This window comes from Octopus sinensis, linkage group LG17 (assembly GCF_006345805.1).
Source record: "Octopus sinensis linkage group LG17, ASM634580v1, whole genome shotgun sequence".
In the NCBI taxonomy this organism is placed as follows: Eukaryota; Metazoa; Mollusca; class Cephalopoda; order Octopoda; family Octopodidae; genus Octopus; species Octopus sinensis.
Window position 1 is genome coordinate 6,288,296 of NC_043013.1, and position 72,089 is coordinate 6,360,384.

The window sequence follows — 72,089 nt, forward strand, 5'->3', positions numbered from 1 at the left end:
TTTTAAAATTCTTTTGTAATTAATTTTTTTTAATTAATCTTTTTTGGTAATAAATTTTTTATTATTTTTTTAATTAATTTTTTTATTATTTCTTTTAATAATTGTTTTTAATTAATTAAAAAAATATTTATTTTTAAATAATTATCTTCTAATTATTTTTTTAAAAATTATTTTGTAATTAATTTTTTTAATTAATTTTTTTTCAATTATTTTTTTTCAGAATTTTATTTTTATTATTTAAAAAAAATTTTTTTCAATTAAAGTTTTAATTAATTTTTAAAAAATTATTTTAAAATTTTGTTTTTGTAATTAATTTTTTAAAATTAATTCTTTTGTAATTAATTTTTTTTAATTGTTTTTAAATTGATTTTATAAAATTAATTTTTAAAAATTATTTTTTTCTTTTAATTAATTTTGTTTTAATGAATTTTTTTTTAAATAATATTTTTTAATTAATTTTTTTGCTATTTAATTATTTAATTTTTTGTTCATAATTTTTTTTAATGAATTTTTTAAATTATTTTTTTTATTTAATATTTTCAAATGAAGCTTTTTGAAATAATTTAATTTAACAAAAAGTATTTTTGTAATAATTTTTTTAATTAATGTTTTTGTGATTCATATTTTTAATTAATTTTTTCTAATTAATTTTTAACAATTGTTTTTTAATTTTTTTGTAATTGATTTTTTTAAAATTAATGTTTTTTAATTATTTTTTTAATTAAATTTTTTTAAATAATTTTTTTGAATTATTTTAAGAAAATTTTTTTTAAATTAATTTTTTGTTGAATTAATTTCTTTTAAAAATAATTTTTTAATTTCTTTTTAATCAAGTTTTTTAATTGATATTTTTAAATTTTTTGTTTTTTTAATTAATTTTTTTCTTAATCAATATTTTTTAATGAATTTTTTTGAAAATTAATTTGTTTTTTATTTTTTTTATTTTATATTTATTTATATTTTTTATTTTTTGTTATTTAAATTTTTTAAAATAATTTTCTTCTTAATTTTTTTCCTAATTATTTTTTATTAAATATTTTTTTAATCAATTTTTTCAAGTAATTTTTTTGTTAATTAATTTTTTTTAATGAATTTTTTAAATTATTTTTTTTATTTAATATTTTCAAATGAAGCTTTTTGAAATAATTTAATTTAACAAAAAGTATTTTTGTAATAATTTTTTTAATTAATGTTTTTGTGATTCATATTTTTAATTAATTTTTTCTAATTAATTTTTAACAATTGTTTTTTAATTTTTTTGTAATTGATTTTTTTAAAAATTAATGTTTTTTAATTATTTTTTTAATTAATTTTTTTAAATAATTTTTTTGAATTATTTTAAGAAAATTTTTTTTTAAATTAATTTTTTGTTGAATTAATTTCTTTAAAAATAATTTTTTTAATTTCTTTTTAATCAAGTTTTTTAATTGATATTTTTAAATTTTTGTTTTTTTAATTAATTTTTTTCTTAATCAATATTTTTTAATGAATTTTTTTGAAAATTAATTTGTTTTTTATTTTTTTTATTTTATATTTATTTATATTTTTTATTTTTTGTTATTTAAATTTTTTAAAAATAATTTTCTTCTTAATTTTTTTCCTAATTATTTTTTATTAAATATTTTTTTAATCAATTTTTTCAAGTAATTTTTTTGTTAATTAATTTTTTTAATGAATTTATTTTTCAATTAATTTTTATTTAATTAATGTTATATGAATTAATTTTTTTCTTAATTAGTATTTTTTAAATTAATTTTTTCAATTTAATTTGTTGATTAACTAAATTTTTTGTTAATTTTTTTTAATTAAGTTTTTTTGGCAATTATATTTTTTAAAATAATTTTTTTAATTAATGTTTTTTTAATTAACTTTATTTCAAATAATTTTTTTAATTAATTTTTTAAAAATTAATTTGTTTTTCAGTTAATTTTTTTAAAATTATCTTTTTTAAAGAATTTTTTTAATTAATTCTTTTTTTTAAAGAATTTTTTTTAAAGAATTTTGTTTTCAATTAATTGAAAAAAAATTTTTTTTTAATATTTAAAAAATTTTTTTTTTAAATTATTTTTTTAATAAATTTTTTTTTAATGAATTAGTTTTGAATGAATTTTTTTTAATTAATTAAAAAAAAAATTTTTAATAATTTTTTAAAATAATTTCTTTTGTAATTAATTTTTTTTAATTAATTAAAAAAAAAATGTTTAATAATTTTTTAAAATAATTTCTTTTGTAATTAATTTTTTTTAAATTAATTTTTTTTTACCCACATATATAAAAAAAGTTCATCTTTGTGATTTCGAAGTTTCACCAGTGATTCTTGTGAAAGATTTTCAAATAACGTTAACCTTCAAATATAACTCAGTGCTCTATATCTTTCCAGTATGATTTTATATGATGACACATTCACTCACACATGCATATACACGTACACACACTGATAATAGATATTTAACACAGAGCTCCATTTGGAGATCTGCTAAAAACAGTCTCACTGCCGGTTGTTCGTTGTGTTTAAAGTGAATTGCTTATGTATATTGCATTTGCAGAGGTGTGTTAATAGTTAATAGTTAAAGTTTGTCATTTTTAGCTGTGGCTAATTGTAGAGGACATTTTATGTCATAAATCGCAATTTTTGAACTACAAAAATATTGACTGTTTTGAAAACGTTTTTTGTTTTTACATTTCCTATCTATATCATTCATTGATATTTCATACACATTTGCATTTGATACTATAGTTTCAAAAAAACTAAAATGTTTATTATTTCAGTTGAATAGAAAAAGATAAATATGCTTTTTTTTCAGCGATCGCTATTTGGGACTTCTTGAAATTATAATTTTCAAAATATTTGCCATGTGAAGAAAATTTAAATATATATATTATTCTAACTCCTAAGACATCTGGCAAAGTAAAAAAATATGAATAAAAGAACTTCGCAGTTAATGGGTTAAACCAGTGCTACTCAAAGTGGTGGTCCACGGACCGGTGCTGGTCCGCGAGCCATCGTGACGAGTTTCCAGAAAAGAAAGTAACTTAACATGATTATAAAATGCTTATGTACTATTGTATTATTTGTTTACAAAATAAAATATAAGATGAAACAAAATTGCTAACTTTAATTACATCCATTATATAATTGTCTCCGGTATAAATTAATATTACTAAGAAATATTATTGGTCCCAAGCACATTGGGAAAAAAAACTGCCGCTATGCCACATCAGATAGTTTGAGAGGCAGTGGGTTAAACTACGATTCAGCTGACACTATTTCTCTCTCTATTTGAATCTTCCTAACCAGTGTGGGGCCTATCATCTTTTATCTCTTACATCCCCTCTCTCACAGAGCTTACTCTTCCGCAGTTCTCTTTCACTCTCACACATCCTTCTTTCATATCTAGCTTTTTTTCCCGTCTCTCTCTCTCTCCTTCGTATTCTTTCTTTCACTTTCCTACTTTCAGTCACACTTTTCTATCGCTCTTGTGACACAGCGATTTTCCCTTCGTTTTTATCAATCTGTCTGTCTGTCTGTTTCTGTCTCCCTCTCTGTGTCTCCTTCTCTCGCTCTCTCTGTCTGTTTCTATCTCCGGAAATATACTTAGAAAATCCCTGGTATGGAATACATTCATAAACACCAGCTCAAGGAATACTGGAGGAATATTCTCATCAAAGCTTCTGTCAAATGTAAACATAACACCCCGGATATTGTTGTTTGGGACAGTGGGGCAAAGGTATGTACCATCATAGAGGTCATCTACTCTGCAGATATAAATCAAAGAAAAAGAGGTTATCTATGAATAACTGCTCCAAAACCTTCAGCTTCTGTATCCAGACTGTGAATTCATATTCATACCAATAATATTTAGAGAACTAGATTTTGTTAGTAAATGCTTAAAGGAGAATCTGGATAAACTGGGATTTTCAGAAGAGAAATAGACCGGCTAATTCGTACATTACAAGAGCAATCTGTGAGTGGAGCAGTAAAAATATGCAAGATTTTTCTCAAGTTCCAAATGTGAATTTGTTTGTGTTAAGTACATCCCAAAGATGGAACCTTGTATCTTGGTTGGAAACCGACTTCCTTCTCAGTGGATGATTTATAAGTAAAAAGTAGAAGAGACATACAAATACCGAGAAGAAATCTTGCGGGACGTTATTCTAACAGGATACATCTTGTAATCACCTGAGGAAACACACCTACACCGACGGACAGACCTATTCCCATCCGTGGGGGCTCGATGCTAGATTGGTCGAAACAATTGTTGTGATCAATAAATTTTCTTGTATCTTCAAATATATATATATACTCACATATATATATATGTTTAAATATATGTATATATGTATATATATATATATATGTATATACGTATATATATATATATATATATATATATATATATATGTATATACGTATATATATATATATATATATATATATATATGTATATGTGCATATTGATAGATGTATGCATATGTATATATCATCATCGTTTAACGTCCGTTTTCCGCGCTAGCACGGGAATGTGCATATATATATATATTATATATATATATATATATACAAACTAGCATTAAAGACCCGTCGTTGCCGGGTCATAGTGCTAGTGCATGTATATATGTGTATATATATGTGTACATATCACATGTACATCTATATATACACATCTACACATAAAATGCAAAATACAAAATTATATCTTGATATTGCTAGTGATAACAATACTCAAAATATATAACAGACTGGAATTGTTAGCTCCTCTTTTTTCTCTACATTGTATACTTTATAGACAATAGACTTTTCTTTAATTTAATTTTTTATCATCCATCTGGACTATTTCATTTCTGCACGCTAATTTTATTTTCAATTTATTCCCATTCATGTGAAACCACTTATTCAAGTTCAAATCATTGATGCAATTTTATACCAATTGCTATTTTTACTTATATTATACTTTAGTTTGATTTTAATTATTACTTACTACATATAATTCAATTGTTATTATTATTTTTATTGTTAAAGTGAAAGCATCTGACATAAAATAGAGAAATATTTGTTTCACTTTTAATAGGTAATACTGAAATAGTGGAGAAGATATGATATTGCTATGGGCTCGCTCTAGGCAATAAGTCGAACATTTTTGCCGATGACACTCCCCGGACCCTAAGTAAGGCATATGTAAAATTTGAATGAAATTGGTTGTGTAGTTCTCAAGTTTTAGGGAAACAGACAGACAGACAGACACACATTCTCAGTTTTATATATGTAAAGATAATATAATGAAATGATAGAATATTAAACGTGCATTCTGATTGAACTTGTACTTTTATGCATTAAAATATGCAGTCTTCAGGTTCATGTATTATGTTTTACAATTTACATATATAAAAAGCACTCCCTACATTTTCAGAGTAGTTGGTGCTACGAAGGGCATCAAGCTGTAGAAACCTTGCTAGATTAGATTGGAGTCTGGTACAGCCTCCTGGCTTGTCAGTCCCCAGTCAAACCGTCCAACCCATGCCAGCATGGAAAGCAAATGTTAAACGATGACATATACAATTGTACTACAGACCTCCCTTTAATGGACTTAGGAAGTAACGGACAAAATCCCGGTATATCAACAACATCCCCTCCACCATCTATGGTAAGTTTGATTTTAAATTTAAAATGTTGAATTTACTGCATTATAGTGTATATTTACAATGTACAAGTATTTTACACTGTGGAGGCGCAATGGCCCAGTGGTTAGGGCAACAGACTCGCGGTCGTAGGATCATGGTTTCAATTCCCAGACCGGGTGTTGTGAGTGTTTATCAAGGAAAAACACCTAAAAGCTCCACAAGACTCCAGCAGGAGGTGCTGGCGAACACTGTCTCTCCTGCATTAGGAATGGTTATGTTTTGTTAAAACCCTCTTGACTAATCTTCCATTTAGAGCACAGCTTAAGCTATCTTTTCGTGGAAGAAGGTTTATGTTCCTATAACCTGTGTTAATTCTGTAACCCTTTAAAATGGAAGATAAGAAAGTTCATTTTCGGCACTTGATGCTTTGAGAACCAGACAAAAATTGCTGCAGCTTGGCTGGGATGTGTTGCCCCACCCTCCATATTCACCAGATATTGCTCCTTTGGATTTCCACTTATTCAAATCTCTGCAGAATAGTTTTAATGGTAAACATTTCAATTCCTTGGATGGCGTAAAAAGATACCTTGATGAATTCTTTGCTATGAAACCACCTCAAATCTAGGAAGAGGGTATTTTCAAGTTAAAGGAAAGATGGAGACGCATTGTGCAACAAAATGGTTCATATTTGGCTGATTAAAAATGTAATGGCAAGTATTTATTGACTTTTTTCTTTACTTTAAAAATCGGCACGAACTTTCTGGACAACCCAATAAAAGGCAGTGTTTCAACAGAAATAAAATATCAAAATGGTTAAGATTAACAACAACAAAACTATTTTACTAAATTCTTCAATTTTTTTCAAAATTAATTGAGACATAGTGTATTTCAACAGAAAAACAGCAGTTTATTTCTTCTTCCCAAATATATTTCTATTCCAGACAAAGCCTTAATATTCCTTATATTTTTCACTTTCCTTTGTAGAATCTCTACCTATTTTATTTTTCCTACCTCTCAGACTCAGCACAAATATTTTCCTTCATTCCAACACAGACCCTAAGCTAATCCACCTTAATCCCCCATTTCATGCATTGGGACTTCAGAATGTGCATGCTATCAAAGCAACATCATGCAAGTATTTAAACACACACACACATCTATCTTAACCATTGCATGTGTGTCCGCCAATGAGAATGGAGCTCTCAGTTTGAGGCATTTCACGCTTCATCATCTTTGTGCTTGCTGCTGCTCCCTTCCTGTAAGACCCCATCAACATACGCTTATGCGCATTGATATCTATGTATTTATGTGTAAGTATATATATTTGCATATGTATGTATGTGTATATATATACATACATATATATATATATATCTGCACACACACACACAGATGGAGACAATATATATATATGTACAAATACATACATATATCCATATATATATATATGTAAATATACACACATCTATCTATCTATCTATCTATCTATCTATACACACACACCCACGTATATAGGTATGACAATGTATATCAGTATCACATATCAAAGATATGCTAGGTGAGCATCATCCACCCACCAAAAAAGTGATAAATTTCCTTTCTGCTAATTCCATTCTTGCATTAAATATCATTATTATAATCTGATCAGAATTTATTTTCAAATCTTATAAAAGACACTTGTAATTGTGTGTGTGTGCATTTGTGTCCCACCACAGCTTGACAAGCAGCATGGGTGTTTTTACATTCCTAAAACTTAGTGGTTCTGCAAAAAGGGTCTAATAGAATAAGTAACAGGCTTTAAAATAATGAATAATAATAAATGCATTTGACAAAAATTTTTCATGGCCGCAGTCTATTAACTGAAACAAGTAAACAATATCGCGTACCTTCCCTTCATTGGACACTGCTTGCGAAGACCTGTTGAGGCAAGTGAAATCGGAATCGAAATCAAATTCGATGACTGGCATCCGTGCTAGTGGAGCACTAAGAGCAGCATCGAAGCCTGATTGTTGCCAGAGCGGCAAACTGGCGTTCGTGCCGGTGGCACATAAAAAGCACTGTTCGAGCATGATTGTTACCAGCGTCGTCTTACTAGCACTTGTGCTGGCATGCAGGTGACATGTGAAAAAAAACATGATTTTTCCGTGACCGTTGCTAGTACCGCCTGACTGGCCCTCATGCCGGTGGCACGTAAAACCACCCACTACACTCTCGGAGTGGTTGGCATTAGGAAGGGCATCCAGCTATAGAAACTCTGCCAAATCAAGATTGGAGCCTGGTGCAGCCATCTGGTTCACCAGTCCTCAGTCAAATCGTCCAACCCATGCCAGCATGGAAAGCAGATGTTAAACGATGATGATGATTATTTATTATATTTAAATTTTTTCTATGTGATTTAATATAGATAATATCTTTAACTATCAATTGAATTACTTAATAGAGGTTATTTCTCTTAATCATATATATATACATATATATACATATATATATATATATATATATATATATATATATATATATATATAATATATATATATATATATACTTTACTTAGATAAATAATATGTATATCATCATCTGTTCATGATGCTGGCATGGGTTGGACGGCTTGACAGGATTTGGCCAGCCGAGAAGCTGTCCAGACTCCAGTTGTCTGTTCTGGCATGATTTCTACAGCTTGATGCCCTTTCTAATACCAGCTGCTTTACAGAGTGCGCTGGGTGCTTCCTACATACCACTGGCATTGGTGCATTTACACAGCAGTGGTATGACTGCATTTATGCAGCACTGTCACCAGTGTTTTTCATGTTGCACCAGGATGAGTGCATTTTATGCAGCACAGGCACAAGTGCATTTTAAATGGCAATCGCACTTGCAAAGGATATGCCTGTATGCATGGATGACTGCGATCTTAATACGCTTGACATATCTTTTCAAGTACAGCAAATTGCCACAACTGCTGGTCACCTTGTCATTTCTGAAGTGAGGCCCTTGTAAACACACATTGGTAACTTCTTTCAATTTCTTTATTGCCCATAAGGGGCTAAACATAGAGGGGACAAACAAGGACAGACAAAAGGATTAAGTCAATTACATCGACCCCTATGTGTAACTGGTACTTAATATATTGACCCCAAAAGGATGAAAGGCAAAGTCGACCTCGGCGGAATTTGAATTCAAAACGTAACGGCAGACGAAATACCGCTAAGCATTTCGCCTGCCGTGCTAACGTTTCTCATTTCTTTATTGTCCACAAGGGACTAAACAGAAGGGACAAACAAGGACAGACAAAAGGATTAAATCGATTACATCGACCCCAGTACACAACTGGTACTTAATTTATCGACCCCGAAATGATGAAAGGCAAAGTTGACCTCGGTGGAATTTGAACTCAAAACGTAATGGCAGACAAAATACCGCTAAGCATTTCGCCTGGTGTGCTAACGTTTCTGCCAGCTCGCCACCTTAACTTGTTTCAGTTTCTGTCTTCCAAATCTATGCACAAGGCTTTGATTGGTTATAGCAGAAGATATCTGTCCAAGGTGCCACAGAGTGGAACTGAAGAGAAAACCAGCATCAACGCCACACCACATCATCGTTATATATCTCTCTCATTATGGCATGAACCTCATCACTGTCCACTCATTTTACTCATCCCACTGCTACTATGATATCCTCTGCTCTTCTAAACTAATTACTAACATACCACATCTTACCTGGCTTACCTGAAACGTCTGGGTTTTGTCACTTGTAAGGTGTTTCCCTAAACCAGACTTAACTACCACCACTACTATCACTACAAGTCCTACTAATACTAATGTCATAGCAATTCCTACTACAACCACAACTACCACCACCTCTATGACATTATTACAAACACCACTAGTTACTACTACTACTACCACCACCACCACCACCACCATTACTACTACTACCATCACCACCATTACTACTACTATTCCTACGACTACTACTAGTAGTACCACCACCACCATTACTACTACTTTCTTCCACTACAACCACCAACATTACTACTACTACTACTACCACCATTACTACTACTATTACAACTACTTCTTCCACTACAATCACCAACATTACTACTACTACTACCACCACCACCACCATTACTACTACTTTCTTTCACTACGACCACCAACATTACTACTACTACAACCATTACAATTACCATCACTACTGCAGTAACTATCACTACGACCACAATTACAACTATCACAACTACTACAACTACCATCACCACCACAATCATTACCACAGCCACTACCATTATTACTACCACTGCCACCATTTACCACTACATTTGCCATCACCACTACCACTACCACCACCACCACCATTGTCATAATCACCATCATCATCATCATCATCATCATCATCATCATCATCATCATCATTCATCATCTGTTTTCCATGCTTGCACGGGTTGGACAGTTTGACAGGACCCCAGTGACCAAACAGGGCTGAACCAGGCTTCCGGAGCTGGACGATGCCCTTCCTAATGCCAACCACTTCACAGTGTGTACTGGGTTGCTGTATGAACATCTGTGTATCCTTGTGTATCTCCCCTACCACCACTGCACAACCAGTGTTGGTTCGTTTACATCCCTATAACTTACCAGTTCGGCAAAAGAGACCAATAGAATAAGTGTCAGGTTTAAAAATAAGAATAAAGGGAGGTGTGTGTGTGTGGTGGGGGAGCTGGGTCAACTTGTTTGACAAAATTCTTCAAGGTGGTGCCTCAGCATGGCCGCAGTCCAATGACTGAAGCAAGTACAAGATAAAAGATGGACTCACGAATGGCCTTGATCTCCGTCGGTTACGATGGTGAGGGTTCCAGTTGATCTGAGCAATGGATCAGCCTGCTCGTGAAATTAACAAGCGAGTGGCTGAGTACTCCACAGATATGTGTACTCTTATCATACTTCTCAAGAGAATTCAGGGTGACGTAGAATGTGACAAGGCTGGCCCCTTGAAATACAGCTGAGTACACTGGCGCAACGCAAGATAAAACGTCTTGCTTAAGGGCACAAGATACCACTGGGAATTGAACTCACGACATTACAATTGTGAGCCAAGCACCCAAGCCACTAAGCCACATGCCTTCTCATACTTGAATAAACAAATAAATAAAAACAAGGCATATATGGTTGTTCCTCGTAGATGTTTTTTTTATATAAATATATAGAGAGCAGCAGCAGCAGCAGCAGTAGCAGCAGTGTGAGGGAGATCACCTGAAAGAGTTGATCAGTCGATCACACCTTCTCAGTTCTTTTCTGTAGAAACCTTTAAGAAATCTTCACTAAAGTCATACCATTCTGATAGTCTTCGTCCTCGTTATCACGACCCGTTAATATTAGCGTCACCAGAGCTTTTGAGAAGATAGTTTTCATCAGTGTACCAACATGGGAATCTAACGTCTGCAGGCATTTCTGGCGAAAGAGAAAAATAAATGAATAAATAAATAAAACGATTTCGGGTTTTAAAGAAAAAAAAAGAAAGAAAAAAAGAGGGTGATTCATTCAAATAAATATTCGAGGTAGTGCTCCGGCATGGCCACAATCTGATGCCTGAAACAACAAAAGATAAAAGATACCTATTTCTTTACTACCCACAAAGGGCTAAACACAGAAGGGACAAACATCATCATCATCATCGTTTAACGTCCGCTTTCCATGCTAGCATGGGTTGGACGGGTCAACCGGGGATCTGGGAAGCCCGAAGGCTGCACCAGGCTCCAGTCTTATCTGGCAATGTTTCTACAGCTGGATGTCCTTCCTAACGCCAACCACTCCGTGAGTGTAGTGGGTGCTTTTTACGTGCCACCTGCACAGGTGCCAGACGAGGCTGGCAACGGCCACGGTCAGATTGGTGTATTTTATGACCGACAAATGGATTAAGTCGATTACATCGACCCCAGTGCGTAACTGGTACTTATTTAATCGACCCTGAAAGGATGAAAGGCAAAGTCGACCTCGGCAGAATTTGAACTCAGAACGTAGCGGCAGACGAAATACCGCTAAGCATTTCGGCCGGCATGCTAACGTTTCTGCCAGTTTGCCGCCTTATGGATAAAAGATACCATCTCACCAATGGCTGAGTGGTTGTTGAGAAGAAAGGGAGTTAACTAGTTTTTGTAGAAACAACATGACATACCATACCATCACACTAATAGTTGGATGGTTAGTGGTAAAAATGGTAATTTACTCCGCAGCAGAAACAAGTGCCACAACAAACAATTGCTATCTCACTACCACGGCACCACCAGTGTACAGCAAAAGTGGAGATTTACTTCTCACAGTGAAAACACCATATCTCACTGTGTTATCTAAGCACAATACAGGAGTACCCAAGCATTGTACTGGTTTGGTATGATACTGGAGTACTCAGGTATTGAACCATTTTGTTATGGTACTGGAGTACTCAGGCATTGAACCATTTTGTTATGGTACAGGAGTACTCAGGCATTGAACCATTTTGTTATGGTACAGGAGTACTCAGATATTGCACCATTTTGATATGATACTGGAGTACTCAGGCATTGTACCATTTTGTTATGGTACAGGAGTACTCAGGCATTGTACCATTTTGTTATGGTACAGGAGTACTCAGGCATTGAACCATTTTGATATGATACTGGAGTACTCAGGCATTGAACCATTTTGATATGATACTGGAGTACTCAGGCATTGAACCATTTTGATATGATACTGGAGTACTCAGGCATTGAACCATTTTGATATGATACTGGAGTACTCAGGCATTGTACCATTTTGGTATGATACTGGAGTACTCAGGTATTGAACCATTTTGTTATGATACTGGAGTACTCAGGTATTGAACCATTTTGTTATGATACTAGAGTACTCAGGCATTGTACCATTTTGGTATGATACTGGAGTACTCAGGTATTGAACCATTTTGTTATGATACTGGAGTACTCAGGCATTGAACCATTTTGATATGATACTGGAGTACTCAGGCATTGAACCATTTTGATATGATACTGGAGTACTCAGGCATTGAACCATTTTGATATGATACTGGAGTACTCAGGCATTGAACCATTTTGATATGATACTGGAGTACTCAGGCATTGTACCATTTTGTTATGGTACAGGAGTACTCAGGCATTGTACCATTTTGTTATGGTACAGGAGTACTCAGGCATTGAACCATTTTGATATGATACTGGAGTACTCAGGCATTGAACCATTTTGTTATGATACTGGAGTACTCAGGCATTGCACAAATGGAGTAACATGCTGATCTATTCATCACAGTGACACACAATAACACCCCCGTATTATTGAAGTCAACTTTAAGTATGACATAGGAGTACTCAAACATTGTACCAGAGTACAGCAACAGAGAAGTAGCACACGGGTTTACACCATCACATTAAGACACAATTAGCCCAAGTACCAATCAGACCATGACACTTTGTCCCAGATCGTTTGAACATAGGCTAAATCAGTGTTCGACTACATACACGAGATCATTACAATTCCTCAATGATGCATTGAAGTTGTCTCCCTTACATGTGGCTCCCCCCCCCCCAAGAAGACAGCAGATGATCTGTGAACCTGCAATAAACCAAGGACTAACATCTTCTCAATACCAACACCTACCCACATGTTTCCCCAATACCATCCATGTTTACAGCATTTTTCTTTTTTCCTTCATGGTGCACACAAGTCTTCTCCAAGACAGATCTTGACCAGGTGTAGCATCAGATTCCAGTCAACCCAGATGGCAATCAGAACACCGTTTAGACCCTCTGAGTTCATGTGCATGTCATGTAGCCTCCATAACACTACATAAACATTTCAGAGGGTGACTGATGATGTCATCTAAATGTCCCTCTTTGTTGAAACTATAATCTTTAGACCATGAATGCAGCACCCGATCCACTAAACCATGTGTCTTCTCTGTCTGTCTCTCTCTCTCTCACATACACACACACACTAATTACTAGACCTGGTATTCCAATATTTCGGGGTTGGGACACCTTTTTCAGGAAATTTAGAAAAGGTGTCAATAGGTGATGTCTCTATCAGCTATCAACACCTTTTCTCTGTAAATTTCCCGAAGAAGGAGCCCTAACTCTGAAATACTGAAATGCCAGGAAATAGCACAAACCATCAACCTGCAGTATTAATCATTTATAACTTGCATTGTTTTGACTTTTAAAATACTGATGTTAAGAAGTGCATCCTACTGTAGAAACCATGTCAAATGAGACTGGAGCTTGATGCAGCTCTGTGACTCACCGGTTTCGGTCTAACCACCTAACACATGCCAGCATAGAAAGCAAATGCTAAATGTTGATGATGATGATGATGATAGTGCCACCTGACTGACTCCTGTGCTGGTAACATGTAGAAAGCACCATTCAAGCATGGTCAATGCCAGCACCACCTGACTGGTCCTTGTGCTGGTGGCACGTAAAAAGCACCCACTACATTCTCGGAGTGGTTGGCATTAAGACGGACATGAAGCTGTAGCAATTTTGCCAGATCGGACTGGAGCCTGGTGCAGCCTCCTGGCTTGCCAGCCCTCAGTCAAACCGTCCAACCCATACCAGCATGGAAAGCGAACGTTAAAAGATGATGGCAACAATGATGATGAAGACATTCCATGCTAGGAATAACATCACAAAAGCAAATTTGAAATGAAATAATTTAAGAATGGAGCAGAGTGAATGATGTGATCGTAAAATATCAAAAGCGCAAGTCCCGCTGGGCCAGACATGTCGCATGGCTCACAGACAAGAGGTGGGCCCTTGCAACTGCCAAGTGGTATCCAAGAGATCTGGGAAGGCCCCTTGGAAAGCTTCCACAATGATAGAAAGGCAATCTAGTTAAGCAATTTGGGTCAGGATAGAAAAGAATGGCGCAATCAAGACAGAAATGGAAGAACATTGCGACCAGTCATGCGTAACATCATATGATGGTCAGTCTAAGGGGACAGGAGAAGACAATTGCCCTAAGTGTCATGCAGTGAGACTGAACTCAGAACTTTGTGGTTGCGAAGCAAGCTTCTCACCACACAGTCACACCTGCACCCAGGTATGTCTATTGATTCTGGGCAAATGTTCTGGACATTTTGTTCTCACATCTATTCTCAGCTGTAATTAATTAATTAATCAATTAATAATAATCATCATCATCATCATCGTTTAACATCTGCTTTCCATGCTAGCATGGGTTGGACAGTTCAACTGGGGTCTGGGAAGCCCGAAGGCTGTACCAGACCAGTCAGATCTGGCAGTGTTTCTACAGCTGGATACCCTTCCTAACGCCAACCACTCCGAGAGTGTAGTGGGTGATTTTATGTGCCACCGACACAGGTGCCAGGCGAGGCTGGCGAACGGCCACGCTCGGATGGTGTTTTTTATGTGCCACCGACACAGGTGAATAATAATAACAGAGAGAAAGAGGATGAGGATGAGAGGGAGGAGGATTGCATGGATAAGGAAAGGGAGGAGAAGAAAGAGAGAGACGAGGAGGAGGAGGAGGAGGGATAATGGCAGAGCAGTAGATGTGTTTTGCTTACCTGAATGTCTGCCTCTTTGCTGTCTGTGTTGGTTTGGAGAAGATTGTGGAAGGAATTCAACTGGAGCCACATGAAGTCGTTGTCATAGAGTTTCTTTTGGGCAGTGCTGACAATTTCTTCATCAGAACCATGGCTTATCCTTTGACCAGGTTCTCCTGAATACATGTCAATCACAGATCTCGCATCAATCACCAGAGCTGAAAGAGAGAAACAGATTCAGAATTACAGCAAGGAAGTCGGACATTTTCTTACTTTACTGTGATATGAAAGAAAACAAATAGGTGCAAGAGTGGCTGTGTGGTAAGTAGCTTGCTTGCCAACCATATGGTTCCGAGCATAAAGCAAGCATGTCCAATAGAGGGCATTCTGAGCTGGCTATTTTATTTTAATACTTTTTTGTCTTAGGTGAGAAATCTTTCTTCATAACAAACTGCAGTGAAATTGCTCCCAAGTATATTTGAAATGGTCTTAAGTTAGTATTTATTTAATTATTACATAATATATTACTGAAATTTTGGTTGGATGAGTAGCAGCTAAATTGAGGAAAAAGGGAAAGTTAGTTAGTTAGTTAATTTTTTGGCTCAAAAAGCAAAAAGCAAGGCCATGTAGGGGGATATGGAATTATGTACAGGGTGGTGTTCATGTAAAGAATTCAGGCCACTTGAGGTCAAGGGAGACTTTGAACCGAGCGGTCATCGGCATCTTCACCATCTCGTCTGGCAGCTTATTCCACGGATCCGCAACCCGGACAGAGAAAGCCCCCCTCCTTCGATTGAGATGAAATCGTCGCAGATAGAGCTTTTCGGAATGACCATGCAGCTGACGCTCTGGAGCAGGAGTGAAGAACAGCTCTTTCGAGAGATTACACTTTCCGCTTATGATGTTGTGAGCAAGAATGAGATCTCCACGGCGTCGTTGTTTTTCTAGAGAATAAAGGTCGAGTGTCTTCAGCCTTTCTTCATAAGACAAATTCTTGAGACCAAGAACCATGCGGGCAGCCAGCTTCTGGACTCTTTCAAGATGCTGTATGTCTTTGAGGAGATAAGGAGAAGAGGCTTGAATCCCGTACTCCAATATGGGTCTCACCAGCGTGACATAGAGTGGTAGGAATATGGCTGCTGTGAGCATTCCGAATGACCATCGAATCAAGAACAGAAATCCGCGTGCTTTGTTGGCAGCATGGACACACTGGGCCGAAGGCGAAAAGGAGGAATCCACCAAGATACCCAGGTCCTTTACCTGATCGGTTCTTTCCAGCAGCAGACGACCCGGCTCAAAATCAAGTTGAGATGGGGAGTCTGTTGTTGGTGCTTAAATGAGATACCAACTTGCCTGAGACTGCCTCTGGTTCCTTGATACAAATCTCCTACAGTTCTGTATTTTAGAGATGAGGAATTATGTACATTATTTACATTTGACAGATGTTTGTCCTCTTGTTTGTTGTTAACACGTTTCATCTGATGTATTCTCCAACCTTCATCAGGTGTCCTGGGGAAATTTCGAACCTGAGTTCTCATTCCTAAGGTAATTTTAGATGTCATCGTAGTCGTCGTCGTCGTCGCTGCCACCACCACTGTTACCATCGTCATCATCATTGTTGTTGTTCAGATCCCTGCCTGGAATCAAACTACGAATCTTGGGGTTAGTAGCCCACGCTCTTAACCACTATGCCACTGACCTGAATAACAATAATAATAAGTACTCCACTATCATACCAATACAGCGCAATGCCTGAGTATTCCAGTATCATAACAAAATGGTGCGATGCCTGAGTACTCCAGTATCATAACAAAACGGTGCAATGCCTGAGCACTCCAGTATCATATCAATACAGCGCAATACCTGAGTACTCCAGTATCATACCAAAATGGTACAATGCCTGAGTACTCCAGTATCATACCAATACAGCGCAATGCCTGAGTATTCCAGTATCATAACAAAACGGTGCAATGCCTGAGCACTCCAGTATCATATCAGAATGGTACAATGCCTGAGTACTCCCTAATGCTGGCGGTCCTGCGCCAGCCCCTCTGCATCCTCCAAGATATCAAGCTTCTGGAGATCTTCCTTAATCACCTCCAACCAGCTGATGTATGCATTTTGAACTCATTACTTCTCATCAGCTCCAGATACCAAGGGAAGTCACTCTGAGCTCACCAGTAAGATTTGCTCCCTATGTCATTAATCAGTCGATATTATTGACTGATAGTACACATTGGCTGCCAGGCTGGAACACATTAGTCATAGAAAGAAACACAAACTTAAGACCAATTCAAATATGTTTGAGAGGTATTTGAACCTGTAAAGGCTTTTATCTTAAGTGTCCGTTGCCAGCCTTGCCTGGCCCCCGTGCCGGTAGCACGTAAAGGCACCATCCGTTCGCGTCCGTTGCCAGCCTCGCCTGGCCCCCGTGCCGGTAGCACGTAAAAGCACCATCCGTTCGTGTCCGTTGCCAGCCTCACCTGGCCCCCGTGCCGGTGGCACGTAAAAACACCATCCGTTCATGGCCGTTTGCCAGCTCTGTCTGGCACCTGTGCAGGTGGCACGTAAAAAGCACCCACTACACTCACGGAGTGGTTGGCATTAGGAAGGGCATCCAGCCGTAGAAACACTGCCAAATCTGACTGGGCCTGATGAAGCCTTCCGGCTTCACAGACCCCAGTTAAACCGTCCAACCCATGCTAGCATGGAAAACGGACGCTAAATGATGATGATGATGATGAGGGTTTTTTCTCCCTGACAAACTGAGGAGCTTTTACTTACATTTCTTCTGATGTTCATTGAGTAGATCAAAGAAACTGCGATGTGTCGCTGAGTCACTCATGTTAACAAAGAATTTCCGATTGTCATCAACGGCCACACCTTCCTCGTTTGTTTGTTTCGTGTTTGGACTGGAAGATTCTTTGTAAACTGGAGTGGAGTTATTACATGCTTCTGTTTTGTGTATTGTCAAATTTGTGTCAAGAATCACATCACCAAACTCAATACCTGGAAAATGAAGCAAGGTAAGAGATAAGACAATCCTGGAGACACTTGTTGGGAAACAGATGTACAGCCATACAGGTAAATAGGTATTCAACTAACTGGACATACAGACATGCAGTCATACAGGTAAACAGACATACATGTAGACAGTTACACAGGTAAACAGACATAATAGTAAAATAGATACACAAGAAAAAGACATACAGGTAAATAGATATAGGTAAACAGATAAACAAGTAATCAGATATACAAGTAATTAGATATACAGGTAAACAGACATACAGGTAAGTGGATAAACAGGTAAGGAAGCAGACATACAGGTAAGTGGATAAACAGGTAAGGAAGCAGACATTCTTGCATGCAGTTGTAGTTCATTGTTCAGGAGAACAAATTCTGGGGTCATCAACAATACTGAAGGGACTTACTGTTTTTCAGTTTTAACTGCACCAATTGCAGGCTGGCAGCTGCATCTTCCACTGAATTGTGGCCACTGTCTCCAGTCTGAATCTGTTTACTAAGGAATAAAGAAAGAAATAAACAAACAAAGAACTCTATGAAAGATTTTGACTAATCCCTCTTAACATCACTCACTCGTTAAAAAAAAAAAAAAATTCCAACACACAGATTCATGTAAATGAGTCCTGTTTGTAGTAGTAGTAGCAGGAGGAGGAGGAGGGGGAGGAGGAGGGGGAGGAGGAGGAAGAAGAAGAAGAAGGAGGAGGAGAAGAAGAAGAAGGAGGAGGAGAAGAAGAAGAAGAAGCCACCATCATCATCGTCATGGTTTTAATGTTCACTTTCCCATGATTGCATGGGTCAGACTGAGTTTTAATTGAGACAGGTTTTCTATGACTGGATGCCCTTCCTGTTGCCAACACATACCTGGTTTCAGGCAAGGTAACATCTCCCAATGACCAGACATGCTTGCAAAACTCATTTACAACTATCATACTATACCAAGACAAAACACACACATATATACATGGTGTGACAGTGCACCCATCCCAAACAATAAGGCAACTTGTTGAGGAACTGTTGCCATTGTAGAGTTTGGGGAAATGTTGCACATTTGAGATTCTTTCATTGCAAGGTTTAGAAGGAGCTTCAACATGGAATGAGCAGAGGGTAGTTGCAGAGAAACTAACTTTTGTATGTGAAAGGTGCACAGGCATAATAAATTCTGAACATGTGCAGAAAATAGACTCCATCAACTGGCAGAGGGGCAAGCTAGAGGTAGAAGATAGCTTCTAGTATCTAGGTGACCAAGTTAGTAGGTGGTTGTTCCGAGAGAATAGCTGTGAGAATAAGATTAGGCTGGGCAAAGTTCAGAGAGCTCCTACCTCTGTTGGTAACAAAGGGCCCCTCTCTCAGAGTGAAAAGCAAATTGTTTTATGCCTGAGTACGAACAGCTATGCTGCATGGTAGTGAAACATGGGCTATAACAGCTGAGGACATGTATAGGCTTGAAAGAAATGAAACCAGTCTGATTCACTGGATATGTGATGTCAGTGTGCATGTGTGATAGAGTGTAAACATCTTGAGAGAAAAGTTAAGAAGAATCAGATGTGTGCAAGAGAGACGACTGCGCTGGTATGGTCATGTGATGTGTATGGACGAGTACAGTTGTGTAAAGAAGTGCTGATCTCTAACTGTGGATGGAACCTGTGGAAGAGGTGCACCCAGGAAGACATGGAACATGGTGGTGAAGCATAACCGTTAAACTTTGAACCTCACAGAGGCAATGATTAGTGACCGAAACCTTTGGTGATGTGCTCTACTTAAGAGGACTCATCAAGCCAAGTGCACCCATGCTTGTGACATGTTAAAAAAAAAAAAATCAACCTTTCAACTTTGTGCCTGATGGAGGCAAAGTGACTGAGTTCCTTTCAAGCAGGCCTCACAGAGGCAAGGTGGCTGAGTTCCTTTTGAGTATTGGGCCTTATGGAGGCAAAGTGGCCAAGCTCTTTTCAAGTGTTGGGCCTCACAGAGGCAATGACCAAGACCTTTGGCATTATGTCATGCTTGAGAAGAGGACCCATCAAGCCAAGCAAAATCACAGTCGTAGCAGATACTGGTGTCACACAAATAGCATCCATGCCGGTGGCATGTAAAAACACCCATTACACTCACGGAGTGGTTAATGTTAGGAAGGGCATCCAGCCATAGAAAACCATGCCAAATCAGACTGGAGTCTGGTGCAGCCTTCCAGCATGCCAGCCCAGTCAAACCATCCAACCCATGCCAGCATGGACAACGGACGTTTAATGATGATGATGATGATAATAAATACACTAGTGCATGGAAACACACACACACATATAAACAAATGCACACACACACACACAAGCACAGAAATATGTCATGGCTTTTGTACAGTTTCTGTTTCTCAAACATTACTCATAAGATATCAATCCCTTGCAGCTTTAGTAAAAGACACTTGCCCAAGGGGGCCACACAAAGGATCAAACCCAAAACTTTGTAGTTGTGGAACAAGCTACTTAAGCCACACAGCCATGCCTGTATCAATTATAGTTGATGAAGTGCTTTGCTACGTTGCAATGTGGAACACTGAATATCTGTCCTCTGCTACAAATAGGAATGGACAGCGGTGGGATGGGTGAGAGTTATTACAATGTTTCCAGATACACAAAACATGGAAATGAAAATCTGCAGCGATGTCTCGACAATCCAGTGGGTTGCCAGTGTGGGTCACGTGAAATAGAAACACGACATAGAAGATGGTAATTTATTTAGAATTTATAGCAATACGAGAGAAAGAAAATATGAAGATGATTATGATAGCAATGATGATGATGATGATGATGATAACAACAGTAATGAAATGATGACTCATGTTGTTGCTGTTGATGATGACAGAGAAGATGATAATGATTATTATTATTGTTATTATTAGTATTATTATTATTGAGTGAGAGAGCAGTGCATGCCATCAAAGTGACACTGGGGTAAAATATACGAAGCCCAATATACCCATCATGACTACCTGTCTGATAAGGGTACACCAGGCACATGCATCACAACCATATGTGCACGACAATGATCACATATCAAGATAAACAGTGCATGACCTTGCAGGTGGGGCCCAGTTAGAATTTTCTTCAGGTTGAGGAGCCCATCCCACTCAAAAGGTCCCTGAATAAGGATTGTTTAAGGACGTTGAAAGAACCACCCATGTTTCCAAAGGTTAATTATAAAACCTTCAAGAATTCCTCTCAACACATGGCTATGATGCTCCCCCACTACTTCTGCTCATGATCAGAGATGCACATATCGTCAGCCACTAAGGGACATGCTCAACTGGTTAAGGTCAAACAACTGACAAGCAAATCTGTGGTATTGAGCAGAATATTTGCTGTAGCCCATCTTTTATACCAAGACAAAACAATGTACATGGTAACACTTCCAATCAGTTAAGATCAGAAGCCCTGAGAGCCACTATCTGGTACTGCATCAGGGCATTTATTATTATTATTATTATTATTACTATTATTAGTATTAGTATTATTATTATAATGCCAGTTCTTGAAATGGTGGAGAAGGACTTACCCAAGGAAATATTCGGTCAGCTTCTTCAATTTGCTCTTTTGATATTTGAATCCAGAGAGATTGTAAATTGTGCTGGTGTCAATGACGTAAGGGTGAAACATCTGTGGTTAAAAACAAACAGAAACAGGATTTGAAGATTGGGCTTCACAACCAGTCAAAATGATGTGAGGCAAGGTTTATCAAGCTGTCAATAATATCATCATCATTTAAAGTCTACATTTCCATGCTTGCATGGCTGGGTCAGATAGAATTTACTGGGGCAGATTTTTTACAGTTGGATGTCCTTCCTGTCACCAACCCTCACTTGTTTTCGAGTAAGGTAATATTTCCCCATGGCCAGACAATATTCTCACTGAATACTGGAAATGAATGACACTGCTTGTATAACAGTGAGACTCATTTACAACATGACAAAAACACACATACATTCTTACATACACATATACAATGGCCTTTTTGGGGGGGGGTTCTATCGATCAAATACACATACGACTGCATTAGTCAGTCCAGAGTATTTGCCCAAAGTGCCATACAGTTGGACTGAACCTGAGACCATGTGGTTTTGGAAACAAACTTCCTAACCACCCAGCCACACTATATAGATATATGTATGAGTGTGTGTGTGTGAGATTTTATTTAATTGCTGAATATAGGGGACAGCAGAGGACTGCGTTCACAATAACATGATCTAGGTAACTTCATATGATATTTAAGGGTCAACACAAATATATTCATAATCCTTGACAATTAGAGATTTCTGAGTCAACATGGGTCTGTTCTCTATAACTGGTCCAAGGATTTTGAAAATCAAGAGATACATCCGCTTGACCAAAAATTAAAAATATGCCACTAAATACGGGGCCAAAATTAATATAGTTGGGAGGGATTTGAAGGTCAAAACAAAGACAAGACGGACACAACACATTCTTTTATTGGTTCCAGCCTGTTGGCAGTGGCCATACTGGAGTAAAATTCAACAAAACTGTGTTCATTATAACTGGGTTAAATAACGAGACAGACATATCTTGAAAGAGGGCCAACCAAAAAACACAACGAAAAAAGTGAAACATTATTTACATTTGACAGATATTTGTCCTCATCTTGTTTGTTGTTAACACAACGTTTCAGCTGATATACCCTCCAGCCTTCAACAGGTGTCTTGGGGAAATTTTGAACCTGGATTCTCATTCGTAAGGTATTTTTCGATGTTATTATTATTATTATTATTATTATTATTATTCAGGTCGCTGCCTGGAATCAAACTCGGAATCTTGGGGTTAGTAGCCCGCGCTCTTAACCACTATGCCATATACCTGTGGGTGTAGTGGTTAAGAGCGCAGGCTACTAACTCCAAGATTCCGAGTTCAGTTCCAGGCAGTTACCTAAATAATGATGATGATGATGATGGTGATGACTGATGATGATGATGATGATGCCCTGATGCAGTACCAGGCAGTGGCTCTCATGACTTCTGATCTTAACTGATTGGAAGTGCTATGATGTACATTATTTTGTCTTGGTATAAAAGATGAGCTATAGCAAATATTCTGCTCAATACCACAGATTTACTTGCCAGGTGTTTGACCGTAACCAGTTGACCATGTCCATTAGTGGCTGACAATAAATGTATCTCTGATCACAAGCAGAAGTAGTGGGGGAGCATCATAGCCGTGTGTTGAGAGGGATTCTTAGAGGTTTAGATAATTCACTTTTGGAAACATGGGTGGTTCATTCGACATCCTTAAACAATCCTTATTCAGGGATCTTTTGAGCGGGATGGGCTACTTGACCGGAAGAAAATTCTAACTGGGCTCCACCTGCATGTGCCTGGTGTACCCTTATCAGATGTGTAGTCAAGATGGGTGTACTGGGCTTTGTATATTTTACCCCAGTGTCATTTTGATGGCATGCACTGCTCTCTCACTCAATAATAATAATATAATAATAATAATATAATAATAATAATAATAATAATAATAATAATAACATCGAAAAATACCTTACAAACGAGAACCCAGGTTCAAAATTTCTCCAAGACACTTGACAAAGGCTGGAGGGTATACCAGCCAAAATATTATGTTAACAACAAACATGATGAGGAGAAATATCCGTCGAATGTAAATAGTGTACAAAATTCCTTTTCTCTTAAATATAGAACTGTATCAAAAAAGAGAAAGCCAAAAAATATTAAGAAAGAAGTGTGACCTTTAAGCTGTCCAAGTCGAAGTTAAGAGAGTGACCACACAAGATGGCATCTTTAGGAAGAAGAGTCCGGAACTTGTTCTGAACATCTTTCAATGTAGTACATACCGGTCTCATCATCTCTTCATTGATTCCACTGTATCTATCAAAACACCAATAAAATATATATACATAAATATATACATACATAATCATACACACAAAGAATTTTTTTTCTGTCTTTGGAACAGTGAGATTTGAATAATAATAATGATGATGATGATGATGATGATGATAATAATAGCTTGTGAATACTGAGTTAAAGAATACTTTGGATATAAAAAGCAGAAGGCTGCCCCAAAATAATATATATATATATATATCACACACACATATATATCCATATATATATATATATATATTCTTTTATTCTTCTTTTACTTGTTTCAGTCATCTGACTGGAGCCATGCTGGAGCACAACATACATATATACACATCATATATATGTGTGTGTGAGTATAATTATAATTATTAGGGGTGGGGTGGGGGGGGCTATTCACAATTTACAACCAAAAGGCAACAAGTGTAGTCATCACTAAGGTTCAGAGGGTGCTAGTGAACACTGGCATTGCTAGAAATAAGAGTCAAAACAAAACTTAACCACATGAGAGCACTTTCTTAATGACTGACAAGGAAGACAAGCTCTCTCCCTACGACAAGCAAGATGGAGTCACATCAGTGCTCTCTCTCTCTCTCTCTCTTTATATATATGTGTGTGTGTGTGTGTATAAATACATATATATAAATATGTATACATACATACATACATACATATATATATATATATATATAATATATATATATATAGTTATATATAGATAACTTTCATCATCATCATCATTTAATGTGCATTGTCCATGCTGGCATGGGTTGGACATTAAATGATGATGATGATAGATGTGTGTGTATATATATACTCACACACACAAGTATGTATGTACATTTCATCATCATTTAAATGGATATTAAAAGATAATGGTGCACACACACACACACACACACACATATCATCATCGTTTAACGTCCATTTTCCATGCTAGCATGGGTTGGACGGTTCGACCGGGGTCTGGGAAGCCAGGAGGCTGCACCAGGCCCCAGTCTGATCTCGCAGTGTTTTTACAGCTGGACGCCCTTCCTAACACCAACCACTCTGTGAGTGTAGTGGGTGCTTTTTACGTGCCACTGGCACAGATACCAGGCGAGGCTGGCAACGGCCATGATTGGTTGGTGCTTTTTACATGCCACCAGCACGGAAGCCAGTCAAGGTGGCACTGGCATCGGCTACGTTCGGATGGTGCTTTTTACGTGCCACCAGCACAGGTATCATAACTACAATTTCCATTTGATTTTTTTATGTTGATGAACTTGACTCAATAGGTCTCCTCATACACATATAAGTATAAATATATACATATAGATATATCTCAATAGCTCAAAAGGATCAAGGTTCTCTCTGAGATGTAGACTCATAAGCATGGCTTCTCCGATTCTGTGGTATATATTCCACCCTACCCTACTGTAGTAGGGGACACTGGCCATTGCAAGATTTCTCAATTTTTGCCAGCTAAATGACCGGGAGCAATCTGAAATGAAGCATTGTGTTCAAGAACATAGTGCAGTGGCTGGTCCAAGAATTGAAACCACAATCTTACAATCTTGAGTGCAACACCCTAACCATTAAACCACATCCCCACACACACACATTTACATATACACCTGTATACATATGCATACACACACACACATATATATACATACACATATGTACACACACACATATTCTCACTGAATACTGGAAATAAACGACACTGCTCTTATGACAGTGACACTCATTTACAACTATCATGTGACACAAACACACATACATTCTAACATACATATATATGGTAGGATTTTTTCTTTTTTTTTGGGGGTTTCCATCAACCTAATCAACAAAAATGTGTTCATTACAACTGGGTTAGATAATGAGACAAAGACATCTCTGAGTCAAAGTTAAGAGAGTGACCACACAAGATGGCATTCTTACATTTTTACAAACACATATGGTGGGCTTTATATACATATATATATATATATCATTATCACTTAATGTGTTTTCCATACTAGCATGAGCATGAATTGGGAATATACATATATAACATGCTCTTTTACTTGTTTCAGTCATTTGCCTGCAGCCATGCTGGAGCACCGCCTTTTAGTCGAGCAAATCAACCCCAGGACTTATTCTTTGTAAGCCTAGTACTTATTCTATTGTTCTCTTTTGCCGAACCGCTAAGTTACAGGGACATAAACATTGGTTGTCAAGTGATGTTGGGGGAACAAACACAGACACACATACGCATATATATATATATATATATATATATATATATATATATATAGATAGATAGATAGATATATACATATATACGACGGACTTCTTTCAGTTTCTGTCTACCAAATCCACTCACAAGGCTTTGGTTGGCCCGAGGCTATAGTAGAAGACACTTGCCCAAGGTGCCACGCAGTGGGAATGAAACCGGGACCATGTGGTTGGTAAACAAGCTACTTACCACACACAGCCACTCCTGCACCTATATTCATGCACACATACATACCTTTGATGATATGCCATGCTTGAGAAGACCGGTCAAGTTATGTGAAATAGTAATAATTGGCACATAAAAAGCACCATCCGAGTGCAGGCCTCAAGGAGGCAATGTGGCCAATGCCAGTGTTGTGTAACTAATATTCGAGCTCTGGGCATCATGGAAGCAATGTGGCCAATGCTGGTGTCATGTAACTAGTACCCCTGCAAGTGGCATGTAGAAAGCAACTTTCAAGTGTTGGGCTTTATGGAGGCAATGTCCTGGAGAAGAAGACCCATCAAGCCAAGTGAAATCAGAGGCATGGCAGATATTGGTGTCACTTTAGATATAAAACGTAGAAGGCTGCCCAACAATAATAAATAAATATATATATATATATACATGTGGAGGTGCAATGGCCCAGTGGCTAGGGCAGCGGACTCGCGGTCGTAGGATCGCAGTTTTGATTGTGTGTGTTTATTGAGCGAAAACACCTAAAAAGCTCCACGATGTTCCGGCAGGGGGTGGTGATCCCTGCGGTACTCTTTCACCACTCCTCCTCTCACTCTTTCTTCTGTTGGCCTGCTCGCTTAGCCAGTGGGGTGGCGTCATTCGAAGGCTAAAACAATGCGAACGCATTATGACCAGCGATGTGTAACAACATCTGATGGTCTGGTCGGAAAAAAAAATATATATACATATTCACACACACACACATATATATATACACATACATATATATCCATAAGAGCACCCACTACACTCTCAGGATGGTTGGCGTTAGGAAAGGTATCCAACTGTAGAAAACCATATCAAATCAGACTGGAGTCTGGTGCAGCCCTCAGCTTACCAGCCCTGGTCAAACTGTCCAACCCATGCCAGCATGGACAACGGATGTTAAATGATGATGATGATATACACATACATATATGCACACACATACACACACAAAAAAAAATAAAAAACATGAGAAAAACACAAAGCTGGAAACAACAACCTTCAACAAACTATAAAAATCAAGAAAAACCTTTTTGGCTTCATTTTGTTTGTCTTACCGAAAGAGATAATCAATGATTTTATGTTTTGGTTTTACGAGAGTGTCATAGACAGTTTCTAGTTTCTCATTAACTAAGGAGACACGCGTTAAAGAGTAGACACCATCAGAGGTTTTACACTGAAAATTGAACAAGACATTTAATTATTTACATGTAGATAAATACAAAGTTATATATATATATATATATATATATATATATATACAGGGTGTCCCAAAAAAATGTATACACACCTTAAATAATTGTAAATTTGTTATTCTTTGTAAGCCTAGTACTTATTCTATCATTCTCTTTTGCCGAACCACTATGTGTATACATTTTTTGGGGACACCCTGTATATATTTATAAATAAATAAAGAAGCAGAAATGGGCAGCTCGAAGCAATGTTACATGCATTTCGATAGTCTGGTTGTTTATTCAACAATGCAAAATATTATGTGATATAATTTTATATAATTGCATAACCACACCATTTCATCAGGCAATATCCAGTTTTTTATCAGCATGATCAAATTAATCTATGGAGAGAACTACATTTGAAGATAAAGATCTATTGAAATTAAGATTTGTTTTTAGAAAAAAAAATAACACAAATTTCTTGAAAGGAGAAAGAATTATATCTAGTCAAATCATTGTGCTGGTAATGGCAGCTAAATTCGTGAATACAGATTTGACAAGGGAGTGGCTAGTATGGCCATATTGCTTACTGAATGAATGCATTCCACAGCCCAAAGTTTCTTAAAGAACACAAATGCCAATATATTATTCAACAGTCAACAAGGTAGCATTTCGAGCCACTATACAGACAACTTTTACATGCTACAAATAGTCATAACATCAATCAAAATATACCAATCATAAGTCATAACATCAATCAAAATATATCATCATAAGCTCTGCTTACTGTAAGTGAAAACATATATACAAACATACCATCACACATGCTAACACACAAGAAATATATATATATATGTATCATCATCATCATCGTTACCATCATCATTTAATGTCTGTTATCCATGCTGGCATGGGTTGGATGGTTTGACCAGAGCTGGCAAGCTAAGGGGCTGTAACAGATTCCAGTCTCATTTGGTGTGGTTGTGGTTTCTATGGCTGGATGCCCTTCCTAATGCCAACAACTCCAAGAGTGTACTGGGTGCTTTTATGTGCCACTGGCATAGGTGTCAGTTACATGACACAAGTATCTGCCACAACTATGATTTCACTTGGCTCCAGGGGTCTTCTTCTCAAGCACAGAATATTGCCAAAGGTCTTGCTCATTTGTCATTGCCTCCATGAGGCCCAACACTCGAAAGGTACTTTTCATGTACCATCAGCACAGGTGCTAGTTATGCGATACCAGCATTGGACACGTTTCCTTTGAGAGGCTCAATGCTCAATAGGTGCTTTTTTATGTCACCGGCATAGGTGCCACTTATCCGACACCAGCATTGACCACATTGCCTCCATGAGGCCCAACACTTGGAAGGTGCTTTTTACGTATATCTAAATAAATATATACATACGCACACATACACACACAAACATCATCATCATCGTTTAACGTCTATTTTCCATGCTAGCATGGGTTGGACGATTTGACTGAGGTCTGGCGAACCAGATGGCTGCACCAGACTCCGATCTGATCTGGCAGAGTTTCTACAGCTGGATGCCCTTCCTAACACCAACCACTCTGAGAGTGTAGTGGGTGCTTTTATGTGCCACCGGTACGAGGGCCAATCAGGTGGTACTGGCAATAGCCACGCTCAAATAGTGCTTTTTACGTGCCACCTGCACAGGAGCCAGACCAGCGGCACTGGCAATGACCTCGCTCAAATGCTTTTTCACGTCCCACCAGCACAAGTGCCAGTAAGGTGACGCATGTAACGATCACACTCGAATGGTGTTTTTTACGTGCCACCGGCATGAAGGCCAGCTTGTTGCAACGATCACACTCGTATGGTACTCTTAGTGCTCCACTAGCACAGATGCCAGTCATCAAATTTGATTTTGATTTCGATTTCACTTGCCTCAACAGGTCTTTGCAAGCAGTGGCCTGGTACTTATTATATTGGTCTCTTTTGCTGAACTGCTACATTTCAGGGATGTAAACATGCCAACACCGGTTGTCAAGCGATGGTGGGAGATCAAACACGGACACAATGACACAAACATAGACAGGCTTCTTTCAGTTTCTATCTACCAAATCCACTCACAAAGCTTTAGTCGGTCTGAGGCTATAGTAGAAGACACTCGCCCAAGGTGCCATGCAGTGGGACTGAACCTAAAACCATGTGGCTGGGAAGCAAGTTTCTTACCACACAGTCATACCTGCATCTACAAAGAAAACACATTCACACATACAGCATGATACAAACACAAAAAACACAAACACACACACACAGCACTATACAAACGCATACAAACACACACACACACACACACACACACACACAGAGTATGACACAAATACAAAAACAAGCTGCTCTAGAAGAGAATGAAATGACATTTATGTTGGCAGCTTTCATTCAGTAACCAAATGCAAATGATAATGTTGTTGCTGTAAATACTCACCATTTCACAGTCCAGACCAAATATGGGGCTTTTATCTGTAACTTTTTCATAGCTTTCTTTGGAAAAAATATAATCATCGTAAAAGCCTAAAGAATTAGAAGGAAATACCATTTCTCAGAATCAAATAAACAAACATTTAAGCCAAAAAAGAATAGACTGAAATTCTATCACATTCATTCTTAACCCTTTCGTTACCAATCCGGCTGAAACCAACTCTGGCTCTGAGTACAAATATCTTGTTTTCATAAGTTTTGAATTAAAATCTCCCACCAAATCTTAGTCACAATTCAGGTTCCTAACACTAGCTTAATGATAAGTAAGATATTTTACTAAATTCTTTGTTATATTTAAAATTAATTGAAAGAAGCACAGAGCATCTCAACAGAAATATGGTAACAAAAGGGTTAACAAATGATTAATTTAACCCTTTCGTTACCAATCTGACTGAAACCACCTCTGGCTCTAAGTACAAATATCTTTTCATAAGTTTTGAATTAAAATTTTCCCCCAAATCTTAGTTACAATTTATGTTCCTAACACTAGCTGAATGATAACTAAGTTATTTTAGTAAATTCTTTGTTATATTTAAAATTAATTGAAAGAAACACAGAGCTTCTCAAAATAAATACAGTAACGAAAGGGTTAACTAAACATAGAAAATATATTATACATTACAGACTATTACGGGTATGGAGAGGGTACTGGAAACATGGAGTGACGACTGAGCCCTGCATAATTACGAGCTGCCCTTTGGCAAGACAGAGTACCCATTCAACCGCCCTGCCAAAGGTATGGCAAAGTTGTGGGACTGCAGTATGGCAGACTGTGAAGAGGCAGTAGAGGAGCACATCTGTGCCAATGGTGCCCCTTACACTGATGCCAAGCAGAGAAATCCTAGATCAACAGCTTGGATCACTAAGCTCTTATCAAGAGAGTAACTGAAATGCATCCATAAGCTCCTACTTCGAATATGAATAATAGAACTCATACCATCAGTCCAACCCATGCCAGCATGGAAAATGGACATCAAATGGTGATGATGATGGTGATGAGGATGATAATGATGATAGTGGTGGTGGTAGTGACAGAGTTACTGGAATCCATACAAGCAGTGTGAAAGGATGATGACTACAAACTGTAGTCCAGGGGTTGGCGAACCTTTTTAACCAGTTACCCCAAAATATATTTATTTATGCCAGCATTACTCCCTTTATTTGAAAGGAAGAAAATCATAGATTCTTTGAATTTAAAATGTATTGCAAAAATAGTCTCCTAAACACGTCCATTACATTGGACAGATGCAATGTTGCCAGAAGAAAAATCTCTGTCATGACAAGGAACACATTTCTTATATAATTATACTTATGTCTAATGATTCCTCATTACCACCAGGAATTTCATTTTTACCCACTTGGGGTAATTTACCCTGGTTCACCAGCCCCTGCTCTAGACTATCTCAACAAAATTCTACTGGGGCGGTGACAGAACTGTTCAACATACAGCAGCTTGGAGAAGTGTCTTGTATTATAGCTTTGGGCTATCAAAAGCTTTATGAATGGATTTGGTGAAGAGAAACTGAAAGATGACAGTTATGTGTGTGTGTGTGTGTCTGTATAAATATATAAATGCTGAAATGAGTCATTGCTGCAGTATTCAAATGCTTTTCAAGGCTCAAAAGCCATTTAAGATCTCACACTAGGAAACAGCAATTATAGGTACAAGAAGAGGCCAAGCTCTGCAAGGAGCAGACAGCCCCAATGTACAAATGTATATATATAACTCCTTATATTGAACTCTACTATTTTCCTCTATTTAACCTTCTCACATCGTCTCTGATGAAAGGATATCCCTAATATCCCAGAAACAGCTGTAAGACTAACTTTCTCCTTATAAATGTCCTGAAATTTCCACACAGCCTTGGCTTTGTTGCCTCATATAATTTAACATATATATACATACATACATACATACATACATACACACATACATACATACATACATACATACATACATATATATATATATATATATATATATATATATATATATACAATAATATGTTACATTACTTGGTAGTCAAGATAAAACTCTGAGTTTCAGATGCCGAAGTGGAAATCCACAACACCATCTCTTCGGTTATCTGGCTATATTGCAGTGAAGCCAGATAACCGAAGAGATGGTGTTGTGGATTTCCACTTCGGCATCTGAAACTCAGAGTTTTATCTTGACTATCGAGTAATGTAACATATTATTGTAAAGATAAATTTCCTCTATTTACATAATATTGAGGTCTCTTTCTTTCTTTTGTTATCTTACCGTTTCACCAATATATATATATATATATATATATACATATAATGTATACACACACACATATAGATCAATCTGTAAATTTTGGTAGAAGGCCAGTAATTTTGAGAGGAAGGGCAAATCACTTTCACCAACCTCATTGGGATAAAAGGCATTGCTGACTTTGCCAAAATTTGAACTTAAAAAGTACAGCCAGAAGAGATTCCGTTAAGCACTGTATCTGATGCACTAACGGTTCTGCAATTTCACTGCCTAAATAATTATAATAATGGTTTCAAATTTTGGCAAAAGGCCAACAGCATTGGGAGAAGCAGGCAAGTCACTTACATGGGCCCTGGTACTTAACTGATACTTTATTTTATCAACCCTGAAAGAATGAAAGAAAAGGTCAACCCCAGCAGAATTTGAACTCAAAGCAATAAAGAACTGAAAGAAAAGTCACTCGGCATTTTGTCTGATGTGCTGACGAGTCTACCAGCTTAACAACAACTATGAATAATAAAATTAATACATACCCCATTTGCTTTTGATTGGCAAGGGGTAGTTTTCTCTTGCCATTTGTAGAAGGTTTAGTAGGAGTAGCGTTCGTGGGAATGCATCTATAGTGTTTGGACTGACAGATGAAACCTTGTTCTGAATAGCTTTTTGAAACAGATTCTTTTGGTGTTTTTTTGCTGTAAATGCGAAAAAACAAAAATTTCATTTTTACTTTCAGTTAAAACATATTTCATAATAAATGATGTAATTATTTCGAATATGTATATCGTTGTTATTATGCAAAAGTACCGTAAGCCCAAAACGTTGCTTTTTCAGAAAATGGAAAAATAGTTTTACCATTCCATAGCAAAACTGTTGTACTACACTTTGACAACTTTTGATATCTTGGCATCTGAAGTAGTTGGAAATACGACAGTGTGACCAAAAGAACCGGCTATTGCAAAGGAAAATAAATATTGAAAAAAAAACACATTTGGCCAAATTTGGACATAAGACAGTTTAACATAATAGCAACGATATATATATGGCATTACTCCTGGATAGCCAAAACCAACATGTTATACAAACGAAAAGGGCATGGCTGTGTGGTTAGGGAGCTTGCTTCCTAGCTACATGGTTTCGGGTTCAGTCCCACTATAGCCCCAAGCCGACTAAAGCTTTGTGATTGAATTCGGTAGGCAGAAGTTACTGCCGTGTGTGTATGTGTGCGTATAGCTGCTCAGTGCCTCTCCGAAAGAGAGAGAGGGGATATACACATACACACATATTAACCCTTTAGCATTCATATTAATGTCAAGTTTAATGCTTATCTATTCATATTTTTAAAAATTAATTATGTATCATCTTGCAGCTTTGAGGTTTCAATGATGTCATTGTTTATTTTTAGAATGACATTGTAGGGTAGGTGTGAGAGGCCAGATCTGGATGGTTTGAACATAAAACAGATAAAATATTTGGTCAGATACAGATATGGCTGATTTGAGTGCTAAAGGGTTGATGCTCGTTTTTATGTTAATTTACTTATAAGAATAATTCAACAGAAAACCGAAATATCATTCATTAATTTTTAGTAAAGTACATATTTATTGACTTTTACAAGTCGTCGTCATCATACAAGCAATCTTTGTTTGTTTCCAATCTTCTATGAAGAACATGTCCATCCATGGGGAAATATTACCTTACTTGGAAACAGGTGAGAGTTGGCGACAGGTAGGGGCATAGAAGGGCTGGAGAAAAATCTGCCTCAACAAGTTCATTAAATTCCATCCGACCCATGAAAGCATGGAAAAGTGGATGATAAAACAATGATGATGATATAACCAATTATACAAAAGCTGAAGCATGTCTTCGACAATTCCGAAGCATATTGAAATTATTTGGTGTGACTTTTGGCCCACCCTGAACAATGACTGTGGCAACAGTAAGGTTTGAACTTACAATACTGGTGCCAGTAGTCCACAAACTTAACCTCACAGCCATTAAAAAAAAAAACAAAAAAAAAAACAGTTGAAACATTAATTACATGGAAATGACAACAAAAAAAAAAAGAAAAAAGAAATGAGAAACATAGTTGACACATACTGCCATACTTGAAGAGTTGAATGCTGTTTATTTGGACCTTGAAGAATTCACACTCTGTGCTAATTCCAAACTGAGCTGAACTTATCACTTCTGTAGCCTGTAAGAAATTCACAAAGAAGACATTTGAACCAGAGACTTTTATAATATTTATTTCTTTATTGCTCACAGGTGGGGGGGGGGGCTAAACATAGAGGGAACAAACAAGGACAGACAAAGGGATTAAGTAGATTACATCAATCTCAGTACATGACTGGTACTTATTTAATCGACTCCCGAAAGGATGAAAGGCAAACAATGAAGAAGGGCCCTCTCTGTGGTTATTTAACCTCCTAGAAAGAACAGCTTAAAACAAAGACAGGATGGTCATGGTGAGAATGCTCTTCATTTATTGGTCTGCAAAAGTCAGGGCTAATTTGGTGGGGGCTAAACAACAATAAACAACAAACCTTATTAAAATCTCTGCACACATTTGGGAAACAGCTGTGATATTTCTTGAAGTCTTTGATGCTGACAGATTTCAAAACTATGACAAAAGTGGAAGAGATCAATTGGCTGTATTTCAGTTCACACCACCTGAAAATATAACAGATCAATTTATTAATAACAAAAGCACTCATAGAACGCAGACCTTCACCAAGGCAACACCAACATCCTCTCAACGATTAGCCAGAGATGATTTTTAAAATGGGAATATCTGAAATAAGCTCGATTGCTCTCACAAACGAGAATACTAAATATGAACCTGACTGCTCTCAAAAATCAAGTAAAAAAAACAGGAAAAATAATCCAGAATCCTTGTCCGGTACCAGATTGATCCCAAAATCTAATCCGTTCACTTCAGTCACGAGGCCATACATTCCTGAAAGTTTCATCCAAATCCATCCAGCAGTTCTTGAGATATCTTGTCCACGGTCAGACAAACAAGCAAATACAAGTGAAAACAATACCTCCACCTTAGTGAAGGTGGAGGTAATAACAACAATAATAATCCTTTCTACTATATGCACAAGGCCTGAGATTTTTGGGGGAGGGGATAAGTCGATTACATCAACCCCAGTGTGTAACTGGTACTTATTTCATCGACCCCGAAAGGATGAAAAGTGAAACCAGCTTTGGCAGAATCTGAACTCAGAATATACTTTTCTACTCTAGGCACAAAGCCTGATATTTTAGGGGATGGGGACCAATCGATTAGATCAACACCAGTATAAAACTGGTACTTAATTTATCAACCCTGAAAGGATGAAAGGCAAAGTCGACCTCAGTGGAATTTGAGCTCAGAATATAAAGACAGACGAAATACCACTAAGCATTTCACCCGGCATGCTAACGTTTCTGCCAGCTGGCCTTAAATTATATTCTTTTCTATTGTAGGTACAAGGCCTGAAATTTCTGGGGAGGGGTCAGTCGATTAGATCGACCCCAGCATGCAACTGGTACTTAATTTATCGACCCTGAAAGGTTGAAAGGCAAAGTCGACCTTGGTGGAATTTGAACGCAGAGCATAAAGGCAGATGAAATGCTGCTAAGCATTTTGCCTGGTGTGCTAACAATTTTGCCAGCTGACCACCTTTATAATAATAAATGCCCTGATGCAATACCAGACGGTGGCACTCATGGCTTCAGACATTAACTGACTGGAAGTGTTATCATGTACATGCTCTGTCTTAGTGTAAAAGATGGGCTACAACAAATACTCTGCTCAATACAGATTTGCTTGTCAGTTGCTTGATCATAAGCAGTCGAGTATGTCCCTTAGTGCCTGATGATATGTGCATCTATGATCACAAGCAGGAGTAGTGGAAGGGCATTATAACCATGTTATTGAGAGGAATTCTTTGGTGTTTGAATAAGTCACCTTTGGAAACACAGTAGTTTCATTCATCATCCTTAAACAACCCTTATTCAGGGAACTTTTGAGCAGGATTGGCTACTTGACTTAAAGAAAATTCTAACTGGGCCCCACCATCTGCAAGGTCATGTGTTGTTTATCTTGATACAAAATCACCATGTTGCACACATGGTTGTGATGCATGTGCCTGGTGTACCCTTATCAGATGGATATATTAGGCTTCATATATTCATACCCCAGCATCACTTTGATGGCATGTGTTGCTCGCTTGCTCAATAAATAATAACATGAAGAAAATGAGGAAGGAACAAAGAAAACATTACATAGAAAAAAATTATAAGAGATACAGAAGAAATGAGAAGTATTGAATCTTGGAAATAGATACAAAATGGCTTTTTGAAGAAAGAAATACAAGGGTTGGTATTTGCACCCTGCAAACTGTCGTAAAAGTTGAATGAAGAAAAATATCAATAGCGAAAGTGCATCAGAAAAGTGTAACTGTGTAATGAAAGCGGCAAGTTAATCTTCCAGTTAACATCAGAATGGCCAAAAATAGCACCAACGGAATATAAGTTCAGACATGATGATGAAGTCTGGATCATCCATCTAAAAAAAGCTATGTTAGAAAAATGGTCTTATAGGTGAGTTCAGATGGAATAACCACAAACAACAAATAGTCAAGGAAAATACCAATGTTAAAATCTGGGACTGTAACATAAAGTCTGCCCATGTGACAGAACACAGAAGGATCTAGGAGTAGTGGTGACTTAAGGGTGGTAACCCCGTACTAACCAAAACCCTTGAACTCCTAAGCTGGGACCTCAATACTGAATGTAGTTTAATGTCTTATCTCCAAGACAAATTACAGTATAAGCAGATATCTTCAGTTTCCAGATCAAGCAAATATCTCTCACAGCTCAATCAATGTTTGTGACCGTGTGTACTTTCGACATGGCAGTTTCTAAACGTTTTTGATTACTTCTAACCGTAAACCAGATTTGTAATATAATCAAGATTTGAGAATGGCATGAACATTTTGAAATCTAACCACCTGAAAGTAGTCATGTTCTATCACTAAAGCTTATTTTTAACCATCTAGCATTTTAACCGACCATATCCGGCCCAAATATTCTACCTTTTTTTTGTGGAGAAAATGACTAAATCTGGCCTATCACACCTATTCTACAATGTAATTCTGAAAACAATCATCATTGAAAATTCAAAATTTGAAATGATTAATTCAAAACAATTTGAATAATTAAATCTTATATTTGACAGAATAATCAGAATGCTAAAGGATTAAAGTAATCTACTTTCAAATCTTCCATCAAAATTTCATGTTAATTTATATTCAAAAATGACAAAGTTATTTCACTAAATCTTTTTTTAATTTTCTAGATTAATAGAATCAAAGCCAGTATATTTCAACAGAAATCTGGTAATAAAAGGGTTAATAATGACAAAACTATTTTAATCAGTTGCTGATTATTTTGAAAATTAAGGCGGCGAGCTGGCAGAAACGTTAGCATGCTGGGCGAAATGCATAGCTGTATTTCATCTGCCGTTACATTCTGAGTTCAAATTCTGCTGAGGTCGACTTTGCCTTTCATCCTTTCGGGGTAGATAAATTAAGTACCAGTTGTGTACTGGGGTTGATCTAATTGACTGGCCCCTCCTCTCCAAAATTTTCGGGCCTTGTGCCTAGAGTAGAAAATATTTTCATTCCTTATCTTTAAGGCAGCAAGCTGGCAGAAATGTTAGCATGCAGGGTGATATGCCTAACTGTATTTCATCTGTCTTTACATTCAGAGTTTGAATTCTGCCAAGGTCAACTTTGCCTTTCATCCTTTCAGGGTTGATAAATTAAGTACCAGTTGCATACTGGGGTTGATCAAACTGACTGGCCTTTCAGGCCTTGTGCTTAGAGTAGAAAAGTTTATTTTGAAAATTAATTGAAAACTCACTGAAACAAAGGCAGTGAATTTCAATAGCAGTATAGTAACCGAAGAATGAATTACAGGTACCAGCCATGCTTACAGAACCAAATATCTAACCAAAGGTTATATTTACTTAAGTTTCATGAAAATATTTCTAAGGATGGCCATGTAGTAATCAACAGAAATATGGTGACAAAAAGGTGAAGATGTGCTCAAGGAACAACTATCTGTCCAACCAGAAGTAAAAATAAAATGCTACATTTACCAAAGAGAAGCGTCTATATTTACCTTGGCTTCATGCAAGCGTCTCCTTTAAGGACGGCATTAAGTATCAGCTGCTGAATATCGGTAATGAACAAAGACGGTGACTGAGATGGTGTGTCGGCTTTGGCATCTCCCACATCCAAACTGGGGAACTTGAGGTTAATTTGGGGGTAATTCTGCACAGCAACATGTGGTTACATGCAAAAGAGAATAACAAGAAAAATAACAATACAAACACTGTCAACTGTCAAAACAGTTGCACATAAAGAAAGAAAAACATTAGCAGTTTGATAATATTCCTGTCATGGAAACCTCAATATCAGCAATTCCAAACATGGGGACCTGCAAACCCTTGGAGGCCTTCAACGTAAATATAGCTTTGGGGTCAAGGTCTATGAGCTGTATTTAAAATCATAAAAGGGTGGCAGTGTAGATAAACCCTTTAGCATTCAAACTATTGTCAAATGTAATGCTTATTTATTCACAATGCTTTGAATTAATCACGCATTATTTTATGGTTTCAAAGGCTGCAAGCTGGCAGAAATGTCTGCCATTACGTTCTGAGTTCAAATTCCACCAAGATCGACTTTGCCTTTCATCCTTTCGGGGTCAATAAATTACATACCAGTTACGCACCGGGGTCAATGTAATCGACTTAACCCTTTTGTCTGTTCTTCTTTATCCCCTCTATGTTTAGCCCCTTGTGGGCAATAAAAAAAATAAGAAACGTTAGCATGCCAGGCGAAATGCTTAGCAGTATTTCGTCTGTCTTTACATTCGGAGTTCAAATTCCGCCAAGGTTGACTTTGCCTTTCATCCTTTTGGGATCAATAAATTAAGTACCAGTTGCGTACTGGGGTTGATCTAATCAAGTGGCCCCCTCCCCCAAATTTTGGGCCTTGGGCCTAGAGTAGAAAAGATTATTTTATGGTTTCAAGATTTCAATGATATGTCAGTATATTTCTAGAATGGCATTGTATGATAGGTGTGAGATGTTGGATCTAGTCAGTTTTAACATAAAACAGGCAGAATATTTGGGCTGGATATGGCCAGGTTAAATGCTAAAGGATTAAATAAGATGTGCAGTTAAGCAGTTACCTATAATTATTAAATCCTCATCATCATTTAAATGTCCACCTTTCCATGCTTGCATGAGTGAGATAGAATCTCTTGAGACAGATTTTCCACAGCTAGATGCCCTTCCTGATGCCAGCGCTCACTTGTTTCCAAGCAAGGTGATATTTCCTCATGGCCAGACATGTCTTTGTGGAAGATTGGAAGCAAGCAACACAGCTTGTATGATGGTGACACTCATTTACAACGATCACGTAACATCAAGTTATCAAGAAACAGACACACAGATCTCAAACACATGATGGGTCTCCATTCAATATGCATCTACCAAAATTCATGGACAAGCTTCTTAACCATACAGCCATGCCTGTGCCTACATAATCATTCAGTTGAGATCAACCCTGACACCTGGGAAACGCAAGCACAAGACCACCATGCCTGGCAAAGCTGCACCAACAGAGGTGTCATCTTCTACGAACAGATCAAGATCGCAGGGGCACAAAGAGAATGCAAGCTGTGCAAACCCAGAGCTAAATCCTTGCCTTCAGTCTCAATAAACCACCAGCACCCAACCTGTGGAAGAGCCTTCCAATCATGCATTGGACAGATTGACCACAGCCAGGCACACCATGCCCTGACTTCTTCACCTGTGTATTGTCTTTGGTCATAACTGATAATGACAGATATAATAATAAAAATAAAAATAATAATAATATTAATAATAATAATAATAATGGTTTCAAATTTTGCCACAAGGGTAGCAATCTTGGGTGGGAGTGGGGGGATGAGTTGATTACATTGACCCAGTACTCAACTTGAACTTATTTCATCGACCCTGAAAGGATGAAATGCAAAACTGACCTTGGCAGAATTTGAACTCAGAACACAGCAGCAGAAGAAATACTGCTAAGCATTTCACCTAGCATGCTAACGATTCTGCCAGCTTGCCAACTTAATAATAATAATAATAATAATAATTAATTCGTTTATTGGCCTCAAGGGCTAACAAAAATCAATTATAACATTTAGGGACAAAACACAGGACGAAAGTTACAAAGGGTTTTGTCCGTTTGAAAAATCCGTGTAAAAAAAACAGTGTAACAGCGAAAATATTTAACAATGAAAAACTCCCTAAAGGGGGAGGTGCTTCGAAAGGTTACTCGTGGAAAAACCCATATAAGCAACGAGAGCCTTGTCAAAAGGGGGGTAGAGAGCCCCTTTCTCCTTTTGTAATACCTTTTTATATTACAGGTGTATCCTCAGAATTGGTCCGTTCATAATGGCCATTCTTGCTTCATTCACCCACCTTTCAATAAACTTGCTACCAGACAGCACTTCACTCTCTACTCTCATCTTCCTTTTCAAGTGAAACTTGAAAAAGTTGATGAGGCCTTGGCCAAAGAGGAAAGTGTCTGACCTTAGCCCTTTCAAATGGGTCCACCATATCACCTCTTTCGTTACAGCCACTAGGCAAAGGAAAACTGCCTTGCCCTCCTGGCTAAAGGAGGTCAGCGGGGCAATCTTCACTATGGATTCAGCTGATAGCCGGATCCGTCCTATACGCGACAGTAAGTCTGTCTTTGTCAAGTTCAAAATAAGAAGTGATGAAAATTTTAAATTATTGAATCACGCTCTTCGTCTTGACTGCTTACCTTTATGAAGAGTTACGTTAATCCTTTTTAAAATATCAAAACCAAGTAGATTGAGATGATTGATTTCATGGTACACAGAATAAAAATTGGATCATAGAGAAATTCTGGAAGTTATCAAAGCAGTTGGTTGTCTAAGGAAAACTGTAATGTAAATTACAGCTTTTGCATTTCATTCCTTCTTACAGTTGGCTTGTCAGCCCTGTTAGTTTTCTTAGACACCCATGTTGAGTCCAATCCTGGGCCAATGGATTTTGTATCATTCAAATATTCAATGTGTGGACACTGGTTGCTCTCGTTCATACTTTATGTTTAAATTTCTGTAATTTTGAATTTTTATCACTTCTTATTTTGAACTTGACACAGACAGACTTACTGTTGAAATATCGTTCAACCAATAAAATATCTTACAATCGAATTGCGCTCTTCGCCTTAACTGTTTACCTTTCTGATGAGTTATGTCAATCCTTTTAGAATCATCATCATCGTTTAACATCCATTTTCCATGCTAGCATGGGTTGGACGGTTCGACTGGGGTCTGGGAAGCCAGGAGGCTGCACCAGGCTCCAGTCTGATCCGGCAGTGTTTCTACAGCTGAATGCCCTTCCTAATGCCAACCACTCCGTGAGTGAAGTGGGTGCTTTTTACGTGCCACCAGCACAGGGGCGAGAGGAGGCTGGCAACAGCCATGATTAGTTGGTGCTTCTTACATGCTACTGGCACGGACGACAGTCAAGGAGGTGCAGGCATCGGCCACGTTTGGATGGTGCTTGACCACTGACCACCTCATCTCATGTCTTCCTGGGTCTACCGCTACCCTGGATTCCTTCATCTGTATATAATATAATAATAAAAATCCTTTCTACTATGTATCTGTTTCTTGATAACTTGATGTTACGTGATCGTTGTAAATGAGTGTCACCATCATACCTGGCACGGGTATCACAACTACAATTTCCATTGGATTTTAATTTTGACATTGATGTACTTGACTCAATAGGTCTCCTCAAGCACAGCAGGTTGCCCTACGATCCAAGGTAAGCACAGCAGGCCATCCTGTGAGCCATGAACTCATTTCATTTGTTGGGACTTCACAGTCACAGCATATCTCCAGTCTTTTGACATTGCCTCTGTGAGGCCCAACGTTCGAAGGTCATGCTTGACCACCTCATCTCATGTCTTCCTGGGTCTACCTCTACCCCGGATTCCTTCAACTGTATATAATATAATAATAAAAATCCTTTCTACTATGGGCACAAAGCCTGAAATTTGGTGGGAGGGAGGGGGGAAGAGTGGTTAAGTCGATTACATCAACCTCAGTACACAACTGGTACTTAATTTATTGACCCAAAAGGATGAAAGACAAAGTCAACCATGGTGGAATTTGAACTCAGAATGTAATGATGGGCAAAATGCCTCCAAGCATTCCCTCCAGTATGTTAATGATTCTGCCAGCTTATCATAATAATAATAATAATAATAATAATGGTTTCAAATTTGCCACAAGGGCAGCAGTTTTGGGGGAGGGGATGAGTTGATTACCTTGACCCGAGTGTTCAACTGGTCCTTATTTTATCGACCCCGAAAAGGATGAAAAGTAAAGTCGACCTCGGAATAGTGATAATGATAACAAGAGTACAATACGATGTTAACATGTGTTTGTCATTATTCAGTTCCATATTTCTTTCAATTGAGAGAGGAAACAAGTCTGTGGTAAACAACATTGCTTTGTTGAGTGAAAGGGGCCTTTCAAAGCCCTGGGGGTGTCTGTGGGAACACTGTAGAATTGCATTGCTCAGTGTTTTTACGGGACACATTGAATGGAATGGAAGCACTCCATCAGTTACGACGACGAGGGTTCCGGTTGATCCGAATCAACGGAACAGCCTGCTCGTGAAATTAACGTGTAAGTGGCTGAGCACTCCACAGACACGTGTACCCCTTAACGTAGTTCTCGGGGATATTCAGCGTGACACAGAGAGTGACAAGGCCGGCCCTTTGAAATACAGGTACAACAGAAACAGGAAGTAAGAGTGAGAGAAAGTTGTGGTGAAAGAGTACAGCAGGGATCACCACCATCCCCTGCCGGAGCCTCGTGGAGCTTTAGGTGTTTTCGCTCAATAAACACTCACAACGCCCAGTCTGGGAATCGAAACCGCGATCCTATGACCGCGAGTCTGCTGCCCTAACCACTGGGCCATTGCGCCTCCACTACACATTGAATAATGCAGTTCTAGATACATCGTGACAGGGAAAAAGAAAAAAAAAATCTGTGATGGTCATGGCTAGAATGCCTTTGATCACAGGTTTGCTTAATCAGGGCTGAAACAATATGGCGTAATGGTTAAGAGCACAGGCTACTAACCCCCAACATTCTGAGTTCGATTCCAGTCAGTGACCTGAATAATAATACTAACATCAGAAAAATACCTTAGGAATGAGAACCCAGGTACGAAATTTTCCCAGGACACCTGATGAAGACTGGAGGGTATATCAGCTGAAACGTTGAGTTAACAACAAACAAGATGAGGACAAATATCTGTCAAATGTAAATAATGTAAATGTTTGTTGGGACAAGGAAGCTTTATATAAGGGTGTTAGGCCTGATAAAAATAGCAGCCAGATCACCCTCATTTTATACTGCTGATATTTCAAAGATAAAAAAAATATGAAAGAAACATTAAGGTACGTTTTTCATGTATTATAACAAGGTTGGGGTGGGGTGGGGTGGGGGCAAGACGGGATGGTCATGGTTGGAATGTCTCTGATCATAGAATAAGTGTACTAGATCAGAACCACATTGGATTTCAACAACTCCCATCCACCGGCCCCACCCCCGCGCGTAACTAAAACGTCTTAAAAACAAAGAGAGAGAGAGAGACAGACAGACAGAGAGAGAGAGAGAGAAAGAGAGAGAGAGAACCAACCTTGATTGCTGACATGGTAAAATATTGTTATTATTATTAAATCCGTCACTCTTGAGGCAAATAAATAAACGATTATTGTTGTTGTTGTTGTTGTTGCTGTTTTTGTTATTGTCAGTAAATCGTACAGGGTATCGGCTCCGAGTTCGATCGCCAAAGTACAGGTACAAAAAACCCCACCGGAAACGGGAGTAGGAAGGCCAAAGGGAGTTTGCAAAATAAAAACGAAAAAGGGAAAAAAAACAACAAAAAATATAAAAGGAAGAGAAAAAAAGAAGGGTAAAAAAAGTGGGGGGTGCAATCCTAATCAGTAGAGGTCGGCAGAGGGTTTAACGAGGACGAGGGGCTCGGGTTTTCATATCCACACACATACACACACACACACATATGTGTGTGTGACTGAATCGCCAAGAAAGGAACGCTTTTGTCTTTTTTTTGTTTGTTTTTTACTTTTGGGTTGGTTGTTTTTGTTTGTTTTTGTTTTTAGCAAAAGTAGCGTCAAATCGAAACAGTCAAATTTCCTTCAAGATTCGTTAACGTGTGGCTGTTGTTGTTGTTGTGCTGGTGCTGGTGGTGGTGGTGACTGTGGTTGTTGTTGTTGTTGTAGTTGCTGCCAGCGGTGTTGTTGTTGATGATGATGATCATAACCACGATGATGACGACAACAGCGATGATGATGATGACGACGACGATGATAGCCGCGACGACAACAGTGATGATGATGATGATGATGATGATGATAATCATAACGATTGCGGTTGTGCCGCCTTATTTGCTCCGGCTCTTTACGACCCGAGTTCAAATCCCGCCGAGGTCAACTGAGCCTTTTTTTTTCCTTTTCTTTTCTTTCGGGGGCGATATAATAAAAAGTAACCGGTCAAGTGCTGGAGTCGAAGGGTTTCGACTGACACCCGTTCCTCGACAAAATTTCAAACCTTGCGTGTCAATGTTTTTGTCAAAGCCACCCTCCACCTCGACCCTCACTTTCCATAAAAGAAAATGCTTTTAACTTTTAACTTTATTATAATTTTTCCTAAATAATGAATGCAATATACGTCATCAACATGCAAAACTACATCGAAAGAACATTGTTTGAAAATTTCCAGATAAAAATTTGTGGCTGGGAGAAAACGAAAAAGATCCTGGACCTATTCTTAGCATGCGCTTCTAGATAGGACACCAGTTGGGTGAGAGCTAGAGCCCTTGAGCCAGGATAATCCTAGATTTGTGAGGTTCTTTGATTAGCTCTAGTTGGGGGTTCTCCTGTATCATCCATATGTTCATATATTTTGTACACAATGTATCATACCGGTAATCTCGTTTCCCCGTCGTCCTATCCCGTTCTTCCCTTCATCTTTTATGTAAACCCCACGGACAAATTGTTTAAAGTCCTTATGATGTTCCCCTGTGGCAAAACTGAGAAACCTTCATCATTTCCATCATCATCGAGGATGCTTCGAAGAAGTTATTGACGTTGGCTGCTACTCGGCTTAGTCATTGGACTATGGCCATGCTGGGGCACTGCCTTGAAGGGTTTTAGTCCGACCCCAGCACTCTTTATTTATTTATTTATTTTTTCCTTTTAAGTCTGGTACTTATCCTATCGGCATCTTTTGCAGAACCGCTAAGTTAGAGGAACGTAAACAAACCAACGCTATTTGTCAAGCGGTAGAGAGGACACACATACACACAGACATATATATATATATATATATTATATATATATATATATATAGGTAAACAGTAAAAATAATTACAGACATGGACAAGAACATGAAACACCACAGAGACGACACAAGAACCACGGGACGGGACATTCGAAGCCCTCAGTCATCAGTCAAGAACCAGATCATCTTAGCAATTTCGGCTGATTAATATATATATATATATATATATATATATACAAGTGATGAGGAAACAAAGTCGATGTAGTCAGACTTGTGTAGGTATCCTTACATACATACACACACACATAATACATACATACATACATACATACATACATACACGATGGGCTTCCACTGTTTCCGTTTACCAAATCCACTTAAAGGTAAATGGCCGACCTGGGGCTATAGTAAAAGACACAGCAGTTCCTTCATTATTATATATATATATATATATATTTTTTTTTTCTTTGATAACAGAAGTGGAAGCAATAGAGAGAGAGAGAGAGAGAAAGAGTGAGTGAGTGGAAAGGGACGATGAAGTGAGGTACAAGATTACAGACAAGATTCGATTCGATTCGATCCGGCAACCCCTGTGCATGTTTAAAAAACAATGAGACAACGTAGTAAAACACAAATTTTACTTACAACCAGAGGGAGTGAGTGTGTCGGCCATGGATACATTAAACTAAATGTAACTGGGAACGAACCACCGATCCTTCGGTATCCGACTGACTCGGCCATTCGTAGTTCACTGATGTTGATGTTGTTGTTTGTAGTGGTGGTGGTGGTGGTGTTGACGGTGGTGGTGGTGGAGGTGGTGGTAGTGGTGTTGGTGGTGGTGGTGGTGGCGGTGGTGACGGTGGTGGAGGCAGCAGCGGCGGCCGATATAGAGGAAGTGTTAGTTTTGTTGCACATCACGTTAGTATTGTTGTTGCTGTTGTCTGCCGTGTCATGACTACTGCGATGGTGATGGCGATGGTGGTGAAAGAGTTTGTATTACAGTTGAAGTGTGGTTGCTGTTGTTATTGTTGTTAAGGAAGGGGAAAGGGAAGAGGCGAAGGAGAAGGAGGAAGAGGAACGCGGTCGTCACGGCTTCGGGCAGCACGAGCGGAGGAGTTGAATAAACGAAACGTTCGCTCGGCGCTCCTTAGTCGTGACCACCTCGTCTTTGTTGCAGGCAGACAATTTTACTCTGGTGGACCTTCATAACCAGTCAATGTTTGAAAAATCCTATTACATTTTTTATATTTAAATATTGTCGGGAATTGTATTTAAAAAATCGTTAAAATATTTTGTGTACAGAAGAAGTATAAACGATCTCTTCTTGTAGATGAATTTTAATAACAAATCTCATATGGACCCCACTCCACAAGGGTCGTATGACCCCCGTTTAGAATCACTGCTGTAGATTAAGCTCGAAGTCAACTCTGACCGAACGGACTGATCATCAAAGCACGAAGAACTGAGGGTATGTTATGTTCAAGGAAGAGGTACAGCAAAGAGACACCCTACACCTATTTCTTTATTACCCACAAGGGGCTAAACACAGAGGGGACAAACAAGGACAGACATAGGTATTAAGTCGATTACATCGACCCCAGTGCGTAACTGGTACTTAATTTATCGACCCCGAAAGGATGAAAGGCAAAGTCGACCTCGGCGGAATTTGAACTCAGAACGTAACGGCAGACGAAATACCGCTTAGCATTTCGCCCGGCATGCTAACGTTTCTGTCAGCTCGCCTTTACACCCTACACCATTGGATCAAAGACATTCCAGCAAAGACCATCTCGTCTTTTTCTTTTCCAGATGGACAATGAAATACACGGTCGCGTGCGCGCACACATACATACATACATACATACACCATTGTCTTTGACGTCCACGAGAGAGCGTGTTAAACAGTGAAACACAAACTTGAACACACACACACATACATCTGTTATGTTTTCACAAATCGTTAATGTATATATGTGTATATATAAATATTTGTGTAAGTTTATATACGTATGTTCTATATAGGCGCAAGAGTGGCTGTGATAGGCGCAGGAGTGGCTGTGTGGTAAGTAGCTTGCTTACCAACCACATGGTTCCGGGTTCAGTCCCACTGCGTGGCATCTTGGGCAAGTATCTTCTGCTATAGCCCCGGGCCGACCAATGCCTTGTGAGTGGATTTGGTAGACGGAAACTGAAAGAAGCCTGTCGTATATATATGTGTGTGTGCCTGTGTTTGTCCCCCTAGCATTGCTTGACAACTGATGCTGGTGTGTTTACGTCCCTGTAAAAGAGACCGATAGAATACGTACTGGGCTTACAAAGAATAAGTCCCGGGGTCGATTTGCTCGACTAAAGGCGGTGCTCCAGCATGGCCGCAGTCAAATGACTGAAACAAGTAGAAGAGTAAAAGAGTAAAGAGTAATCGGTCTCTGAGTAAGTTGAAAAATAATATTAAAGAAATAAAAATCTTTTACAGAAACTGCCGAACAAAATGTTTCAGATTGGTGATACAATCTCCGAAGAGTCATCATCGTTTAACGTCCGTTGTCCATGCTGGCATGGGTTGGACGGTTTGATCAGAGCTGGTAAGCTGCATCAAACTCCAGTCTGATTTGGCATGGTTTCTAAGGCTGGATGCCATTCCTAATGCCAACCACTTTACCGCCACGAGTGCTTTTCACCACTAGATGAGCAGTCTTAACACTTCTGCTGCGGAGTACAGGTCTTCTTGAGTACAGCAAGGCGCCAGGCATTTCGATCCCCTGAAAGGTTCAGCGCCCTGAGGTCATTCTTCAGTACTTCCTCCGATGCCTTCCTGGGTCTGCAATTTCCACGTGTTCCATCTACTTTGAGAGATCGGTGCTTCTTTATGGCATCCATCTGCATAACCTGACCAAACTAGCGTAGTCTTCTCTCTTGCACACTAATTCCTCTTATGCGTAACTTTTCTCTCAAAACACTAGTACTCTGTCGAACATGTACACTTACATTACACATCCAGCGGAGCATACCAGCCTCATTCCTTTCTAACCTTCGCATGTCCTCTGCATTTAGGGCCCACGTCTCACTACCATGTAGAAGTGCTGTCCATACACATGCATCACACAATCTTCCTTTCACTCGGAAAGAGAAGCTTTTCGTGGCCAACAGAAGTAACAGCTCTGAATTTCCTTCATCCTATTCTTATTCTAGCTATCACACTCTCCGTGCATCCTCCCCCGCTACTAATTTGGTACCCTGGGTAGCAGAAATTATCGACTACCTCTAATGAGACCCCAGGGTATTTGAGAGAATCAATTTCCTGAGTCTCTAAAGTTTTTCTGGATCCTGTGCATTTCCACATACGAAAACCATCTTCTCTGATAACCTTCTTATTAATTGACCACACCTCTTGTGTGTCCATAGCTCACACTGGGTACACTGTATGAAGTCCCTGCCTACACCTTTCCTACAAATCAAATAGTACCACCTATCTGAGTGGGGTAGGGTCCTGTCAGTTTTCTTGCTTACGAGGACCTTAGTTTTTGCTAAGTTAACCTTAAGGCCCTTAAATTCCAAGTTTTGCTTCCACACCTGGAATTTCTCGTCAGGCTCAGATATAGAATCCGCTATGAAGGTAAGATCATGAGCATATAGTAGCTCCCCAGGGCCCACCGGTCTTGAATTCTTCTGTTGTGGCCTGGCAGACAGTGATGAAAAGGAGGGGACTAAGGACTGAGTCTTGATGGACCCCTACCCTGTACACCAAACTCTTCACTGTACTCATAGTAAACTCTCACCTTACTAACAGTGACTTTGTACATGGCCTGTACAGCTTTCACCAGCCACTCGTCAATCCCTAGCCCCCTCGGAGCCCACCATATCACACAGCGGGGCACTCTATCAGAGGCTTTTCCTAGATTAACGAATGTTATGTATAATGGTTTATTCTTAGCTAAGTACTTCTCTTGCGGTTACCTGACGATGAAATAGTGCCAGAAATGTTTTCCTTTTCCCTGGACGAAGCCGAACTGCATTTTGTCTCGCCTAATTCTTCTCCTAATTAATTGGACTAAAACTCTCTCCATTATTTCCATCACCTGGTCCAGGAGTTTGATGCCTCTATAATTGCTTCTATCTAAAGCATCACCCTTACTCTTGTAGCAGCTAACAATTATGTTACTACGCCAGTCATTGGGGACTACACCTTCCTGAATGACCGGATCATCTATGCGGGTGACTAACCCGTATCCTACTTCACTGGATACTTTGAGCATCTCGGCTGTGATTCCGGATGGACTAGGGGCTTTCTCGGTTTTCATGTTTTTAATTGCCTTATCTAGGCTAATCTAGACTTAGCTGTTATTTCTAGGAGGCCAAGTGACCTGATAGGGCAATGTTTATCGACCTCCTTTGTTCCACACTTCACTTTGATTTTCCTCCAGGAACACGGACTCAATTTTCAATGGACAAGTCACACACACACACACACACACGCATATATGATCTTTTACTTGTTTCAGTCATTGGACTGTGGCCGAGCTGGGCACTTGTTTACTCAAACAAATTAATCCCACTACTGTTTTTTTTTTGGTCTGGTGTATATTTTTGTTGGTCTCTTTTGCTAAGTTTTTAGATTACAAGGACGTAAACAAACCAACACCAGCTGTTGAACGATAGCAGGAACAAACACAAACACACGTATGTGTGAGTGTGTGTGTGTGTGTATGTACAGGGTGCTTTAGGTATTTGAGGACATACCTTTTTTGGGGGTCATTGCTGCATTTTTGCTAACTCTGTATAATCTTTGTTTCAAAAAATAAAAATAGCAGACCCTCAGCTTACTCAAGAAATGACAAGGCCTGCTGTTATTGTGGTTATAAAGGCTGAGCATAGCGATTTAGAAATGTCTCAATTTTTAAAAGTTGCCAGAGCTTTCATCTACAAAGTTTGTAAGGAGCTAGAGACTGAAGATGAAAACGGATCACCAGTATCAAAGCATAAAAAGCATTCTAAACGCTCTGAAATCATCAGAACACCTGAATTTATCCAGCAAGTTCAACAGACCATTAGTTGCAACCCCAGAAAGTCAATGAGGTCAAATGCAAAGATCTCCATGTGTCAGAAGGAACAGTCAGAAATAAGTCTTATATGATGAGGAAAGGTCAATTTGTCAAAAAAAGCAAAAGAAAATCACTACATCAGATCTAAAAGGCTCTTAAACAAACTGAAAAATCCAGCAGAAGACTTGATTTGGTTTAAAAAGTTAACAGAAGAAATGACAGATGGCTATGTGCAAATCCTTCTGCAGTTCCAAGTGTTATGCACACAAAATTTCTTGCAACTATCATGGTTTTAGAGGTTGTCAGCAATGACCGACATGAGATACAGCCTTAAGGCCTTAGAGTTAACCTAAATTGAGGTCTTGGAAATAATTGTTAAACCCTGGATAGGCAGTGCATGCAATAGAAGGCCATATGTGTTTCAGTAAGACTCTGCACTATCACACATGGATCTAGTAACACAGGAATCGACGGCTGAAAATTTTCATGATCAGGTAAACCCTAACATCTAGCCTCCTAATTTCCCACATCGCAATCCATTGGACTATTATATGTGGAGTGGTGTTGAGAGAGAGGTCAATGAACACACGCATAACACCAAAGATTCTATGAAAGCTGCCATAGTCAGAGTAATGTCCAAAATGAACCAGGACCACTTGATTTGAGCATGTAGATGATTTAGATCTCATATAGAAGCAGTTGTTGGAGTTGAAGATGACTTTATTGAATAACATTAGAGAAAAGAAAGTTTATTTTTATCCTCATAGAATTTTTGGATAAATAAAGTTATTATATGTTATTATATATCTGTTTTTTTTTATAAACATAAATCTGTCCTCAAATACCTTACACACCCTGTATATATTACATACATATATATTTCTTTATTACCCACAAGGGGTTAAACATAGAGGGGACAAACAAAGACAGACAAAGGGATTAAGTCGATTACATCGACCCCAGGGCGTAACCGGTACTTTATTTTTCGACCCCGAAAGGATGAAAGGCAAAGTCGACCTCAGCGGAATTTGAACTCGGAACGTAACGACAGACGAAATATGGCTACACTTTTCGCCTGGCGTGCAAACGTTTCTGCCAGCTCGCTGCCTATATATACACACAAACACACATATATAGAAGTAACAAGGACGTTGAGGTATCAGTGTGTTACGGCCGTTTCAAGCAGCTCCATTTAATCAATCAATGCAAACATTACATCAATTATAAATAAACTACTCTCCTCAGACACATAAGACCATATAGATTTCCAACAAACAGGATACTCCATTATAATTTTTTACCAAATTTTTCATCAGTGCTATAGACTAAAATAATTACATATATATCATTATCATCCTTTCTTTACCATCCATTCTCCATGCTGCTGGCATGGTTTGGGCGTTTTGACCAGAGCTGGGAAACAGCATCAGGTTCTAGTCTGATATGGCTTGGCATCTATGGCTGGATGCCCTTCCTAATGCCAACCATTTTACAGTGTGCACTGGATGCTTTTAATGCACCATACATATAGCACAGGCTTACACACAGTTTCTGTTCCCAAATTCACTCACAAGTCACTAGTCGGCCCAGGGTTATAGTAGAAGATACTTACCTAAGATTTCACATGGTGGGACTGAACCCAAAACCATGTGCTTGCAAAGCAAGCTTCTTAAGCATGCAGTTATGCCATAGATAGATATATAGATAACCAGCAGCTAAGCTCGGTTTCACCCAGTTGGTTTGGATGATGTGGCTGTAAAACCTGCTCTGTGTAAGCATTCAACTTGTTTGGGCACGCTTACATTAAAAAGCAATTTTAGAATTATTTTTTTCTGTCAAAATGCTAAAAAAATAACCAACAAAAAAACCAGTCAAGATTCAACCAAATCAAAAAATAAACCCAAATACTAAGCGAGCAAAAATGAACCATCCCACTTCCATTGCGCATGTGCGCGCACATACACATACCCCCCCCCTTTTACATACACACATATATTCACAGAGTTGAATTATTTTTGCAGCGTACAATTTCCATCATCCCACTACCAAGTATGACACCACCCCTTCCTTCCTTATTCACCTATCAACCCTTCCTTTCTCATTCATAAACACAAGAGTATCATTATAGTAGATTATCTCGGTAACCATGGGAGCTATGAAAAAAATATAATGCCCAGCATCACCACTGGATCATTCTACACTTCTGTGTAATTTTTCACGCAATTCCACCCAGTCATTTGACTGTGAATCCCAGCTACAGCCGGATGCTCTTCCTACAGAGTAAAGAAGGTAAAGTTACCTTCTCGAGTCACACTGACTCATAAGGGCCAGTTTCCCTGTTTCCCTGGCGTATTTATTCCCCTCCTGGATGGGATGCCAGTCCATCGCAGAGTTACTCATTTTTGCCTGCTAAGTGGACTGGTGCAATATGAAACGAAGTGTTTTGCTCAAGAGCACAATGCATCGCCCGATTAAGGAATTGAAACTACAATCTTACAATCATGAGTCCAGCACCCTAACCACTAAGCCACATGTCACTACTTTTACAGAGTGTACTGGGTACTTTTTACATGGCACCAGCACCAGTGGTTTTTTTATGTGGCACTATCACCTGTAGTTTTTACATGTCCCACCAAATTCCCTCACAAGGCATTGGTTAGGCTGAGACTATAGTAGAGGATACTTGCACTAGCTCAAGGTGCCACACAGTAGGACTGAACTCAAAACTACATGGTTGCAAAATGAGCTTCTTAACCATTGTGCCTATAAAACATTTTCTTTCTTTTTATTTTTTTTACCTTTCAAACACAGAGACAGCAAAACATGCTAAAGCACAAACTGATGCTACAGAAGTTAGCAAGATAACCACAGAGCAAAAGGTAATGACCATCACCTCTTGAAACATTGTCTGGATATGTATTTGGCTTGAATTTGTGATTCTTGGGATTATCTTCCCTTCTCATATAGAGCTCGTCTTAACTACCATTTGGTTATTATGATACATGTTCTGGACAGTCGAAGCAGATATGGGGCTTGTTTCTAGCCCTCAAGTCTTTGGCATTCATCACAGGAACCGGGAATGGCTTCAATACACAGCTGGATCAGCTGCCAACAGTCATGCATGGACTACTTTGACCCGTGACAGTGAACTCTGTAACAGCCAGCTTAAACCTTCCTGGGTGAATGCTGTTACAAGAAGATGATTTCAATAAACCAAGAATTTTTGTTGTGTGGTATTTGATATACCTGTATTTGTCTGTGCAGTTCAAATGCATGCCACTGATCACCCTTGACCATAAATGTGTCCTACTCTTTTTTGCATATGTCTGGAAATAACACTGCAAGTAATATCCGTTGAGCCAGAAACCTGTGACAACAAGGTAAAGACCCTCACTGGTCATGAATGACCATGGGATCACACCTAGAAAGTTCCCCTCTGAGGCACAAGTCTGGCATGGTTGTTTATGGAAAACCAGCAGCCACCCATGCATACCGGCCTCCCCTCTCTGTGCCACCAATGTTACCCAAGGGAAAGGCAAAGGCTGGTATCGCTTGGTACCAGTAAATGTCGCAACTCATTTCTACAGCTGAGTGAACTGGAACAACATGAAATAAAGTGTCTTGCTCAAGAACACAACACACAGCCCGGTCCAGGATTCAGACTCACTACCTCATGACTGTGATCCCAACGCTCTAACCACTGAGCCATGCGCCTTCACAAACTGCCCTCTTTATCTCCAGACAATAAACTCGTCCTTTTCCTTAATGGCATGGCAATTTTCTTGTCTTTTACTTGCTTCAGTCAGCAACTGCGACCATGCTGGAGCACCGCCTTTAAGAATTTTTAGTTCAATGAATTGACCCCTAATTTAGCGGTTAGGCATGCTATAACAGCATCATTAGACTGTGGCCAGCATAATGGAAAGCGATGATCTTCTTCTTCAAATGTAAACAAAAGTACGTGCTCCAGTTTGACAGTAACGGTACTCATACCGTAATTTTGCCCAATTTTTTTATATATATATAGCTTTTACTTGTTTCAGTCATTGGACTAGTCATGTTGGGAGAATCACCTTGACTGATTTAGGTGTACAAATCGACTCCAATACTTTATTTAAAAAAAAATCTGGTGCTTATTTCGAAACGTTATATTAGGGGGACGTAAACAAAACTAGCTATCAAGCGCAGATGTACACAGATAAAGAAATTTTAGCCACCAATGCGATGTTGAGCACTCATTCTCATTGTTCAACATTTGCGTCTGTGTGTGTATATATATATATATATATATATATAATATATATATATATATATATATGTATATATATATATATATATATATATATATATATATTATATATATATATATATATATATATGTAAAAGTAAGAAAATACAAACTGGGACAAGAACGTGAAACATTAGAAGACGACACAAAAAACACGGATAGTACATACGAAGCCTTCAATCTTCAGTCAAGAACCGGATCATCTTCGCAATTTCGGCTGATATATATATATATATATATATATATATATATATATATATATATATATACTAACCTCAGTAGATTGTTGGGTGGTTAGTGACTAAACCTTCGATTTCCACACAGTTTTCTGGACAAAGAAGGTATAAGGGCCCAGTAGGATTACGACACAGATCATGTGTCGCATAGCCAGCTCCTGGGGCTAAGCAACGGTAGCATTCGTCCCAAAATGGGACTGCCACATTAGGTTGGCAAAAAATCCTTACTTTATACATATATACGTAAATATCGAACGATGAAAATATATGCTCAACACTGCATTGATGGATATATATCTAATGTATGTATGTATATGGCAATCAATATATTACTATATATATAAGTGTGTAGAATATTTCTTACCGTTTTTTGTTTCTTCCGGGGATTCGTTGACCAAAGTGTAAAGAGAGAAATCGCCTTGTTAATTTTTCTCTCTTGTCGTGCTTTCTTTTTGGTAGAAAGGTTGTCTTCATCGACAGCGGAATATTTCCTTTTTAATTTCTTTAAATGATCGGATGAATTGTGAGAAGATGTAAACATTTTGAAGATGAAAATGACACTCAGCGAATCTGAGAGACAGGAAAGTATGAAATAAATAGAACTGAACTAATACAAAGTTTAGTAAGTCCTTTTTTCGATTTCTTCTTTGGAAGTTGATTCCTTGTGGCTAATTATTCCATGATGGGACGAAAAAGATGAGAATTCCCCAACACATGGCTTTGAGACGACATGCGAGGTGTTATTTCAAGGGAGATAACTCTCAACGAAGCGCTACATTTCCTTCTCACTAGAGAGCTTCCTACATGATGTCCTCGATCTATACGTGGAGGCGCAATGGCCCAGTGGTTAGGGCAGCGGACTCGCGGTCATAAGATCGCGGTTTCGATTCCCAGACCGGGCGTTGTGAGTATTTATTGAGCAAAAACACCTAAAGGCTCCACGAGTTTCTGGCAGGGGATGGTGGTGATCCCTGCTGTACTCTTTCACCACAACTTTCTCTCACTCTTACTCCCTGTTTCTGTTGTACCTGTATTTCAAAGGGCCGGCCTTGTCACTCTCTGTGTCACGCTGAATATCCCCGAGAACTACGTTAAGGGTACGCGTGTCTGTGGAGTGCTCAGCCGCTTACACGTTAATTTCACGAGCAGGCTGTTCCGTTGATTCGGATCAACCGGAACCCTCATCGTTGTAACCGACGGAGTGCTTCCACCTGATCTATACTAACAGAAGGCGGCGAGCTGGCAGAACCGTTAGCACGCCGGGCGAAATGCGTAGACGTATTTCGTCTGCCGTTACGTTCTGAGTTCAAATTCCGCCGAGGTTGACTTTGCCTTTCATCATTTCGGGGTCGATAAATCAAGTACCAGTTACGCACTGGGGTCGATGTAATCGACTTAATCCGTTTGTCTGTTCTTGTCTGTCCCCTCTATGTTTAGCCCCTTGTGGGTAATAAAGAAACATATATACTAACTGCTAAATCTCTCTCAAATTGCTCCCTTATTGTCTTCAAACAGGGCGCAATGAGTAGTGTTGTCCAAGGTACACTATTCACTATGTTCTTAAACAAGACTGAGCACTTCTCAACCAAAAAGAGAAAGTTCCTTTTAAAATTCTTTCTCCCTTTTCCGTGCTCTCTTTCTGGTAGAAAGTGTGTTTTCATCGATAACAGAATATTTCCTTTTTAAATCTTTGAAATATTCGGTCGAAGCAGATGAAGATGTTAACATTTTAACGATGCATTTAATCATAAAGGTGACTTGATTACTGAACAACATAACTCGACGGACTTAACTACTGACTTGTATTTCTCCACATCACCCTTAAATTCCTTCCTTATCGTCTCGAAATAGGGTCTGCAGAGTAGTGTTCTTCCAAGGCATACTACTTAATGTCTCCTGAAACAAAATCGGAATGATAATGACTAAAATATATCTAATTATAGAATCAACTTAAAACTAAACAACAACACTCGTCGAACACAACAGCAGATTGGTGTCCCGCCACCGAATTTGTTTCTTTTATGTTTTACTAGTTTCAGTCATTAAATTGCGGCCATGCTGGGGCACCGGCTTGAGGAATTTTTGGTCGAACCAATCAACCCCAGTGCTTATTCTCTTTAAGCCTGGTACTTATTCTATCGTTTCCCTTTGCCGAGCCACTAAGTTAGGGTCACGTAAACACTGGTTGTCAAGTGGCAGTGGGGGGATAAACACAAAGACATATACTCATATATATAATTGATGCAATAGTCGTCTGCAGTAAAGGAACTTCTACACATCTAACTGAAGTAGACAACCAATTTTTTACATGGGATGCATCAATGACAAAAGTTCCATGGGATAGTGGTCACTATAGAAAGATGAATCTTCTCTTTATGCCAATGGTGTGTGTGTGTATTGCTGCACGTTTGTCAAACTAATCCCTTTTAAACCTCAGAGTTGAAATGTTGAATTGACTATAAACTTTTTTTACATGGTTTCTATGGGCAAAAACTTCTCGAATACTTGATAAATGACCGGTGCTTTAACAGTGATTTATTTTGAGGTTACATTGTATTACAGGATATTTCCATAGCTTTTCAAACACTTTATTTACAGATAAATATAAACACTTTACCTGTAGATATAGTTACCTTTGAGCACTCTCTAGCTAATCCATCTTTTATCTGTTGAATAAGAGATTGTATAAACAAACTATTTACATTTGTTAATACCTGCAGTGTTGGTTAAACATTTGTAGATATATTTTGTAGTACAGCACAGCAATTAGGAATAAGTCTATGTTTTACGATTAATCCATGCTCTACCTGTTTCAGAAACCATCTAACTCAGTAGATTGTGGGGTGGTTAATGACTAAACCTTCGATTTCCACACAGTTTTCTGGACAAAGAAGGTATAAGGGCCCAGTAGGATTAAATAAAACCTGTCAATGTTTGGTGGAGCTCCTGAGAGAAAAGCCAATAGCTAAGCATATCTGGAGAGAGATATCACCAGATTATGCATTTAATAAAAACATTATAACATGAAGTGAGTAGGTTGTCTGTCTTGCAGTGTAAGTGTTGACACAGTTTAGCTTATTGTAATAATGGTGAAAACTCAATTTTCTTGTTACTATCCTGAATATCATGGCGTTGTATGTACAATTATTTTATACTATGGTCGACCACACTATTTCAGGTTGCACCATTTGGTTCTTATTGTAAGTATGGGAACCAATATGCATGCACTTTAATTTGCAGTAATGTTTCATTCTTCCTGCCTAGAAAACTAAGCCTCTTGCAATATTATATGATTTTAAAGGACTTCTCCCACTCAAAGTTTTGGTACACAACTAAGTCTCCTTGGTTCCTTTGGCTTTGCTGTTTCATCACCCTCCACCCTATGACTTGTTCTATCATCTTTATTGGCTTGTCCTGCTGGTATTGGGTGTCTTTTATTTTGTTCCAAAATATATGTAGACATGAGGTGCCAAATCCCTTACAGAATTAGCAGACTCCTGTCCTTCTGCATGTATGATAGTTGCATAAGTTGATTTAAAATTAGTTCCTTCTTGTGGTTTCTCCAGAAATTTCCATTTCATTGGTCTTGGTGAAGCAGACTAGTTGTCAAATAGATTGGCAATCCCTTGTGAGTCAAAGACATGCTGAAGATGTCACTAACTTCACCTTCTGTGCCAGCATTATTGCTACAGAACAGGGTTCTGAGGCAGAAGTCAACCTGAAAACCAGGCAAGCAGTGGCAGAATTTGGAGAAATGAACTAGATCTGGGATATCACTTCAAAAAACAACTAAATGAAGATCCTAATGTGTCAAAGCAGTGTCTTGCCAACAGTCGTCTGTGCATGAGAAACTTGGAAAATGACTGTCAAGCTCATTCCGCGGTTGGATGCATTCCATCAACAGTGTCTATGCAGAATACTCAAGAGCACCTTTAGGGACAGAATCTCAAACTCTGAAGTCCCAACAAGAGTCAATCTGTGCAGCCTGCAAGATATTGTGGTGGGAAGAAGAATGAGGTCGTTTTTCAACTGCTCAGAAGAACAAATATTCTGGACAGCCATACAATGAGTATCACCAGAAAGTTGAAGAAAGAGAAAGAGACCTGAGAAGACATAGCATGTCACCTTCAAACGTCTGAGGCAACTTCAAATCGCTTGAAAAGATGTGGGCAACTATACTCAAAACCGGAGTTATTGCAGATGTCAAGCTGCCCAAAGTATGAAAGGAATTATATCTAAGACTGGCCTAGGAGTCTTTAGCCAGCGGGGCATTGAAATTCTAAGGCAGGATCTTGAAGTTAGTTGTGTCTTTTGTCACCAAGATATAAAGACAATTAGAGCTTATGACTGAATTTTGGATTTCCTTTCCCTATCATGTATAATATCTAATCCCAAACTATACCTTTTGAGATACATAACTGTTCAGGCAGGAGTTAAATACTACAAGATATAGTGGTTTTGAAGCCAAATCTCTGGACACTCAGACATCATGACCAAACCACAATATTTCACAGCTATTTGGTTTATTCAGCCTCAAGCCATTGCAGGATTCAATCTTCTAGAATCTTCTTGTGCCCTACAAAAAAGGCCACTTTTGGTGGAAATTAATTGAAGAATGAGGTGGTGAATTTGATTACTGGAATAGGTTGTGTGTTGTGTTCTTGAGCAAGACACTTTATTTCACGTTGCTCCAGTTCACTCAGCTGTAGAAATGAGTTGCGACGTCACTGGTACCAAGCTGTATCGGCCTTTGCCTTTCCCTTGGATAACATTGGTGGTGTGGAGAGGGGAGGCTGGTATGCATAGACTGCTGGTCTTGCATAAACAACCTTGCCTGGGCTTGTGCCTCAGGGGTTTAACCGTGTAGGTGCAATCCCATGGTCATTCATAACCAATGGAGATCTTTTTCTAATATATGCTTATTATTTTGTTGTTCGTCTGAAAGGAACTGGGATTTTTTTGTTTGTTTTAAGTTGGGTAATTTTATTTGTTTTTATTTGAATAATAATTTTAACTTCATCAACTGATTATTTTCAAGTGCATACCTTAACATGATATCAATTAGTTTGAGGTTAAAATCTAGTTTACCACTGTATAAAATAGTGTATAGACACAGGCATTGCTGACCAAAACTTTGCGAGTGGATTTGGAAGGCGGAAACTGAAAGAAGCCCATCATATATATATATATTGGCCTGCTCGCTTAGCCAGCGGGATGGCGTCATTTGAAGGCTAAAACAATGCGAAGCGCATTGTGACCAGCGATGTGTAGCAACATCTGATAGCCTGATTGGTCATGGTGATCATGGTGATATATATATATATTTGTTTGTGTGTGTCTTTGCCTACCCCAACTCTCTTGACAACCAATGTTGGTATGTTTATGCCCCTGTAACTTAGAGGTTCAGCAAAAGGGACCAATAGAATAAGTATCGAGTTTACAAAGAATAAGTATTGGGGGTCGATTTGTTCGACTAAAAGGCAGTGCTCCAGCATGGTCGCGGTCAAATGACTGAAACAAGTAAAAGATTAAAAGAAAAATACAATACAGTGTTTATTATAGAGTTGTAGAATTGCTTAGTTCTGGGGTTCGGAGTATTTGGTCTGGTAATGTGAGCTGGCAGAAACGTTAGCATGCCGGGTGAAATGCCTAGAGGGTATTTCGTCTGGCCGTTATGTTCTGAGTTCAAACTCCACCGAGGTCGACTTTGCCTTTTATCCCTTCGGGGTCGATAAATTAAGTACCAGTTACGCACTGGGGTCGATGTAATCGAGTCAATCCCTTTGCCTGTCCTTGTTTGTCCCTTCTATGTTTAGCCCCTTGTGTGCAATAAAGAAATAAGAATCGTTAGCACGCCAGGCAAAATGCTTGCGGTATTTCGTCTGGTTTTATGTTCTGAGTTCAAACTCCATCGAGATCCTTTGCCTTTCATCCTTTCGGGGTCGATTAAATAAGTACCAGTTACGCACTGAAGTCAATGTAATCGACTTAAATCCTTTGTCTTTCCTTGTCTGTCCCCTCTATGCTTAGCCCCCTGTGAGCAATAAAGAAACAAATGTGCTGTTCCCAAATAAACCTAATCAGCGTCTACGTTACAATCGAAAATATTCAAGTTATCGGATATCTTAGAATTATATTGGAGTCAGCTATTCATAAAGTCGGAAATATTTTTAATTAAAAAAACAAAATGCATGAACATAATCGAAAGCTACACATTTAAAAATGCCTGCATGGCGATCTTTCGTCTCTAGTAGACCTTTTCGTCGATTTCCTTAAAAAAATTTTTTTTTTTACATATGGGCTTGCGGGAACTTTTGAAGTAATGAGAGCGAAAGAGACTAAGAGAAAGCGATTTTACGACGACGGAAGTTCTTTTGAAGTTACTGTGCATGGCAAGCATTGATGTACATGTGTGTGTCTGTGCGTGTGTGTGTTTGATGGGGTGTGGGAGACAGACAGTATGTTGTGTAAGTGAAGTGCTTCTGTTAGTGTGTGTGAAAGAAAGAGATAACTGAAATTTTTTACTCTGTGTATGTGTATATGTATGTATATTACTTCAAAAGTTCCCGCAAGCCCATATGTAAAAAAAAATTTTTTTTTTCAGAAATCGACGGAAAGGTCTACTAGAGACGAAAGATCGCCAAATGCATCTCTGCAAAATTTCCGTAAGAAATATGCAGCGAAACAGAATGTTTTGAAGGTGAAAAATCGGTTCGGGGCACCAAACTGTAGTTACGCCACATTTTAAAGCCAAAAAAAGCAATAGTTTCAAATTTTGGCACAAGGCCAGCAATTTCGGGGTGGATGGGTAGGTGGGAAGGTCGATTATATTAACCCCGACTTCTCAACTGATACTTATATGACCCCAGTTCATTCCTATTGCTGTGTGTGTGTGTGACTTGTTCATGAACACGGACAGAACATTCCTGAAGACCGGTGTTGATAGAATGAAGTTCTCCGAGTAAAAGATGTTCCCTTGCAGAAGTGCATTGAACTAGGAAATAGACAGACCGTCGGAAAACTGGAACCAAAGAAGACTATTAAAAGATGGTACTACTTGAGAACAGTGGTCCCGGTGCGCGCACTCGCGTAGTCGCGCATCCGCTCTTGCTAGTTGTGACTAGTCGATCCTACGACTACTAGCAAAGTAAATAAAACACAAAATAAATAATTTTTTTACACAAAATAAATAAATAAGGAAACACAAAGTAAATAATTTTTTAAACAAAGTAAATAAAACAAAAAATAAATAATTTTTGTTAAACAAAATAAATAAAACACAAAAAAAACAAGTAATTAATTTTTTAAACAAAGTAAAAAAATACAAAAAAACAAAGTAAGGATCGACTAGTCATGACTAGCTGGCGCGGGTGCGCGAGTACGCGAGTGCGCGCACCGGGACCACTGTTCTCAAGTCGTGCCTTAAAAAGTTGCATGAAATATATAATTAAAACTTAGAAATAAATATTCTTAAAATTCCGGGAGAGTGTCTATCTAAGGGAAATAACCGGAGTGGCGCCCGGTGAAAGCGAGATAAGTCCTGGAAACTGACGGAGGAAAAATTATCTCCAAACATGAACCGAAATGATGGAAGCGAACTGGTTATTGGTGATCGTATCGAATGTGATGATTATTTTGGGACGATAAAATATATAGGAGAAGTTGACGCGATGGAAGGTGTTTGGTTTGGCATTGATTGGGATGAAATTCATCGGGGAAAACATGACGGTAGCTATAAAGGTAGGCGTTACTTTCAAGCAGGACATCCTAAATCTGGTTCGTTTATTAAACCAATAAAGGCTAAATTGGGACAATCTTTCCCTGAGGCTTACGTCTGTAAAGTTAAAGATGTTATTGATGTGCCTTCAAGAATTTTGATTCTCAATAATCATGCAATCTATGGACTTGGTTCCCAGGAAGTGACCAGTCAGTTTTCGGCGATTGCGTCAAAAATAACAGAACTAGATCTTTCTGGTAATTTGTTGAAGAACTGGACTCAAGTTGCTGAAATTACTAACTTAATTCCTAATCTGTTGAAGTTAAATGTAAGTAATAACCGTTTAATAATTCCTGAACACGCGGAAAACTTGTCAAAATCTTTTGCCAAAGTAGAAGATCTGGTTTTAAACCGAATGAACTACGACTGGGCCAACATTTTATCTGCTGCGTCGATGTTTCCGTCCCTTCGAGGTTTGTACGTGTGTTTTAATAATTTGGAAAAATTGGATGATTCCACGGGGAAATTGACAAACCTGAAATTTCTCTCATTAATAGACAATCGCTTAAGTGACTGGAACGAACTTTTAAAACTTGGTCAACTTCCTCAATTGAGCACACTTTATGTAAGTAACAATCAACTGACAGCTGTCTCCTTCAATGACGTACCTTTGGAAGACGGCGAGAAAACCACATATTTTCCTTCTCTGAAGTGTTTAGATTTAAGCAGCAACCTCATCGATAACCTGTCATCAATCGATGAGCTTAGTAAATTAGCCAACCTTGCCGAGTTTTCTTTCCTTCATAATCCAGCAGCAGATATAGATGAGGACAAACTATTTAATTTGATAATTGCCAAAATTGGCAGTTTAAAAAAATATTCAAAAGCCGAATTCCTTGTCGAAGAACGGAAAAGTGCTGAAATATTTTATCTTCGCATGGTTGAGAAACTGGCATTAGAGAAAAATATCAGTGAAGAAGACACAGCTAAAACATGTTCAAGATACAAAGAACTGGTAAAGTTGTATGGACATGCAAGTCCTGAATCATTAATAACCAAGACAACTGTTCTACGAGATAAATTAATTGCAGTTGACATTGAAACTGTTAATATTCCTGATAAAGTGTTCAAGAACAAGAAATTATCTCCAACCATGACCATTCTAAAACTGAAGTTACTTGTACAAAAACTCTTTAAAATTCAAGAAATAACTAACCTAGAATTATCTTATATCAGTAAAAACAATTCTCAATTGAAAGTTCACTTAGAGAATGATTTGCATGAACTGTCGTTTTACAGTATAGAAAATGGTGATAATCTCGTTGCAAAATGGTAATTTATGCTTTACTTCATTCCTGTCTATGATAACTTTAAACCGGCAACTATTGTGTTTTGTAAAATATTTCCTGCATGAACTTTTATTAAAAGTGTGAGACACTTCAGTTTTTTTTCTTTTTTTTGTTTTAGTATTTTAGTTTTGTTTTCACCATGAAAGCTAAGCTCATGCTGGAGTCCTTCTTTCAGAACTGTAATCATGTTTATGTTTGTCTCGCTCTCTCTGTACTTGACAACTAGTGTTGGTCTGTTTCCATACTTGTAACTTAGCGGTTCAGCAAAAAGTGCCCGATGTAATAAGTACTAGACTTAAAAATTCACACTGGGGTCGGTTTGATTGACTTAACCCTTTATGATAGTACCCCTGCATGGCTGTAGATAATGACTGAAACAAGTAAAATGAACTCATTTCACGTTGCTCCAGCCTACTCAGCTGGTAAAAATGAGTAATCCTGCGATGGACCGGCGTCCCATCCAGGTGGGGAATTTCTACGCCACTGAAACTGGGAAACCAGCCCTTATGAGCCTGGCATGGCTCGAGAAGAAGGAAAGATGCCCTTCCTGTCACCAGTCCTCACTTGTTTCCAAGCTAAGTAATATTTTACAGTTGTCAGACATGTTTTGATACAAGATTGGAAATGAGAGTTGTAAACAAGCATCACTGTCATACAAGCAGTGTTGCTCATTCCCTGTCTTTCATGAAAAAAAACCCAGAAATATTTGCACATGCGGAAATATTACTTTGCTTGGAAACATGTATGGGTTGGTGATAAGGTGGACATCTCGTGACGAGAAATTCTTATTATTTGAAAGGGGACAAGCTGGCAGAGTCATTAACATGCCAGACAAAATGCTTAGAAGCATTCCATCTGTCTTTAGGTTCAAATGCTACCAAGGTTGATTTTATCTTTCATCCTTTTGGGAGATGAGGAAGCATGAAATAAATACCAGTTGAGCATGAGTGTTGATGTAATTGACTAACTCCTTCTACAAGAAATTTCGGGACTTATGCTTGTAGAAGTACGGATTATTTGAGAGAGAAGTGGTTTACAGAATCAGTGGAGTATTAGACAAAATGTCTTGTAATTAAATACTTTACATCTGATTTCAAAACCCACCAAACTGAAGTTGATCTTTAATCCATGCAGTTAATAAAATATACACCAATCATGTAACAGATACTATTTAACCCTTTCGTTACCATTCACTGCCTTTACTCTTTACTCTCTTTTACTCTTTTATTTGTATTTGTTTCAGTCATTTGACTGCGGCCATGCTGGAGCACCGCCTTTAGTCGAGCAAATCGACCCCGGGACTTATTCTTTGTAAGCCCAGTACTTATTCTATCGGTCTCTTTTGCCGAACTGCTAAGTGATGGGGATGTAAACTCACCAGCATCGGTTGTCAAGCAATGCTAGAGGGACAAACACAGACACACAAACATATACACACACATACATATATACGACAGGCTTCTTTCAGTTTCCATTTACCAAATCCACTCACAAGGCATTGGTCGGCCCGAGGCTATAGTAGAAGACACTTGCCCAAGATGCCATGCAGTGGGACTGAACCTGGAACCATGTGGTTGGTAGGCAAGCTACTTACCACACAGCCACTCCAGTGCCTTTGTTTCAATTGATTTTGCAATTAAACACTTAGTAGAGTAATTGTTGTCATTTAGGTGTAAGGGGGGTGAGCTGGCAGAATCGTTAGCATCATGGACAAAATTCTTAGTAGCATTTCATCCTTCTTTATGCTCTGAGTTAAAATTCTGTGAAGCTTGACTTTGTCTTTCATCCTTTCAGGGTTGATGTAAAAATAAGCACCAGCTGAGCTCTGGGTTCAGCGTAATTGACCAGCACCTTCCCCTAAAATTTCCACCTTTATGCCTACAGCAGAAAGGATTTTTAAACTGTTGTAAGGCAGTGAGCTGGCAGAATCATTAGCATGCTTAGCCGCATTTCACCTGCCTTTAGGTTCTGAGTTCAATTTCTGCCAAGGTCGACTTTGCTTGTATTCTTTCAGGATTGATAAAATAAGTACAAGTCAAGCACCAGAGTAGAGGTAATCGACTTCTCCCTTCTCTGGAACATGCTAGCAATGGTTTACATGTAATATTTAATTAGAATACATCCTTGAGATATTAAATATTACATTCTTTTGCAAAATTCAGTGGTGTCCACTGTGATGTACATTTAAGATTGTTCTCTACTGACAAAGACGTGGGTATGGGGTTAAGAAGTTTGCTTCAGTAATCACATGGGTTGAGGTTCAATTTCACTGAACAGCATTTTGGGTAAATGCCTTCTACAACAGCCCTGCACTAATCAAAGACTTGTGAGAAGATTTGGCTGATGAAAACTGAAAGACGCTCATCATGTGGGTTATGCGCTTGCATGCATAAATACATTTGTGTCCCCTTGTCTTGACATTGTGTCATAATTGAAAATGAGAACCCCTGTCATGCAAGCAGTAACATTCATTTCCATTATTCTGTGGAAACATGTCTGGTAATTGGGGAAATACTATCTTGTTTAGAAGCATGTGAGGGTGGACAACAGGAAGGGCATCCAGCTGTAGAAAATCTGCCCAAATAGACTCCATCAGACTCATAGAAAAGTGGATGTTAAAATGATGGTGATCTATCATTTATTTGCTTCAGTCATTAGACTGCAGCCATGCTGGAGCACTGCCTTGAAGAATTTTAAGTCCAATGAACTGACCCTGCTACTTTTATTCTTTTTCTTTTTTAATAGTACATAGGCGCAGGAGTGGCGGTGTGGTAAGTAGCTTGCATACCAACCACATGGTTACGGGTTCAGTCCCACTGCGTGGCATCTTGGGCAAGTGTCTTCTGCTATAGCCCCAGGCTGACCAATGCCTTGTGAGTGGATTTGGTAGACGGAAACTGAAAGAAGCCTGTCGTATATATGTATATGTATGTGTCTGTATATGTTTGTATGTCTGTGTTTGTCCCCCTAGCATTGCTTGACAACTGATGCTGGTGTGTTTACGTCCCCGTCACTTAGCGGTTCGGCAAAAGAGACCGATAGAATAAGTACTGGGCTTACAAAGAATAAGTCCCGGGGTCAATTTGCTTGACTAAAGGTGGTGCTCCAGCATGGCCGCGGTGAAATGACTGAAACAAGTAAAAGAGTAAAAGAGAGTATTCTGTTGGTTTGTCTTGCTAAATGACCAAGTTATGGGGATGTAACCACCAACATCAATTGTCAAACAGTGGAAGACAAATACACACAAACACACACACATTCAATTTCTGCCAGCTTGCCACCTTATTAACAATAATAATCTTTTCTATTAGAAGTACAATGCCTGATAATGATAATAGCATCCACTTTTCTGTCTTTTATGATCAGATGCCCTTCCTGTGGAGGCACGTAGCTTAGTGGTTAGGGTGTTGAACTCATGATCGTAAGGTTGTGGTTTCAATTCCTGGACTTCATTTTCCCATTGCTCCAGTCCGCTCAGCTGGCAAAAGTGAGTAATCCTGTGATGGACCGGCGTCCCATCCAGGTGGGGAATTTCTACGCCACTGAAACTGGGAAACCAGCCCTTATGAGTCTGGCATGGCTCGAGAAAAGGGAAAGATGCCCTTCCTGTCACCAGTCCTCACTTGTTTCCAAGCTAAGTAATGTTTTACAGTTGTCAGACATGTTTTGATACAAGATTGGAAATGAGAGTTGTAAACAAGCATCACTGTCATACAAGCAGTGTTGCTCATTCCCCGTCTTTTATGAAAAAAAACCCAGAAATATTTGCACATGCAGAAATATTACTTTGCTTGGAAACATGTATGGGTTGGTGATAAGGTGGACATCTGGCCATAGAATATCTGCAGAAAGAAATTCCACCTGAGCCATGCAAGCATGAAAAAAAAGAAAAAAACCTGATGTTGAAACAATGATGGTGATGATATGGTGATTCTGTGACCTCTTCAGAAATAATATCTGTTGCCACACACTTGGTCCTTCCTTAAGTTTCCAGTTGCTATGTGTTGACAGGTATTTATGCAGCTTTCTAACTTACTTTATATATCATCATCATCATCATCATCATCATCATTTAGCGTCCGTTTTCCATGCTAGCATGGGTTGGACGGTTCTACTGGGGTCTGTGAAGCCAGAAGGCTTCATCAGGCCCAGTCAAATCTGGCAGTGTTTCTACGGCTGGATGCCCTTCCTAACGCCAACCACTCCGTGAGTGTAGTGGGTGCTTTTTACGTGCCACCCGCACTGGTGCCAGACAGAGCTGGCAAACGGCCACGAACGGATGGTGCTTTTTATGTGCCACCGGCACGAGGGCCAGGCGAGGCTGGCAACGGACACGAAACGGGGCGGTGCTGGCAACGGTCGCGAAACGGAAAGTTCTCTTACATGCCACCGGCACTGGTAACACATCTGCAATTTCCATTGATCGATTTCGATTCTGATCCTCACTTACCTCAATGGGTCTTCACAAGCAGAGTTTCGACATGCCACCGGCACTGGTAGCACATCCGCAATTTCCATTGATCGATTTCGATTCTGATCCTCACTTGCCTCAACACGTCTTCACAAGTAGAGTTTTGTGTCCCAAGAAGGGAAGGTATGCATACGTAGGCTGGCTCCATCCCATGTAGAAGGCCACGGGTTGTGGACTCACTTGTCCTGCCGGGTCTTCTCGCGCATATATATAATGTGTGTATATATATATATATATAAAAATAAATAAATGCACCCTTTTTAAAGCCTAGCCAGGCTCATGGGCCCAGTTTCTATGGCGTATGTGCTCCCCAGCGACATGAAATGAAGTGTTTTGCTCAAGAACATAAACGCATTGCCCGGTCCAGGAATCAAAACCACAATCTTACGATCATGATGCTGACACCCTAACCACTAAGCCACGTGCCTCCACAAAAATGTTCCTTCTTAAACCATGCCAGACTCATAAGGGCCGGTTTCCCGGTTTCGGTGGCTTAGAAATTCCCCACTTGGATGGGAGACCGATCCATCGCAGGATTACTCATCTTTGCCAGCTGAGTGGACTGGAGCAATGTGAAAATGAAGTGTTTTGCTCAAGAACACAACGCATCACCCGGTCCAGGAATTGAAACCACAACCTTACGATCATGAGTTCAACACTCTAACCACTAAACTATGTGCCTCCACGACTTATTGTATATATATCATCATCATCATCATCATTTAGCGTCCGCTTTCCATGCTAGCATGGGTTGGACGGTTCAACTGGGGTCTGTGAAGCCAGAAGGCTGCATCAGGCACAGTCTGATCTGGCAGTGTTTCTACGGCTGGATGCCCTTCCCAACGCCAACCAATATATATATACATATATATATACACACACACACACGTGTGTATAAATATATATAATCTATATAAAGGTTACAATACATGTATTAAAGTGTTAATAATAGTTTCATACGTTGAGAAATATCTCAAACATAATCTTCAGATGCAAACCACATATCATAATGAACCAAAGACATTTTCTGTAGTTCATTATGATATGTGGTTTGCGCCTGAGGAATATGTTTGAGTTTTCTCAACACATGAAACTATTTGTAGCACTTTAATACATGTATTGTAACATTTATATAAATTATATTTATCTCTCACAGATGGAGTACATTTTTTGTTGAATTTTCTACCACAGATCAGTACATTATATATATGTGTGTGTGTGTGTGTGTAGTTGTTTTTTGTTCATTACCTTCCACCATTTCTATCTAATTTACTACTCATTTACAAACTTACATTATTTAGGTGTCTTCTTATATACATACATAATATATATAGATATGTAAGTATGTACATATATGTACGTATATATATATATATATATAATATATATATATATATTATATATATATATTTTTATAGAAGGAGCTTCTACAGGACTAGAACTGTTTCATTCAGATGAAATCTTCAGGAATGCTTCCTGAAGATTTCATCTGAATGAAACAGTTCTAGTCCTGTAGAAGCTCCTTCTATAAAATAAATTACTTTACTCTGCTATGTATTGAGTACCTTATTTACTGTGGTTAACCCCGACTCAACCCGGGACCTACATATATATATATATATATATTTATATTACATATATATGCATATATTATACATACATATATATATATATATATATTATACATACATACAAACAAACAGTATACATATATAACAAAACAGGAAAGTGGAAATGTTTTAGTATAATTTATTCTGCATTTGACATGTTTCATTTGCTGATAGGTGCTACAAAGATTTACATGTTATATACATATGTAAAGAATTTCTTATGAGAAATTTATCAGATAAAGAGAAAATTTTTACTACACAATACAAAAATACACCTAGATGAAGCGTTTATATATACAACCTCCAATACCGTTCATAGCCATGACTTGATCCCTTAACCCTTTCGTTACCATATCTATTTTGAGATGTTCTGTGTTTCTTTCAATTACGTTAAATATAACAAAGAATTTAGTAAATTAACTCAGTTATCATTCAACTAGTGTTAGGAACATAAATTGTGACTAATGTTTGGTGGAAGATTTTAATTCAAATTTTATGAAAACAAGACATTTGTACTCAAAGCAAGAGCCAGTTTCAGCCAGGTTGGTAATGAAAGGGTTAACTTGACATTATCCATGGCATCCATCATAATCCCATAATGTTGAACTTTCCCAGACATCTTTCACACTAGCATTATCTATCCTGTCAACTGCTTTCCTACTTTGTCCAAAAATTCTTTCCAGATAATAAACCTTGAAGTTAACTAAGTCACCTTGATCCATTGACTGGAGCAAAGAATCTGTGTTCTTAAGGTTGTGTTCCATTCTGATGTTATCAGAAACATCACCATCATCATCGTTTAACGTCCGTTTTCTATGCTGGCATGGGTTGGACGGTTTGACTGGGGACTGGCAAACCAGAAGGCTGCACCAGGCTCCAATCTGATCCAGCAAGGTTTCTACAGCTGGATGCATTTCCTAATGCCAACCACTCCGAGGGTATAGTGGATGCTTTTTATGTGTAACTGGCATGGGAACCAGTCAGGCAGCACTGGCAACAACCACATGTGGATGGTACTTTTTATGTACCACCATTTATGTCTATTTGGTGGGTTAGTGCCACATGTAAAAGGAGCAATACTTTGTAAGAAATATTACACCTAACAGTGTACCTTTGTATAGCAGGGCAGTAGGCTTGGAAAAGCACATGGCCCAGTGGTTAGAGCGTCAGGCTCTCAAGCATGAGGTAGTGAGTTTGATTCCTAGACTGGGCTGTATTCTTGAGCAAGACATTTTATTTGATGTTGCTCCATTTTACTCAGTTGTAGAATTGGGTTGTGATGTCACTGGTGCCAAGCTGTATCAGCCTTCCCCTTGGATAACATTGGTGCCATGGAGAGGGGAGGCTGTTATGCATGGGTGACTGCTGGTCTTTCATAAACAGCCTTGCCCAGATTGATACCTTGGAGGAGAACTTTCTACGTGCAATCCCATAGTCATTCA

The 72,089-nt window shown here is 38.5% G+C and overlaps 2 protein-coding genes across 4 annotated transcripts; one reads left to right on the forward strand and one right to left on the reverse strand.

The window, feature by feature from the left end:
* Window positions 1-10,782: 10,782 nt before the first annotated feature.
* On the reverse strand, window positions 10,783-56,248 carry LOC115220927 (RNA exonuclease 5). Of its 3 annotated transcripts, none has more exons than XM_029791127.2 (13): window positions 55,865-56,248; window positions 38,648-38,799; window positions 35,017-35,143; window positions 34,571-34,667; window positions 33,007-33,165; window positions 30,182-30,267; window positions 27,608-27,726; window positions 23,950-24,088; window positions 21,745-21,845; window positions 18,606-18,694; window positions 17,959-18,183; window positions 15,196-15,392; window positions 10,783-11,069 (listed from the first exon to the last, which is right to left on the reverse strand). In XM_029791127.2, exons 1-13 carry the CDS (start codon window positions 56,039-56,041, stop codon window positions 10,926-10,928), a joined length of 1,812 nt encoding a protein of 603 aa, XP_029646987.1. In that variant the 5' UTR covers window positions 56,042-56,248; the 3' UTR covers window positions 10,783-10,925. The 3 variants fall into 3 exon arrangements, with proteins under 3 accessions (XP_029646987.1, XP_036366176.1, XP_036366177.1); XM_036510283.1 differs by lacking the exon at window positions 55,865-56,248 and adding an exon at window positions 46,583-46,969; XM_036510284.1 differs by lacking the exon at window positions 55,865-56,248 and adding an exon at window positions 44,274-44,396.
* A 6,735-nt stretch (window positions 56,249-62,983) lies between these two features.
* Window positions 62,984-64,659, forward strand: LOC115221112 (tubulin-specific chaperone E-like). The gene has a single exon (XM_029791327.2). The coding sequence runs from the start codon at window positions 63,075-63,077 to the stop codon at window positions 64,551-64,553; it is 1,479 nt and encodes a 492-aa protein (XP_029647187.1). The 5' UTR covers window positions 62,984-63,074; the 3' UTR covers window positions 64,554-64,659.
* The last annotated feature ends 7,430 nt before the right edge of the window (window positions 64,660-72,089 follow it).

Excerpts from the sequence above, each read along its gene's own strand:
- LOC115220927 (XM_036510283.1), bottom strand. The coding sequence starts at position 46,852 with ATGTGCAACAAAACTAACACTTCCTCTATATCGGCCGCCGCTGCTGCC. Across the intron at positions 38,800-46,582 it reads CACACTCACTCCCTCTGGTT|AATTACCCCCAAATTAACCT; the intron begins GTAAGTAAAATT and ends GTTGCTGTGCAG. Across the intron at positions 24,089-27,607 it reads ATCATTGATTATCTCTTTCG|ATACAGTGGAATCAATGAAG; the intron begins GTAAGACAAACA and ends GTGTTTTGATAG.
- LOC115221112 (XM_029791327.2), top strand. The coding sequence starts at position 63,075 with ATGAACCGAAATGATGGAAGCGAACTGGTTATTGGTGATCGTATCGAA.